At 39.7% G+C, this 72,089-nt stretch overlaps 1 protein-coding gene across 1 annotated transcript; it reads left to right on the plus strand.

Annotated features, from left to right (window-relative positions):
* The first annotated feature begins 1,706 nt into the window (after positions 1–1,706).
* SP3 (Sp3 transcription factor) lies at positions 1,707–52,116 on the plus strand. Its single transcript, XM_081095636.1, has 6 exons — positions 1,707–1,864; positions 2,337–2,462; positions 11,451–12,810; positions 41,521–41,713; positions 47,229–47,425; positions 50,386–52,116. Exons 1-6 carry the CDS (start codon positions 1,730–1,732, stop codon positions 50,700–50,702), a joined length of 2,328 nt encoding a protein of 775 aa, XP_080951762.1. The 5' UTR covers positions 1,707–1,729; the 3' UTR covers positions 50,703–52,116.
* Positions 52,117–72,089: the final 19,973 nt, after the last annotated feature.

A 72,089-nucleotide genomic window follows, 5' to 3' on the forward strand; every position in this document is an offset into this window, starting at 1 on the left:
AGACGATTAAGAAACAAGGGAATATGATTATGTGACTGGATTTTTTAAATGAAGTGTTCTGCACCTCTGAATATATATATATATTTACACATATATATTTATTTACATATACACACATGCCACGTTTTAAATGAAATATACTTAAAAGTGGCTGTCTTGGTGCCACTGGCAAGGAGGGCTCTGCTCTGCCAGGTGAATTATTTCTTTGTTTTTAAGTGCCTGCCTCCAGGGTACACAAGTGGGAGATGAACTGGAAGGAAACCTGGGACTCGGGGATGGGGCCGAGATGGCTGGGACCGAACCTACGAACTGTATGTCAGAGACAATCCTCCTCCAGCCTCGGAAGGGGTGTCTCCCCCAGTACCAGCTCCCTCCCCCCGGGCTCGCGGGGCGGGTCTGCTTCGCTCAGTGCAGCGGCGGCCGCAGCAGCAGCCCCGGGGCTGAGCGGCGGCGGCCTCCCGGCTGTGCAGGCAAGCGGCGATTCCGAGCGCGCGAGGCCCAGGGGAGATCCGGCCGAGGCTGCCGCCGGGATGGAGGAAGCGTCGAGTGGAGCTGAGCCACCGGGGAACGATTTCCTCCCCAGCTCAGCTCCGCTCCAGCTTGGCCAGGCCTGTGGCGAGCGCCTGCGAGGCGGAAGAGGCCTGCGCCTCGGGCCTGGCAGCGGCAGCCGGCAAGCAAGTCGGGCACAGCGGGGTAATAGGCGAGCTGTAGCCGCTCTCGGGAACCTACGCCGCCTAGGCCGCTCATTGTCTCTCCCCTCCACCCGGGGGGCAAACAGGAAGCGCGCAGCCGGGCCGAGCGACGGACAGGCGTCCAGACCAATGAGCACCGCCGACAGTGAGCGTGGCGGCGAATGAACGCGGAGAAGAGGGGCGGGACTTCCGGGCGGGCTGTCACCCTCTTCCCCCCTTTTGGGCTGGAGGCTCCACCTTTTGTGTTTCCCGCACAGTCAATCAAAATAGGAAAAAAAATTCCCCGGACCGCTCCGGCCGTGTCCGCCGCCGCTTCCCGCATCCTCTCCCGCCGCCGCCGCCTTCGCTCCCCACCATGTGTAAGGCGGCGGGGAGCCCCGCCTGAGGTGCCCTAAACACACTATGACCGGTACGTAGAGCCGAGAGAGCAACCCTTGCTGCTGCCGCCGCCGCCGCTGCCGCCGACCACAGCCCGCTCCGGGCCGCCGCTGCCGGCTCCCGGCCCCGAGTGTGCGACCGAGTGTCTGTGAGAGGCAGAAAGCCGCAGTCCCCTCCCCGCCAGCCACGGTCCACCCCTCCAGCCCCAGCAGCGCCGTGTCCCCTCCGGGCCCCGGGCGGGCGGCCCGGTCCGCCGGGAGCGCATCCCCTTGCGTGCGGGCGCGGGCGGCGGGCGGGCGGGCGTGTGAGTGACTGACGGTGCGAGAGGAGCGAGCGCGAGTGCGAGCGAGCGGCGCGGAGGGAAAGGGGAGGAGAGGAGAGGAGAGGGGGCAGGGGCAGCGCGGGGAGGAGGAGGAGGGATAGAGGAGGAGGAGGAGGGTTACAGCGCGGCGGGCGGGGGCAGCCGCGGGAGGGGAGGAGGGAGCCGCCGCCGCCGCCGCCGCCGCGGGGCGGGTGGGGGAGGGGAAGGGGAGTCGGCCCGGGCTTTCGGAATAATTTCGACTCGGCCCGCGGGCCCCCTCCCTCTCCTCCACCCGCCTTCCTCCCCACCCCCCCGCGCTGTGCCTGCAGCTCCTGAAAAGCCCGTGAAACAAGAGGAAATGGCTGCCTTAGACGTGGACAGCGGCGGCGGCGGCAGCGGCGGCGGCCACGGCGAGTATCTGCAGCAGCAGCAGCAGCAGCAGCAGCAGCAGCACGGAAACGGCGCGGTGGCGGCGGCGGCGGCGGCCGCCCAGGTGAGGCGCGGCTGAGCCCCGGTCGGCTCCCCCCTCGCGCCGCTTTCTCCTCCCCTCGCTCTCCCCTCCCTCCGCGCCTCTCTCCTCCCCTCCCCCCGCCCCGGGAGCTGCCGCCCGAGGCGCCAACGCTCCGACCCCGCCCGCTCTCCCCCGCCCGCCGCCTTTTTGTGTGTGTTTGTGTGTGTGGGTGAGTGTGTGCGCGCCCTCCCGGAGGTGGCTTCGGGCGGAAGGTGCAGGCCCGGCGCGCTGCCCGCCGCCCGCCTTCCGCGGACGCTCGAGCGGCCGTGCGTGCGAGCGGGAGGACACGAGTCGGCGTGCGGGAGGAGGAGGAGGAGGGGAGCGGAGCGCGGGCTGGCGCTCGCCCGGGCGCAGCCTGCGAGGACCGAGTCGCACTTCCTGTGCGAGCGGCGGCCCGGCCCTAACCGCCACCCCTCCCCCTGTCTCCCTCTCTGAACCCGCCCATCGGGGGTAGGACACTCAGCCGTCACCGCTCGCTCTGCTGGCCGCTACCTGCAGCAAGATTGGGCCGCCATCGCCGGGCGACGACGAGGAGGAGGCGGCCGCCGCAGCCGGGGCCCCCGCCGCCGTTGCCGGAGCGGTAAGTCTCGCGCGCGCGCGGCCCGCCCCCGCCGAGGCCCAGCGCCCGCCATCCCGGGCCTGCGGCGCTCCCGCCGCCCCGAGGCCTCCCGGGCGCCCGCGCCGTCCCCGAGGCGATGCGGACCGATGGCGCGGCCGGGGCGCCCCTTCCTGCTCCTCACAGACTAGTGTGGGCCTGCAGCCAGCCCCGGCTTTCCTTACATTGTCACTGCGGAACCCCGATTCGGATTCACGACAAAATGAAGTCTGCGAGGGCGGGGGTGGAAGGCTCCAAAATGGATGTTTGAGTAATTCATATCGCTGCTGGAAACTCCTTCCCAGCACCGCGGCGTTTTCAAGCACAGCCTGTCGGCCATGGGCAGTATCAGCCGGAGCCACCGTGTCTCCAGCTCTGAGTATGTTGAACCTGGAGCTTTTTCGGTTGGAAGTTACGAGATCTTACTGATTTAAACCGTAAATCGTTAAAAAAAAAAAATGAAGGAAGGAAGGTTTAACTTTTTGAATTATGTTTTTGTATGCAGGAGTGGATACTTTGAAGTGCTTTTTTCAGTGACCATTCTAAATTGTCGGATTTTAGTTTTTGCAGGCTCTTATTTGGCAGTAATTTTTCGTAAGTGGAATAAGTGAAACATTTAATTAGCGGCTGGTGAAGTCGCTGAAGTTACTTAGATAATACTTTGGCTTTTGAAATTGAGAACCTGAATACCAGTGTTAGAAACAGAAGTACATGTAAGAAGTTGTACTTGCATGCACGCTAATGCACACCACACTTGAACAGTTGAATTTGGCTCGTCAGGCCGTCTTATTGTCATTGCTGGTCTGATGGGACGGGGTAGATGCTTTTTTGTGGTGTGTTGTGTCTGGAGCAGGGGGAGGAGCTGACCTGTTATCTGAGGGTTTAATTCATCTGATCTAGGAAAACAGCTTTTAGCACTGTTGCTTGTGACTTATATTTGCTGGAATCATTGCTGTTGCATTAGTGTAACATGTAGATGTATTTACTTATTAAAATAATTGAAATATTTCCCTTTGAGGTGGATTATAGGACTTGATTTGTGTGTAGTGATATTTGGAAGAAGTCACAGTAGACAAAAAAGTTTGATATTTGATATAGTCTGCTGGAAATTCTTAATATTTCTAGGTAGTAAAAGTGAAGCTAAAGTTAAGCTATGTTTAAGGTTGTATTTGTAATTTTAGTGCTTCAAGATATATTGTAGAGAGAGATGAATGGTTTTAGTGTCTTAAAAGTATGATTTTTAAGTTTTGTGCTTTTGTAAGCAGATTAAAATGTAAAGGCATAAAATTATGTTTGTGTGAGCCATTGTTACTTTTAAACAACTTATGGATTGATAAACCTTTTTAAAGAACTACATCCCTCTAGCTCTACAATGACAAGACAAATTGGAACCACTGCATAAGTAAAATTGCAAGCCAGATTGCTTCTACTTACCTTTTTAATATTTTCAATTAGAACAAAAAACTTTTTGTAGCTGTAACTTACCAAGTTTAGGTATCAGCTCACCAGTGGGGGAGGGGAGAAATAAAGGAGGAAGTGAAGGTGAAAATATGTATGTGAATCTTACATGAATCTCAGTCCCAGGAATGGAATATTATCTCCAACTTTAGCCTACTCTGGCCATATATCACTTGTAGAAAAGTTGTTTCCATGCCTCTTCAACTCATACTCTGAACTACTAAATCTCTACGGATATATATTTCCCTATAGATGAATATGAACTAGAATCAGTTGCAGCATTTTTTTTCTTTGTACGTTTGGTACCTGTGCAGAAAATTTTTCACTGAATAAAATTGGTAAGACTGGCTTGAATATGTTTGCCTTAGGAAATGGGAAAATTATTTTTCTTGTTCAAATGAATTTCATACATGTACATCTTGAAAAATGAGAACTTAAGTGATTTTATGGGCAATTTTTTTCCACCTAAAAATGTGCTTAGATCATCTGCTTTAATTACTCAAAATACTGGGAATCTTGAGATATCTATAGAGAGCTTTATTTTGTAGCTGTGTTTCTTTAAAATTCTTGTTTTGGAAGAATTTTAAATTTACAGAAAAGTTGCAAAGATAGAACTTGAGGGTTTACCGTATTCCCTTCACCCAGCTTCCCCTAATGTTAATATAGCCATGGTATGTTTGCCAAAACTAGGAAATTAACAGTGATACAGTATTATTAACGACAAATTTTATTCTGATTTTACCAGTTTTTTCAGTAATGCCCATTTTCTGTTCCAGGATCCAGTCCAGGGCACCACATTGCATATAGTATTGTTATATTTAAAATCAAATGAAATACATGCATTTCAATTTTATGCCAGTTTAGTTTGGTATTTTAGGATTAAAAGGTTATTAAAAAGCCAATCACCTGAACTAGAGATTTGCTTTAACTATTTCAAATTTAGAATTTGTTTTAATATGATATGGGTTCCTCCTGGATCCTGGCCAAGAATGGATACCCTCAGTACTGTGCTGAATAGATCTAATCACAAAGCAAACTCACCTGTATTGCCCTACACCAGGGACTCCCAAGTTGGTTTGATGGCAAGGCTCTTTTCTACTTTATTAAAAGTTGTGTAGTTAATTAAAAAAAAATCTTTATTGTTGAAAGTATTACATTGGTCCTCCTTTTTTGTGTAGTTAATTTTTGAAATAAATCAGGGAACGGAGTAAAGTAGACCTTCGTGAAATATTAACTTAACCTGTTTTGCGTTTGTGTGTACTTACGTATTATTAATTTATTTCTTTTGTACTGTAGTGTAATAAGCTGAACAAGTACATACTGTAAAAGTTGTTGCCTGATCTTCACCTTAGGTTGTAAATTTAGTGTTCATTAATTTAGTATATACATGTTGGTGAGCTAAAAAATGAACAATAGCTTATTTTTTAAAAAGAGGTTATTTTTACCATTACTTAAAAAGATCTACATTGTCATTGTAATGAATTCATTGGGTATTTGTTTTTATTTGAAGTCTGTTTGAGTTCTTTAGTGTTCCTTGAAGATTTCAAGAAACTTGAGTATGTACTTACCTAAGACTGGTTTTCGTTTGTTTCTACCTAAGCTTCATACTTTATTGTTTCTGGTTACACTCTTTGCTTGCCAGTTTGGCTTTCATATAAAGCCATTTGTGGGAACTGAGAAGTTAATAATCCTTTTCAAATGGTATGCAGTAAGTGGTATGAATTTTTTCTTTTTCCCTATCTACAGGTATTTGAGAAGATAAACCTTTTTTTCTTTTCTCTCATCCCCAAGTCCCCACCTCCATCCCATTTTTATGCCTGGTTGTACTGGAGAATGCCCTTGTAATGAACTTCTGTAGTAGCGTTTCAGGGCTACTATGGGTTGTGGTCCTTTCACTGTGTAATTATGTGTTTATATGCAGAAGGAACCTTAGAGTACCTTCAGTTATAATTTTTTACAGTAATGCCAACTTCCACCTAAATATGGGAAGTATTTAGATAGTATTTTGTTTGTTGTCAAGTGAGAATGTTAAAGTTACTGAGAGAAACACTGGTGGATTTTTCTTTTAGTGTGAAGTTTATGTAAAGGGTTGTCTTGATCCTAAACCAAATACTAGTTCTGGCCTGGGTTATGTGATTTTATGCTCTCTCTTCCTTTGTTTTATATAGTATTTCCAGGTAGCCTAACAGCAGAGTTTTTACAGCTCTTTTTGCTCTTAGATGATTTTCTAATTTAGCCCTTTCCCTTTTGGTATCTAGAGTACTGTCTTTTCGTGGTATGCTGCTGATGAAATTTCTTACAAATGAATGGTCTTAGTAGGCTTTGTAGTTTGAAATATCTGGGACTTATTCATTATGGAGTTATGGAAATAAATAGGTTTCAAATTGATGTAGTTTTTCACAGAAGACTCTAATATCTCAGGGTCAGTTTTATCCATTTTTTTTATCACTTTCTTTGCAATGGTTTTAAAGTAAGATACCTTTAACTATTCATTCAACAAATACCTACTGATCTTTGATCCAGGAATTGTGCTAGTCATCTAATGAGTGTTTTTCAAATCTGTCCTTAAAATTTTAGTAATCATAATGATGCCTTAGGATTGTATAAGGCCTTATAGTTTGTAAAGGTTAGCAGTTTTGATTCTTACAACCCTCTAGGGCAGTGGTTCTCAACCTTCTGGCCCTTAAATACAGTTCCTCATGTTATGACCCAACCATAAAATTATTTTCGTTGCTATTTCATAACTGTCATGTTGCTACTGTTATGAATCGTAATGTAAATATCTGATATGCAGGATGGTCTTAGGCGACCTCTGTGAAAGGGTCGTTCGACCGCCAAAGGGGTCGCGACCCACAGGTTGAGAACCGCTGCTCTAGGGTAATACTTTCCCCATTTTTAACAGAAGTTCTGCTCTAAATCACACACAATTCTACAGTTCTAGCTAGGACCAGAACTCAGACCAGAACTTTTCGCTAGCGCAATATATTCCTCTTTCCCCAGCACAATCTTAGCTTAAATCATGGAAGTCTAGTAGTTTTCTGATTAAGTATTTTTCCTCATTCCGTTAAAAAAAAAAAAAAAAGAACACAGCCCTGACTGAGTGGCTTACTTGTTTGGAGCATGAGCATCGTCCCGTGTATCAAAAGGTTACAGGTCCGATTCCCTGTCAGAGGACACACCTAGGTTGCAGGTGTGATCCCAGGTTGGGGCCAGGGTTTGGGCTTGTAGGGGGCAAACTGATCGTTTCTTTCTCACATTGATGTTTCTCCCTTCCTCTCTCTAAAAATCAGTTTAAAAAAGATTCTGTAGTGAGGGTTTAAAAAATTAGCATTTAGTAAATCTTTTAAAACTGTAAGTTATTTCATTAAAGAAAAACATCTTTTATTGCTTTCTTCTTCTTTTTGTTAATCCTCACCCAAGAATATTTAGAGAGTGGAAGGGAGGAGGAAAGACACAAAGAGAAACATCAATGTGAGCGAAACGCATTGATTGGCTGCCTCCCGCATGCCCCGACCAGGGTCAGGATTGAGCCTGCAACCGAAGTACAGGCCCTTGCTCAGAATTGAACCCGGGACTCTTCAGTCCAGGGCTGACGCTCTATCCACTGAGCCAAACCAGCTAGGGCTTATTGCTGTATTTTTTTTTTCTTATTAAATTATCTCTTGCTGTTCCTAGCTACCCCCCCCCCCCGCGTGGGGTAAATAAACAAATAAATAAACAACATTAATAAATGCATAAATACATAAATAAATAAATTTTAATTCTTGCTTGAGGACATTTTTTTCCATTGATTTCAGAGAGAGAGGAAGGGAGGAGGAGAGTGAGGGAAGGCAGGAGAGGGAGGAAGGGAGAGAGAGAGAGAAAGAGAGAGAGAGAGAGAGAGAGAGAGAGAGAGAGAGAGAGAGAGAGAGACATTGATGTGATAGAGAAACATCAGTTGGCTGCCTCATGCATGCCCCCCAACTGGGATCAAACCCGCAACCTGCTTATGTGCCCTCTCCTGGAATCCTCTACCCTTCAGTGTAAGGGAGGATGCTCTAAACACTGAGACACATGCCAGGGCATAAATATTTTTATATGTTTTTCACTTTATTAAAAAATGTTCAAATCATTTTGTCCTAGATTTGGGGATTTCCCTTTTTTTGGTAGTTTCTTTTTTGGAGGAGGGGATTTCCCTTCAATTAATGACCTGCTTTGTTGGAAAAAAGTGGTACTACAGTTTATTTAGCTTCTGGAGAGGGAGGGGTGTGCTTGGATAGTATTTACTCAGAATTGTCATTTGAGTAGTTGTATTTATTTTCAAAGAATTTCTTGTCTAGAAAGCTGTTCACTGATGGTTGAATATCTGCCCTATTATTTTTCTGTGAAAAGAATACATTATATGTCATAAGTTAACTTTTAAAAAGATTCTAAAGGGTCTAAATGCTAGCATTATAAAGTTAATTTGTATCTGAGACACTAGATTCTTTTATATAAGTTAAATAATTGTAAATTTAATCCTAGTCAGAAAAAAATTCAACAGTTGATTCTTTAAAGGTGATCAATAACCTTAAGATAAGAATTGGTTTTTAGACATACTGTACTGCAGGTTTCAGTATAAAGTACAGATTAACATATCTTTAGTTTATTTAAAATGCCAAGAGAGACTGAAATGAAATGTGAATTGTTACTTTAACATAAGGAAAGATGACTTAACCTTCTAATTTCTGTACCAGATAGAAGTTGAGTGATGTGTACATTAATGTTTGGTGCTTCATTTTAATAAGTTTAATAGATTTAAAAGATTGTATTAGTCATTCATTCATTTATTTATTTTTATTTTTTGTTTGTTAATCCTCATCCGAGGATATTTTTCCATTGATTTTTAGGGAGAGTGAAAGGGAGAGGGAAAGACAGAAACATTGATGTGTCTTACATCGATTGGTTGCCTCCTGCACGAGCCCACAACCAAGGTATGTGCTCTTCACCGGAATTGAACCCGGGACCCCTTGGTCCTCAGGCCAATGCTCTATCCACTGAGCCAAACTGACTAGGGCAAAAGATTGTACTTAAGTGATCATTGTTTTAGTTCAGGCTTAGATGTTTGTACTGGTCCCACAGTTTCTCTGCTTGTACTCTCTTCCGCCTTTCAGTCTCCTTCACTTAGTTTATCTTTATAAAACAGATCTGATTGTACCTTTTATAGCTTTCATTCACTGTGTGCAGGATAAAGTCCAAACTTCTTAGCAGAATCTACAAAGCCATTTACTACAGGCCCTGATAAAAATGTCTAGTTCTGTTCTCCTTTTCTCTGAATCTGAGCCTTTTCTGGATCCTCTCTTGAACACCAAACTACATATTTCTTTTTGTCTGTGACTTTATTGTTTTTATACCTTTATTAATTCCTCTGTCTCTATTTCCTAAATACCCAAAATGAATTATTAAATTTTATTCTAAGGTTACTTTAAATATAACTTATATGGGATATTTGTTTTTTAGTCTTTTATGTTCCCAAATAGTGTTTTGATCATATGGCTAGTATATTCTTTTCACATATAGTAGCATGTTATGTGTATGGCTGCTTGGATAGATTGTGAACCATTTGATGGAAAAGATTGTGTATTTCATGGGATTACTCATATGTTTATTTCATTTTAACAGATATGCACAAATATCTTGAATTGTGTCATTAATACTGTGGTTTTATTGAAAATATATACTTTTAACTGTGCTTCTATATGAAAATTAGGTAATGAGTTTCTTTAATAAACTTTTAAGATCTTCTGGTTCTGTGATATTTATATTAAAAATGTGGAATGGGTTATGTTGAGAGAACAGTATTTGTCTAACCTTTTTTTATGGTCACAGACCTTTTTTGAAAATATGTTTAAACCCTAGACACAGTATCCTCCCCTCCCCCATTATACTTTTCACTTTCTCAAAAAGTTGGTAGCTATGAGAGGATTCAAAGATGCTTTGAAACTCAGGCATGGATCCTAGGTTTAGAATGCTGGGCTAGATATGTGTATGCTCTCATTGTCTACTGATATGTGGTGTTTTAGGAAATCACATAGATCTAGAAGGAAGTGGGATAGGAATTGTTTTATTTTGTTGGTAATTAATATAGGGTTTTATTCCTCATGTCTTTATCCCTGGTCTTAGTGGGAGACAGTGTGGTATAGTATTTAAGGGCCTAGGTTCTGGAGTTTGACTTGGCCTAGTTTTATATCTTGTCTTGGCATTTGATAGCTCTGTGATTTGTCCCTCAATTTTCTCCTCTGTGAAATGTGAATAATGGTAACACCTACCTCAGGATTGTTGAAAGGAATAAATAATAAAATCTCATAAACCCCAATTAGAGTACTTGGCATTAAAAAAAAAAAAAAAAAACACAGCTCAAATGCTAGACATTACTGTTACTATGCCCTAAAAAATCTGTCCTTTGACATTGACATGTAGGATTTTATTGCGTTTTGCTTTTCTACACTGGTGTTTTTCAAATCTTATTTTTAAAGTATTGGGATGATACCTGAGTTTCCAACAGGTCACAGATTGCAAAATGTAAACGCTGGGCACTTTACTGTACACTTAAAAAGAATACTAGGTAAAGACACAGTTTATATCCTCTGGCTCTTGGATCTTAGAAAAACTTTTCAGATGGGGTGACTTTGCCATGTAGTCATGGGGCAATAACCTTTCCTCGTTAAATTTTTAAAGGTGTCATTTTTTTTAGAAGTAATTCATGGGAAAAATAAAGAATTGCTAATAGAATATCCCTAGCCATGAGTTTGCTCCGGAGTGCATTAATACATGCCATAAAAGAGTTGCTTTAATTATTTCATTAAAGGTTTAGATCAATAATATACAAATCTAATTCACATGGTTTGATAACACTGCACTAATGTTTCTTTTTTTCTCATATGTAATGCACCTGATATTTTAGTGCATTGTATATTTTTTGAATTTTTTTTTCAGTGTTTGAGGTATGTTTGGTTTGAGCTGTTTATACTTTTTTTCTAGCCACTTCTATTATTTTTAATTGTATAGCATTAGAGATCATAGATGAGGGAATAAAAGATCAGTTAATGGTCATAAAGCAAAGACTGCTTACTGAAATTTTTTCCTGCTCAAATAGCATGGGTTATTTTTACAATAAAAAAATTGGAAATGATAATTATTGTAGTTTATTTTCTGAAATTTTTAAGAGAGAGAGAAGGGCGGGGGGAGAGGAAGAGAGAGAGCCTGAACTCAGACTATCAAGATTGATTTGTTGTTCCACTTAATTTGTGCATTCATTGGTTGATTCTTGTACGTGCTTTGATGGGGGATCGAACCGGCAACTGTGGTGTATCAGGTGATGCTCTAACCAGGGCTGTAGGTTATATAGTACTGCTTCTATATTTGAACTCCACTGTGTTATTAAGATAACTTTTATTTTTAGGTAGTAGGATTTATATCAGTTTTTAGAGTTTTGAGGACTGGTTTAACTCTACTACAAATATATATCTCAAAACAGTTTTTGTTTTCTTCATCCAGACAGGTGATTTGGCTGCTGTACAGTTAGGAGGAGCACCAAACCGATGGGAGGTTTTGTCAGCCACACCTACAACTATAAAAGATGAAGCGGGTAATCTAGTACAGATTCCCAGTGCTGCTACTTCAAGTGGGCAGTATGTTCTTCCCCTTCAGAATTTGCAGAATCAACAAATATTTTCAGTTGCACCAGGATCAGAGTCATCGAATGGTACAGTGTCCAATGTTCAATATCAAGTAATACCACAGATTCAGTCAACAGATGGTCAACAGGTTCAGATTGGCTTCACAGGAACTTCAGATAATGGAGGTATAAATCAAGAAAGTGGTCAAATTCAGATCATTCCTGGCTCTAATCAAACCTTGCTTGCCTCTGGAACACCTCCTGCTAATATTCAGAATCTCATACCACAGACTGGTCAAGTCCAGGTTCAGGGAGTTACAATTGGTGGTTCATCTTTTCCTGGCCAAACCCAAGTAGTTGCTAATGTGCCTCTTGGTCTGCCAGGAAATATTACCTTTGTACCAATCAACAGTGTTGATCTAGATTCTTTGGGACTCTCGGGCAGTTCTCAGACAATGACTGCAGGCATTAATGCCGATGGACATTTGATAAATACAGGACAAGCTATGGATAGTTCAGACAATTCAGAAAGGACTGGTGAGCGGGTTTCTCCTGATATTAATGAAACTAATACTGATACAGATTTATTTGTGCCAACGTCCTCTTCATCACAGTTGCCTGTTACTATAGATAGTACAGGTATATTGCAACAAAACACAAATAGCTTGACTACGTCTAGTGGGCAAGTCCATTCTTCAGATCTTCAGGGAAATTATATCCAGTCGCCTGTTTCTGAAGAGACACAGGCTCAGAATATTCAGGTTTCTACAGCACAGCCTGTTGTACAACATCTACAACTTCAAGAGTCTCAGCATCCAACCAGTCAAGCCCAAATTGTGCAAGGTATTACACCACAGACAATCCACGGTGTGCAAGCAAGTGGTCAAAATATATCACAACAGGCTTTGCAAAATCTTCAGTTGCAGCTGAATCCTGGAACCTTTTTAATTCAGGCACAGACAGTGTCCCCTTCTGGACAAATAACTTGGCAAACCTTTCAAGTACAAGGGGTCCAGAACTTGCAGAATTTGCAAATACAGAATACTGCTGCCCAACAAATAACTTTGACACCTGTTCAGACACTTACGCTTGGTCAAGTTGCAGCAGGTGGAGCCCTGACTTCAACTCCAGTTAGTCTAAGCACTGGTCAGTTGCCAAATCTACAGACAGTTACAGTAAACTCTATAGATTCTACTGGTATACAGCTACACCCAGGAGAGAATGCTGACAGTCCTGCAGGTAAGTCTTAAGTCATATTGTAACCATAGATAGGTTCAGTGATTTGTTAATATGTAGGGAAATATTTTGCTTTAGATGTTTATCAGTATCTATCTTTAGAGATGTTACCCTAAATTTGTATGAAAAGTAGACATCAAAGTGTCTTCCAAATTGTTCATTGAAATTTTGTAGTTTTTGAAGTCAAGGATTTCTCCATTATGCCAGTATATTTGTAGTTTTTCTTTACTCAATTCTGTATTTGTTTTCACATCTGATTGGTGTTGTCAGACATTACAAAATTTTTATTTGGCAGGTAAAGTGTCTTGGTCATCCTTGGTGTGATGTAAGTTCAGTGTTTTCTGCACTATATTTAATTGGGGAATCTGGCATAGTAAAAACATGGTACTGTTGTCTCAGCCAGTAGCTAGCTAGCTGTGTGATTTTGGGCAAGTTACTTTTTCTCTTGCAAAACTCAGTTTCCTCATCATGTAAAATTGGGTTGTTGGACTAAGTAACTATATCTAAGTTAGCTTCCCAGACCTAAAATTCTTTGATTCTTTGACAGTTTATTCTTATAAGTGTGTAGTGGGCTTTGAACTTAGTTGTGCTAGACATGTTGTTATTTTATAGTATGGGGTAGAAATTTCAGAAGTCTACTCTTTTTTTGTGCAAGAATTAAATAGAATAGTTTTAAAAGAAATGCTATGAACATTATGTGTTATAATGTTGTTTATTTAGATGACATCTTACTCTGTTGTACTAAATCCTTTTACTCTTCTACTTTAATTTGTTCTTTTTTGGAGATTTTAATTTTTTTTTAATACTTAAATTCTTACCTAAGGATATGTTTTTCATTGACCTAGAGAGACAGGAAAGAAAAGAGGGGGCAGGGAAATGGGGAGAGAAAGAGAAAAACATCAATGTGAGAGAGAAACTTTGATATTTTACTTTTCATACTTGAGAACCTGCAACCTGGGTATGTGCCTTGACTGGGAATTTAACCATCAATCTTTTGGTGCACAGGAGGAGCTCACTCAATGGAGTCACTCTGGCAGGGTGGGATTTTGTGGAGATTTTAACCCTCCATTAAGTCAGTGATTCTAAATTCTTAAATTGGGATGCTTAAATTTAATTTTTATTTATTTATTTATTTAAATTTAATTTATTGAAATAATTTCCATCACAATAAAGACTACCTTTTTTTCTTTTGAAAAATTTGCAGTATATGCTTAGAAAATTAGAATTGTCTTAAAGCCTCAGGTCTGTTCTTGGAAAGCCTTTAATTGCACTTGAGTCTTCTGAAGCTGTGGTTTAGAGCAATAGTTCTCAAAGTGTAGTCTGTGGACCCCTGGGGGATCTCTATGATTCTCTTAGAGGTCCTTGAGGTAAAACTACTTTTCATAATAATACTGAAGTTATTTGCCTTTTTCATTGTGTTGACATTTTCTCTGATGGTGGCTAAAACTGCTTGTGTCTTAGCACAAATCAAAGCAGTGGCACAAAACTATACTAGTTATATTCTTTATGACATTGCACTTGCAGTTAAACATGCATTTCACTGAAGAATTATCTTGTTAAACTAGTCTAAATAGTTATTTTTACTAAATCTTGAACCTTGAGTGTGAATGTTTTTAAAAAATAGTAGCTTTATTGAAATGTAAGTCACAACCCATAAAATTCACCCTTTAAAGTATACAATTCAGTGATTTTTAATATAGTCACAGACTTGTGCAACCATCACCACTATCTAATTTTAGAGCATTTTCATCACCCCCCCCCCACCTCCCATATCTGTTAGCAGTCACTCCTCATTCCCCTCCAATCCCCCCCCCCCCCCCCCCCCCCGGTGTCCCCTCAACACACACCACACCTTAGCCCTTGGCAATCACTAATCTATTTTCTGTCTTCCTGGATTTGCCTTTCATATCAGTAGAATTCCATTTCATATTAATGAAATCATATAATAAATGGCTTTTTGCATCTGGCTTCTTTCATTTAGCATAATACTTTCAAGATTCTTTTTGTGGTTGAATAATATTCCATTGTACGAATATCCCATATTTTATTCATTTATCTGTTGATGGACAAGGTTTCTATGTTTTGGCTATCTCTCTATATAAAAGCCTAAGCGACTGATCGACTGATCGCTATGACGTGCACTGACCACCAGGGGGAAGACTCTCAATGGAGGAGCTGCCTCCTAGTGATCAGTGCGCTCCCACAGTGGGAGTGCTGCTCCGCTGACTGACGGGCGCCAGTTGCCGGGCTCACGGCTGGCAAATGCAGCTGTGGCGGCACGAGCCCCTCCTGCCTTTGCGGCAGTGCTACTAAATGGCTGCAGGCGCAGTGGGGCCCGAGATGAGTGGGAGCGGTGTGGCTCCCGGCCAGGGCTCAGGCTCCTGCTCGGCCACCTGCGGCTTTGTGCACTACTACATCCCTTGGGATGTTGGACTGCTGGTTTCGGCCTAGGCCTGTGGGGATCAGGCTGAAACCAGCAGTCCAACATCCCCCGAGGGGTTCCAGATTGCGAGAGGGTGCAGGCCAGGCTGAGGGACCCCACTGGTGCACAAATCTGTGCACTGGGCCTCTAGTTATGACTAATGCTGCTATGAATATTATGTGTACATATTTTGTGTGTGGACATGCATTCATTTTTTGGATATATATTTAGCAGTGGAATTGCTAGATTGTATGGTAATTCTATATTTAACATTTTGAGGATCTTCCAAAATGGTTTCCTAAAGTGATTGCACCTTGTACACTCTCACCAGCAATATATGAGGGTTCCAGTTTCTCTGCATCCTTAACAACATTTATCATTGTCCTTTTTTAAAAAAAATTACTAATTGAAGCTTTATTGTTCAGATTATTACATTTGTTCCTATTTTTCCCCCCATAACTCCCCTCCACCCAGTTCCCACCCCACCCTCCTCCCTCATTCCCCACCCACTGTCCTCATCCGTAGGTGCACGATTTTTGTCCAGTCTCTTCCCGCATCCCCCTCACCCCTTGCCCCCCCCAAGAATAGCCAGTCCACTCCCTTTCTATGCCACTGATTCTATTATAATCACCAGTTCATTCTGTTCATCAGATTATTCACTTGATTTTCAGGTTCACTTGCTGATAGATGTTCATAATTTGTTGTTCATAATTTGTATCTTTACCTTCTTCTTCCTCTTTCTTAAAGGATACCTTTCAGCATTTCATATAATCCTGGTTTGGTGGTGATGAACTCCTTTAGCTTTTCCTTATCTGTGAAGCTCTTTATCTGACCTTCAATTCTGAATGATAGCTTTGCTGGATAAAGTAATCTTGGTTGTAGGTTCTTGGCATTCATCACTTTGAATATTTCTTGCCACTCCCTTCTGGCATGCATAGGTTCTGTTGAGAAATCAGCTGACAGTCGTATGGGTATTCCCTTGTAGGTAACTGACTTTCTTTCTCTTGCTGCTTTTAAGATTCCCTCCTTGTCTTTTGCTCTTGGCATTTTAACTATGATGTGTCTTGGTGTGGTCCTCTTTGGATTCCTTTTGTTTGGGGTCTCTGCGCTTCCTGGACTTGTAAGTCTATTTCTTTCACCAGGTGGGGGAAGTTTTCTGTCATGATTTCTTCAAATAGGTTTTCAATATCTTGCTCTCTCTCATCTTCTGGCACCCCTATAATTCTGTTGTTGGTACGCTTGAAGCTGTCCCAGAGGCTCCTTACACTATCTTAGTATTTTCGGATTCTTTTTTCATTTTGCTTTTCCAGTTGGGTGTTTTTTGCTTCTTCGTATTTCAAATCATTGACTTGATTCTTGCGACCCTCTAATCTGCTGTTGGGAGTCTGTATAATATTCTTTATTTCAGTCAGTGTATGCTTAATTTCTAGTTGGTCCTTAATTACAACCTCGAGGGTCTCATTAGATTTCTTGTAGATCTCATTAAGTTTATCAGCAGTTTCTAGAAAATTCTTGAAAAACCTTAAAAGTGTGGTTTTGAACTGTATATCCAGTAGTTTGCTTTCCTCCATTTCTGTTATTTGTGTCCTTTTTCTTTGTCTCTGCATTTTTTATGCTTCCCTGTGTTGATAAAGTGGTTTTCTGTGCTAAGTGTCCTCTAGGGCCCAGTGGTTCAGCCTCCCCAATTACCTGAGGAGGACACTCTTGGTGCACCCCGTTGTGGTCTTTGTGCACAGTCTTGTTGTAGTTAAGCCTTGATTGTTGTAGGTATCACTGAGAGTAATTGACTTCCAGGCCAATTGGGTGTGTGAGTCAGCTGTGTCTGCAGTGGGAGAACTTCTGTGCTGGAGACACCCCTCTGGGGCAAGACTTGCTTCAATGGGGCTTTGGTGCTCCCTGAGTCTGCCCCCTGAGTGTGTCTTTTATGGTTCCACGGAGCTGCAGACTGGATGGTCCCACTCTGACCTCTGGGTTTCCTGGCTCCTGGATCTCTAGGGAGGTGCTAATCTAGCCTTTGCCTGAGGCTACCCAGCAAAAGCCTCCCTGCAGGGCTTGGGCGGGGCGGGTCCCACAGGATCAACAGGGCGGGGCTAGCAGTTATGGCGTCTCCGCTTCTCTGTCCTGGAAATCCCTAGAAATCCCTGTCAGCCCCTCCCAGAGAAAGCTTTCCTCGAGTTCCGACCTATGCCAGACAGTCCCGCTTCTCCTGTTTGAGTCTGGGTCCCCAGAGACTCGCCTGGAATTGGAGCCCAGAGCCTGAGACTCCCTCCCGATTGAAAACAACCGCCCCTCAGCCGGCCGCCCACTCCGCACGCACCTCCGCACCTTTGTATTTTGCTTCCGCACTGCGCCTCCTCTGAGTCTCGGTATGCTTTTCTCTTTCCTTCTAGTTGTGGAATTTCCACTCAGCCAGCCTTCCTGTGGTTCTGGATGATGTCCGTTCAGTCTTTTATATTTTTGAAGTGGTTGTTCAAGGCAGCAAACTCCGGTGTTTACTTATGCCGCCATCTTGGTTTCTCCTTTTTTTATTATAGTTATCTTAATTAGTATGAAGTGGTACCTTGGGTTTTTGATTTGCAGTTCCTGCTACATGTCTTTGTAATTTTTTTTGTGTTAAAAAATATGCTTTTAATAAAGCACTTTAAAATGATTGTATTAGAAAAATTGTTTTTTTATTTGTGTAGTTGTGTGAGTTGCAAGCTGAACTATATGCTAATTTCATGAAACACTTTTTACTTGAAAGGATGACTGACAAGCTGGTTATTGGGACAGACATGTATTTAAGTGAGATCTTGTCTTAAAAAATGAATGAAGTGAACATTACTTAAAGGAAAAAATCCTAACAGTATTTGTTGTCAATGGTAAAATTTGGGTTTTATCGTGACAATTAGAATTTGGGAAAACTTGAATCTACTTCTATGATCTTGATAGCTTGTGAATAATTACTTTTCTGATGAGATATGGATGGTGATATTTTTAATAAATAGGATTTTTTTAATACTATATTATAATAAAACTAGAGGCCTGGTGCACATTTTCGTGCATTGGTGGGGGACGTGGCCTGCGGGGATTGGTCAGCTGTGGGAGCACTGCTTATACTGGTTAGCTGAGCGGCTGTGACCCACCCTCTGAGCGACTGCTGAATGAGGAAATAAGTCTGAGCTGATATTTTGGGGTAATGTCTTGGGTAAAGGCATGTTCTGTGTTTTGGAGGAACCTGACAGAGAGCTTTGCACCCCAAAGCCACTTGGTGAATGTCCTTGATGTGTGATGCCAGGTTGGTGACACCATCGGGGATGTTCAAGGCAGCTGTGCTCTAGGATCCTCAGTCATCAGGACAGCCTCCCTGGGGGGTCCACAGTCACATCCCCTCTTACCATCTGCCTATGTCAGCTCCCTGCACTCTTTCTAGAACACACCTTAGAGAGCTGGTGGGGTCAGGCCAGAGTCTGGATTGTCTCAGGTATGCCTCACCTTGGGCCTGCTAGCAACTGCTCCCAATGCGGGAGCAGCTGCTAATCCTGGTCAGCCAAGTGGTGCTCCCACTGTGCGAGCGCACCGACCACCAGGGGGTAGCTCCTGCATTGAGCATCTGCCCCCTGGTGGTCAGTGTGCATCATAGCGACTGGTTGGTTGGTCGTTCTGCTTGTTCCAGTGTTCAGTCGCTGAGCCTATATATATATATTTATATATATAGTGTGTGTATGTATATATATATATATATATATATATATATATATATATATATATATATATACATACACACACTAGAAGCCCGGTGCACAAAAATTTGTGCACTCGGAGGGGAGGGGGTGTCCCTCAGCCCGGCCTGTGCCCTCTCGCAGTCTGGGACCCCTCGGGAGATAACAACTTGCTGGCTTAGGCCTGCTCCCGGGTGGCAGAGGGCAGGCCCAATCCCTAGGTGCAGCCCCTGGTCGGGCTTGGAGCAGGGCCGATTGGGGACTTGGGGAGCCGCCCCCTGTCATACACAGAGCAGGGCGATCGGGAGGTTGTGATGCTACCCTCAGTCACGCTCAGGGTAGGGCCGATTGGGGGTTTGGGGCACCGTCCCGTCACACTCAAGGCAGGGTCGATGGGGAGGTTGCGGCGCCACCCCCTGTCACGCACAGAGTAGGGCCAATCGGGGTTGGGGCACTGCCCCTTGTCACTCACAGAGCAGGGCCCATCAGGGGGTTGGGGCGCCACCCTCTATCACCCACAGAGCAGGGCCCATCAGGGGGTTAGGGCGCCGCCACTCTCACACTCAGGGCAGGGCCAATGGGGAGGTTATGGCTCTACCCCAGCCGTGGGCAAACTACGGCCCGCGGGCCGGATCCGGCCCGTTTGAAACGAATAAAACTAAAAAAAAAAAAAGAAAGATCGTACCCTTTTATGTAATGATGTTTACTTTGAATTTATATTAGTTCACACAAACACTCCATCCATGCTTTTGTTCCGGCCCTCTGGTCCAGTTTAAGAACCTATTGTGGCCCTCAAGTCAAAAAGTTTGCCCACCCCTGCTCTACCCCGTCACACACAGAGCAGGGCCCGTTGGGGGGGGGGGGTTGGGGTGCTGCACCCTGTCACACACAGAGCAGGGCCGATCAGGGGCTTGGGGCGCCGCACCCTGTCACACACAGAGCCGCAGGGCGATCAGGGGGTTGGGGAGCTCCCCCCTATCAGGCACAGAGCAGGGCTGATCAGGGGATTGGGGCGTCTTCCCCTGTCACAAACAGAGCAGGGTGGATAGGGAGGTTGTGGCTCTGCCCCCTGTCCCACACAGAGCCACAGAGTGATCAGGGGGTTTGGGCGCTGCCCCCTGTCACGCTGATCCCGGTGCCCGGAGGCCTCGCGGCTCCGCTGATCCCGGTGCTGGGAGGCATATTACCCTTTTACTATATAGGGTAGAGGCCTGGTGCACGGGTGGTGCCGGTTGGTTTGCCCTGAAGGGTGTCGTGGATCAGGGTGGTGTCTCCAGTGGGGTGCCTGGCCAGCCTGGGTGAGGGGATGATGGCTGTTTGCAGCTGGTCACACATCCTTCAGTGTGGGGACCCCACTGGGGTGCCTGGCCAGCCTGGGTGAGGGGATGATGGCTGTTTGCAGCTGGTCACACACCCTTCAGGGTGGGGGTCCCCACTGGGGTGCCTGGCCAGTCTGGGTGAGGGTCTGAGGGCTGTTTTCAGGCTGGGGGTGACTGAAGCTCCCAACCGCTCCTTTTTTTCTTTTTTTCTTTTATTCTGGGCCAGCTTTAGCTTTGAGGCTTGGCTCCAGCTCTTAGGCCTCCGCTGCTGAAAGTAGGTTTCTGGCCTTTGCTTACAATGTTGCGATCCTGCTGGCTGAAGCCCGGCGGACTAAAGCAGGTTTCTGGGGTTTTGTTTTGCTTCTATATTTGTTACATAGTTGCTTAGAGTTGCAGCTCAGAGGCCTGCAGTGGCAGGCGGGGAATGTTGGAGTCCTCCGTCACGGAAGCAAGCAAGCCTCATGTTAGTTTCAAGCTGCCTGGCTGCCGTCCGCCATCTTGGCTGGCAGTTAATTTGCATATTGCCCTGATTAGCCAATGGGAAGGGTAGCGGTCGTATGCTAATTACCATGTTTCTCTTTTATTAGATAGGATATGCACTAATGTTTGGAAGATGTTTATGATTACTCATTGAACCAGTAGTTTTCAAATGACCAGCTCATTTTACAAAATCATGCATGGGTAAGAGATCCATTTAAAATTAGGGGTAGAACAGTAAGAAAGCATATGGAAAGTTTACCAACATGGTTTCAGATTCTACATTGCAACAGACCTTTAAGAAATTGCTAGTTGTCAAGTTTGGTGTAGTATCAAAGGATACACATAATTGGCCAAAGGCTATCAAATTACCCCTTCCTTTTCCAGCCACATGTTTTTGTGAGACTAGATATTCTTCATGTGCTTCAGCACAAACCACATATTGCAACAGATTGATTGTAGAAGCATACATGAGACTCAAGTTATCTTTTAACCTAGACATTAAAGAAAGTTGCAACCCTAGCTGATTTGTCTCAGTGGATAGAGCATTGGCCTGCAGACCACAGGATCCCAGGTTCGATTCCAGTGAAGGGCATGTACCTTGGTTGCAGGCTCCTCCCAGGCCCAGGCAACCAATTGATGTGTTTCTTTCACATAGATGATTCTTTGTCTTTCCCTCTCTCTTCCACGCTCCCTAAAAATCAATGGAAAAATGTCCTCTGGTGAGGATTAACCAAAAAATAAAAATAAATAAAAAAAGATTTGCAAAAATATCAAACATGACCTCTCTTCTCATCAAACTTTTTATTTTTTGGGAAATAGTTGTTTTTCATAAAATGTTAATTTGTGTTAACATCTAATAGATTTATTATTTTTAATTTAAATTTCTCATAATTTCTAATACAGCCAACAAATATTAAAATATGCAACTAGCCCTCGCTGGTTTGGCTTTTGGACTGAAGGGTCCCGGGTTTGATTTCAGTCAAGAGCACATGTCTGGGTTCTGGGCTCGATCCCCAGTAGGGGGTGTGCAGGAGGCAGCCTATAAATGATTCTCTCTCATCATTGATGTTTTTCTCTCTCCCTCTCCCTCTTTCTTCCTCTCTGAAATCAATAAAAATACATTTTAATATATACACAACTTACATGAACAAAAGCTTTTCGGGACCTCAGTAATATTTAAGAGTTTAGAAGAGGTCTTGAGACTAAAAAGTTGGAGAACTGGTAGAATGATAGACTTCTGAAGACATAGCAGATGGTTTTTAGAAATAAGTTTTTAAAGCTTCTACAAAGTTAAGGTTATAGAATTCTATATATGTTAGAAAAACATCTCTAGAGAATTTGTGATTTTGTGGATTTATGTGGTCATGAATTTAAGAGTGGTATAAAGCACTGAGTGTTTCAGTACAGCAGTTTATTTTAAATACTGTCAAAATAGCAATTCTTTATGAATTAGATAAAAAAAAAGGAATTTAAAAAGTAGTAACTTAGTTTATTGAATGTGGCAAGGAAGTTTGTCTGGAAGGCCATTAAATTTGAATTTTGTCCCAATTTTAAGGGATCAGGAAAGAATTGAGAAAAGTTAAAATGCTGCCATGTACACAGCAGCATATTCCTATATAATAAACAGGCAACATGCAAATTGACCATCACTCCAACACACAAATGGCCGCCCCCATGTGGTCAAAGATGGCTGCCCCGTGTAGACACAAGATGGCCACCACAAGCTGGCCAGCAGGGGAGGGCAGTTAGGGGCGACCGGGCCGGCAAGGGAGGGCAGTTGGGAGTGACCAGGCCTGCAGGGGAGTGCAGTTAGGGGCAATCAGGCCGGAAAGGGAGGGCAGTTAGGGGCAATCAGGCCAGCAGGGGAGCAGTTAGGCAGCGATCAGGCTGGCAGGGGAGTGTTTAGGGGGTGATCAGGCTGGCAGGCAGAAGTGGTTAGGGGCAATCAGGCAGGCAGGCAGGCGAGCGGTTGGGAGCCAGCAGTTCTGGATTGTGAGAGGGATCCCAGATTGGAGAGGGTGCAGGCTGGGCTGAGGGACACCCCCCCCCCCCCCCCTGTGCACAAATTTCGTGCTCCGGGCCTCTAGTCTATAATAAAAGCGTAATATGTAAATCAACTGAATGACTGAACAGCAGAACGGCTTTCTGGATGACCACGTTATGACACACACAGGTGCCAGGCCAGCCAAGGCGGGTGCGATGCAATTGGTCAGGGGTCCCCACGATTGCCCCGCAGGGGGAGGCCCAGGCCACCTCTGCAGGGGGCTCAGTGGGAGGGGGCTCCACGATCTATCGCCCCAAAGAGGGAGACCCAGGCCACCAGCCAGCGACGCTGTGGCGGGTGTGCAGGAGCGGCAAGAGATTGCACCCCAGAGAAAGGCCCAGGCCAGCCAAGTGATCACACCCCATGCCTGTCACCCTCAGAGGGAGGCAACCAGTGGTGGGGGGAGGAGGGCAGCGCCGTACAGATGGCAAGCAGTGGCAGTGGCAGTGGCAGGGCCAGGGCCAGCTGCCGGCAGCTTGTGGAAGGAAAGCCCCGATAGGCCCTGATCTCTGGCCAGGCCTAGGGATGCTACCCAAGGGGTTCCGGATTGCGAGAGGGCTCAGGCTGGGTTGAGGGACACCCCTCCTACCCTCACACCCCCTGGTGCAGGAATTTTGTGCACCGGGCCTCTAGTTTAGGCTTAAAAATCAGGAAATTTTAATTTTGGGACTATTTGGTAATAGGAAAACCAGCCCTTGGATTGTACTGTCTTTTTTATTGGTACGAAGGAAGATAAATTATTTTAGGATGTGTGTTTTTTTCCCCACCTGAAAATCAGGGTAAAATTTTAATCTGTTAAGACATAGTATTGCCCAGATGAAATGCTGAAAACATTGACATGATTGCTTTGCATTTTTATTTTTGTTAAATATGGAGTTAATGTAACAATTTTCCACATACACAAGAATGCACATTTTTGGGCTTTGGGATTTCTTTGACTTCTAAGCTCCCTTTTAACAAAAATGACCCTCTATTCTAGTCTGTTTTAAGCAGTGAATCTGACTCTGGGCCCCTTCTCATCAAAAGGAGTTATATTGAGAGCCTCTTATGGCTTAGAAATCAAATGCTCATCTTTCTTGGAACATAGAGCTCATCAGACCCAAAACTACAATCTCATTCACTGCTTTTATTTCTGTTCATTTCTTGCCCATTGAGAATGCATGTTGTTTTAGAGAACTTCTGTTTTTAAAGTTTTATTTTTACTTTGTCTGCTATTATATATTTGAAACTGTGTAGGAGGAGACAAAGTGAATTTACATATCTTCCAACGTCTTTTCTAGTTAGAAAAATTTCCCTTTAATTCAAGCCAAGACTTTGTGTCAAATTTTAGACCTCTACCAGATTTTGTTTTATCTAAATACAGTTATCCTTTAACAATGGCCATATTTAAAATGCAGTTAGGTGATTGAGGTAGGAAGAGAGGTTTATAGAAATCAATACTTCTTTAAAGCAAAAACCTAATATTTACAATTTCCATTATCTGTGGAAAACTGCATAGTTGTAGACTAATTGGTAGCTGTGTTTTTTTAAAATTAGTAGTGAGAGAATGGAATTACCACAAAAATGGATTTTTAAAACTTTATACTTAATTAAGAGTTGAGGGCACTTCAGTCATTCTCCCTCTTGCCCATTCTCTGGTGAATAGGTATAACTCACATAAACAAAAACTCCTTTAAGTCCTCTGTAATTCTTAATATATAAAGCGATTCTGGTATCAAATTAAGTTTTAGAACTAAAGCATATGGACAGTACCATTATTTACAATACCCTAAATTTATAGTAATCCCTTAATAGTAATCCTTAATATCCTTGCAATGTTTTATTTCCCACAATTGATTTAGAAACATCTTTAGAATTGATTTGTTGAAATTAAGATTCAGACAAGGACTGTGTATTTAAATTGGTTGATGTGCCTCCCAGTCTCAGATTTTCAGCAACTGGTTTTAGTAACTTTTCATTGTTATTGGGGTTCATTTACTTCATTAAGGTTGGCAAAATGAGGATTTTTCTAATTTTTCTCAATCCTTTTGTATTAATAGCTGTGATTCCTCAATAAAGAACTTTTTCTTATTAACTATTTGTATTTAGTATTCTAAAATACAGTTTGTACAAGAAAGGCAGGATAAACTATTAAATTCATCCTCTTATTTATTTTCGGAATGAGTTGGTATCTAAGCCAGTGATGGCGAACCTATGACACGCGTGTCAGAGGTGACACGCGAACTCATTTTTTTGGTTGATTTTTCTTTGTTTAATGGCATTTAAATATATAAAATAAATATCAAAAATATAAATCTTTGTTTTACTATGGTTGCAAATATCAAAAAATTTCTATATGTGACACGGCACCATAGTTAAGTTAGGGTTTTTCAAAATGCTGACACTCTGAGCTCAAAAGGTTCACCATCACTGGTCTAAGGATGTCATTAGAGATTCTCTTTTCTTTATGGAGTATCATCGTGAACTCAATTTTTTCTATTGTGTTTTAATTCATGGCAATCATTCTTGGTAGTTAATGTTTATATTGTTGAAGAAGAAATGGAACACTAGGCATGCAAACAAAGAAAAAGAGGTGTGGGATGGGGCTAGAACAGCCGTGGGCAAACTACGGCTCGGGCCGGATCCGGCCCGTTTGAAATGAATAAAACTAAAAAAAAAAAAAGATGGTACCCTTTTAGGTAATGATGTTTACTTTGAATTTATATTAGTTCACATAAACACTCCATCCATGCTTTTGTTCCGGCCCTCCAGTCCAGTTTAAGAACCCATTGTGGCCCTCGAGTCAAAAAGTTTGCCCATCCCTGGGCTAGAAGGATCTATGGGTAAAGGGTGTTGTAATTTTTAGGAAGATAATTTTATAGAGGATAGTTTTAGCCTTTTTACAGAAATTTATAATGTGAGCATAAGTAACTATTCTATATAATAAAAGGCTAATATGCAAAGTGACCGAATGGCAAAATGACCGGTCGCTATGATGCGCACTGACCACCAGGGGGCAGACGCTCAATGCAGGAGCTGCCCCCTGGTGATCAGTGCTCTCCCACGGGGAGCCTGTCATATTGAGATCTGGAGGAAAGAGTATTCCAAGAAGAGAGAATGAGGCAAGGTGCTGGAGTTTAGTGGTGTTAGAAAATGAGATTGGAAGTAGGCGGGGGCCATAATATAAGCCATGGTAAGGAATTTGGATTTTTGTTTGTTAATCCTCACTGATGATATTTTTCCATTAAAATTTTTTTTTTTTTTTTGAGAGAATGGAAGGTTGGGAAAGACAGAGAGAGAAACATTGATGTGAGAGAGACACATCGATTGGTTGCCTTCCATATGCGCACTGACGGGCCAGGGATGGAGCCTGCAACTGAGGTACGTGCCCTTGACCAGAATCGAACCTGGGACTCTTGAGTGTGCGGGCCAGTGTTCTATCCACCCAGCCAAACTGGCTAGGGTGGGTTTTATTTTTTAATAGGAAAATATTGGAGGATTTTGATTAGGGAAATGACATATTTTATTACTTTTTGATCAATGAAACAAGTATGTAGTATTTTTTTATTTTTATTGATAATAGTACTGACGGTCTCCATTTCCCCCCTCTTTTGCTCAGTTCCATCCAGTCCCTGCCTGCCCCTGGCCTTCACCACACTGTTATTTTGTGTCCATGAGCTATGCATGTATGTTCTTTGGCTAATCTCTTCTCCTTTTATCCAGTTCCCCATCCCCCTTACCCCCCATCTGTCAATCTATTCCATGTATTCATGCTTTTGGTTCTGTTTTGTTCACCAGTTTATTTTGTTCATTCATTAGATTTCACATATGAATGAGATCATATGGTATTTGTCTTTCTCTGACTGGTTTATTTCACTTTGCATAATAATCTCCAGGTCCATCTATGCTGTCGCTAAGGGGAAGAGTACCACACACTATTTTTTTCTCCACTCCTCTACTGATGGGCACTTGGACTATTTGCAGATCTTGGCTATTGTAAATAACACTGCTATGAACATAAAGGTGCATATATTCTTTCTGTTTGGTGTTTCAGGATTCTTAGGATATATTCCCAGAAGTGAGATTGCTGGGCCAAATAGCAGTTTCATTTTTAATTTTTTGAGAAAACTCCATATTGTTTTTTTCCATGGTGGCTGCACCATTCTGCATTCCCACCAACAGTACACTAGAGTTTCCCTTTTCTCCACATCTGCCGGGAGCTGGTCCATGCTTGCTGTTTCAAGGGACCTGGCATATATGGCATACTGTTCTTAATATGTTTGCTTACCTTCTTGGCACTATGTGTTTTAACCAAGGTCTCTGAGAAAGGTTGTTTCCCCAGGTAGGGATTTTCCCCTGAAGTTAGGGAGGGAATAAAACCTCTTAACTAAGTGCCAGGTGGGTAATTAATCACTTTAACTACGAACAATCATGCTTAAGCTACATAATCTTTACTCCCTGGAATGGAGATAAGAAACGCCCTAACCTTTGTAGTAGAGATTGATAGGATTGAATCAACTGGTATAAATACAGATGTAACAAGACAGCGAGAGACAGAACTTAGAACACAGAACTTAGGAGACAGAAAGAAGACAGAACCTAGAGACAGAAGAACTTCGCTGGAGAGAGCATGGCAAAAGATCCTGGACTGAACCTGACTACAGAAATTGGCAAGAGAACCTGACTAGAACCTGGTGACTGAACCTGGCTGGAGAACCTGGACAGAACCTGGCTGGAGAACCTAGTGAGGGAACATGGCTACAGAACCCGGCTGGAGAACCTAGCAAGAGAACATGGACACAACCTGGCTGGAGATCCTAAGCAGAACCTCTCTGGAGATCGAGACCAGAACTTGGCTGGAGATCCTGGCTAGGCTGCTGATCAACTGAACGCTGTCTCCATGTCATTCCTTCTTCGCTGACTCCGTCCACACCTTTGGGGACCCCTGGACCCGCTGGGGCTGGACCCCGGCACACATCCCCACCAGCGCTTTTTGTTTGTTGATTATATTTTTAAAAGATCCCTGTGGCAGATAGGGATGAAGGGGGTGGGGGTTTTAATGACCATGAATTGGAAAGGCTAATGCAGTAATACTCGCAAAAGAAGATAGTGAGATTGGCTAGGCTAGTGATATGGAAAGTCTGGGGAAGGATAGGGTAAATAAAGGGAGAATTAAGACTTCTGTTTTGGCTTTGTTAAATTTGAGATGCCTGTTAGTTATCCAAGTGGATGGTTCAAGAACACAGTTGGATATCAGAATGTGGAGGTCAAGTTGGGATAGAGATAAAATTTTTGGAGTTATTATTGTAGATAGATGTGACCAGATGAAATAATCTGGGTAATAGTTTTGCAACATTTGGCTGCGTGGTAGAATCTCACAAGGGTCTTTTAAAAAATGCCAACAGTTCATCTTCCTCCCAATTCTAATTTAATGGCTCTGCATGAGGCTTGGGAAAGATGTATTTTAAAAGTCTCCAAGTGATTTTGAAGTGAAACTGGTTTGAAAATTAATAACTTAGTAGGGGAAGAATATAGATAGAAATTAGAAAGTATCATAGATAGTGTCATTCTGAGCTTCAAGTTGTTTTTCTAGGTTTTCCAAATGCAGTGTCCAGCACAGAATCAAAAGTGATTAGGTATTTGAGGCAATGAGATACCAGGAGCGAGAACCAGGTGAGACACCAGGAATAAGAACCAGAGAAACAACAGACGACAGAAATAATAAGACATTGTAACTCCAGACACTAGAATGTTTACTATGGTCTAGGTCAGCAATTTGCAGTTGATGGGCTGCACACTGGTATGCTGTAAGAATTTTTAAAACATGCAATACCTGACTATTTTGTCATGGATGCTGACCTCTTTCCCCTTAGAATGTAAAATTAAAAATATGACAGCAGCCAACACAATAATAGTCCAATGTGAAGGAATCAACATTATACCTAATTTTTTGGTCACATTGGCAAAAAATACATTTTTTGGTGTGCCACAGAATTTTAGTAATAGTTTATGTGTGCCATGAGATGAAAAAGGTTAAAAATTGCTGGGTTAGGTGATAAGCCAAGCTTGAACAAATTTTAACAGAATTGGAAACAAATTTTTTGTTTCCACTGAAACTAAAATTGCATAGCAGATTTGTTAAAGAAGCGAATAGAAATTCAGGATCAGAAACTTAACTAACTTGAGAGAAATCCTTAGGGCTAAATACTAAAACAACTTCAACATTTAGAGGGCGAGAGATGGAGAAAGCTGGCAAAGGAAACAAAGAGTTCCCAGGAGAGAGAGATATCCTGGAAGCCAAGTGAATAAACTACTTAAGAAAGTAGGAGAGTGTTCTTAACTTTTCAGATATTGTGGGGGGTACATAAGATGATAGAGAATGAGATTCTGGTTGTTGATAACAAGTGGTTTCAGTGGATTGCTGGGGAGTAAAGCCTGAGTAGAAAAAGAGGTTAAGGGAAGAAAGGAAGTATCGACAGTAATTATAGACAAACTAGAGGCCCGGTGCACAAAAATTTGTGTACTGGCGGGGGGGGGGGGGGAGGGGGCGGGGGTGGATTCCCTCAGCCCCACTTGTGTCCTCTCACAGTCTGAGACCCCTTGGGAGATAATGACCTGCTGGCTTAGGCCCACTCCCGGGTGGCAGAGGGCAGGCCCAATCCCTAGGTGCCTGCCCCGCAGCTCCTGGTCGGGCTCAAGAGGAGGGCCAACTGGGGAGTTGGGGCACCACCCCCTGTCATGCACAGAGCAGGGTGGATCAGGAGATTGCGATGCCATCCTCAGTCACGCTCAGGGTAGGGCCGATTGGGGGGTTGGGGCGCCGCCCCCTGTCACCCACAGAGCAGGGCCCATCAGGGGGGTTGGGGCTCCGTACCCTGTCACACACAGAGCAGGGCCCATCAGGGGGTTGGGGAGCTCCCCCCTGTATGCACAGAGCAGGGCCGATCAGGAGATTGCGATGCCACCCTCAGTCACACTCAGGGTAGGGCCGATCAGGGGGTTGGGGCACTTCCCCCTGTCACACTCAGGGCAGGGCCGATGGGGAGGTTGCGGCTCCACCCCATCACACACAGAGCAGGGCCCATGGGGGGGTTGGGGCGCCATACCCTGTCACACACAGAGCAGGGCCAGTCGGGGTTGGGGAGCTCCCCCCTATCAGGCACAGAGCAGGGTTGATCAGGGGGTTGGGGCACCTTCCCCTGTCACGAACAGAGCAGGGCAGATAGGGAGGTTGTGGCCCTGCCCCCTGTCCCACACAGAGCCGCAGGGCCATCAGGGGTTTTGGGCGCTGCCCCCTGTCACGCTGCTCCAGGGGCCAGGAGGCCTCGCTGCTCCACTGATCCCAGTGCTGGGAGGCATATTACCCTTTTACTATATAGGATAGAGGCCTGGTGCATGGATGGGGCCGGCTGGTTTGCATGAAGGGTGTCCTGGATCAGGGTGGGGGTCCCCACTGGGGTGCCTGGCCAGTCTGGGTGAGGGGCTGAGGGCCGTTTTCAGGCTGGTGGGTGACTAAAGCTCCCAGCCTCTCCTTTTTTCCTTTTTTTTTTTTTTTTATTCTTGGATTTATTTACCTTCTATAGCTGTCACTGGAGCTGAGAGCTGGCTTTAGCTGCGAGACCTCGGCTGCTGAAAGCAGGTTTCTGGGCTTTGTTTACTTTCTGTATTTGAAACTTTGTTGCGACTCCAGCTCTGAGATCCCAGCTGGCTGAAAGCAGGTTTCTGGGGTTTTGTTTAGCTTCTATATTTGTAACAGTGTTTCTTAGAGAGCAGCTCAGAGCCCAGCAGCAGCAGGCGGGGAAGGTTGGTTTCCTCCATCACTGGAGCAAGCAAGCCTCCTGTTCGTGTCAGTAGCCTGGCTGCCGGCCGCCATCTTGGTTGGCAGTTAATTTGCATATCGCCCTGATTAGCCAATGGGAAGGGTAGCGAAGTTATGGCTAATTACCATGTTTCTCTTTTATTATATAGGATATTTTAAGTTTTTTTTCCCCCCTGTTAAGAGGAACATTGAAATAGAAGATGGTAGCTGGAGGTGGACTTGAGGTCACAGGAGGGCTTTTCTGGAAATGTCAGTAAAGAGTGAGAAATTGATGAGGCAGGAAGAAGAAGTTTTTAAGAAGGCAAGCAAGATGAAATATAGGACACAGATATAGCGGTTGACCACATAATATTGCAGATAAACATGTTTTAATGGGAAAGGCATAGATAGGATAGAACTTTGTAGATGCAGATATGATGGTAGGAAGATAAGGTAATTATTGTCAGATTTCTTTTACTTTCCTTCTGTAATAAGAAACAAGCTGAGATGAATGAGGAGGACAGGTGTTAGAAATTTAAGAAGAAAGAAGTTCTGAACTGGTTATCTTGAGAGAACTGGAAAGTGAAATTACTGGTGAGATGTAGAGTTGCAGGGGTTACTGGGTGTCACCGTGAGTAATTAGCACAATTGTGTTATTTCTCCAGTTACTTTTAGCTGCTCAGATGCAGGTGTAGGGTTAACTTCTCTGTTTCCTGTTAGAAAGGTACAGGCCCTTTTTATTTTTGTTGTTGTTAATCCTCACCTGAGGATATTTTTCCATTGATTCTTAGAGATAGTGAAAGGGAGAGGGAGAGACCAAGAGAAACATCGATGTCAGAGAGACACGTGGATTGGTTGCCTCCTGCATGTTCCCCCACCAGGGTTGGGATCAAGCTTGCTATCCAGGTATGTGCTCTTGACCAGAATTGAACCAGGGACTCTTCAGTCCGCTGAGCCAAACCAGCTAGGGCTCTGCCATATTTTTGAGATCTGTTTTCCTCTTCTTTCTCCTTTTGTTAATCTGGCTTTTACTGTTTTCCTAGGCCATTGCAATAACATTTAATCTGTTTTTCATGCCTCCTCTTTCTGGTGCATTTAAAGTTCTTTAAAAAATTTATAGTAGTCCCCCTTTTATCTGGGGGATATGTTTCAAGATCCCCAGGGGATGCCTGAAACCACAGATAACACCAAACCCTCCATATACTATGTTTTTTCCTGTACATATATGCCTATGATAAAGTTTAATTTATTAACTAGATACATTAAGAGATTAACAACAAAATAGAACAATGACAACAATATACTGTAATAAGTTATACGAATGTGGTCTCAAAATATCTTATTGTACTGTATTCACCTTCTTGCGATGAAAAAAATATCAATGTGATGAGATGAAGTGAGGTGAATGATGTGGGCAGCATCTCTCACTTATACCCAATTAGATGAAAGCAGCATCCCTTAACCTCCAGTCAAGATAAAAAATGGCTTCAGATATAGCCAAATGTCCCATGGGTGGCAAAATTCCCTTTTCCCTTTGAGAACCATTTGGTTAGACAGACTTGTAGAAGATTCTGATATAGTGTGGTAAATGGTATGTATGTCTATGAATGTTGAATTTTAGTAACAGAGAGGAGTAGAGGATTAATTTTCCCACTGATGTCTTTGAAGACTTAGCTCAGATACTGTCTTGTCCCATAGCCTTTCCTGACCTCCTGCTTGTTTTAAATTGCTGCTTCTTTAATAGCACCCATATTCTTTTGTGTTTTACATAACATGCTTGTCTCCTTTTGGAATTCAGCAATTTCTTATTCATCTTTCTGTGTTTTTTGTTTGTTTTTTAGAAATGAAGAAATATCAGTAATAGATACAGAATAGGCATAGATTTTGGGGATAACATGTAATGTGAATTTTGCCTATTTGCTTTTGAAATAATTAACATTGTTCAGATTCATGGTACCTGTTTATTTCATATGACTACCAATTGCGTAATTGTATTAAATTTGTACCTTTTTAAAGCCTACTGGCATTTAGTATTGTTTCAGAAACCATCCTATATGGCGGGTGCAGGGGGGGGGGGGTGTTGCGGGGAGGAAACCAAGAGAAGTAAAAGGAATTTTAAATTTGGTCTTGCCTACATATAAGGGAATTTAGAAAACTTAAATGACCCCCCCCCCCCCACCCAAAGTCTTTTAACACTGTAACTTTCATGTATTTACTCTAGAATAACATGATGATGTTAAGTTCTTTATCTTGGAGTAGTACATACTGAAATATTTGTGGATGAAATGTTATGTCTGGTATTTGTTTCAGAATAACAGAGGTAGTGTGGGATGTAGCTGAACAATTGTCACAACTGGGTAATGGATACCCTGGACTTTGTTATAATCTACTTTTGTATATATTTAAGGTTTTGTTATAATAAGGTTTTATCCTCTCCTGTTTTTGATTAGTGGACATTTTGGATTATAATTTTTAAAAAGGAAACAATCTGCAAGAAAGATTAGACTTTAATTTTGTTATCAAAATCCCCTGCGATGTTTGGGTTAGTGAGCCCCTAGCTCATAGTAACAGCTTGGTTTGGGTGTAAATACTTGTTTTACAAGTGTCAAGAGCATTTTATGGTTCTATGAAAACCTTGAAGATGGGTTTTGATTGTTTAGACTATTTTCCTGCTTTATCACCTATAATATGAAGAAGGTAGTCAATCAATTTCAGAGAATATCCAGTAGCATTAAATTAAGTATTTTTGTTTTTTACTGAATATTAAGGGGAAAGCCAGAAAATTTTTTTAGAAATGCCCTTGGTGCTTAAATTTTGGCAGCCTACTTGGGAGAAAGGGTTAGTAAAAGCTGAAGAACTTGAGAGAACGGAGTAGTTGAACAAGTTTCTTGGGATGGAACTGTATTTAGTGAAATAGATAATTAGCCTTTAAAAAAATATTGTGTGGTCTATAAGAGATGTACATGTTCATATTCCCTTGAGACTTGCATGTTGGGGGTATTTAAAGCAGACACATGGAGCAGTAATCAACAATATAAACCACTGTGAAATTGACAATATAAGTCAATGTAATGTTACTAATTGCATGATACAAATAATTGTGTGGAAGTTCAGAGAAGTGGAAAATCAAAGAGGGCTCCCGTTATCAAGGAAAACTATACATAGAGAAGGGAGAACTTCATTAGATGAATTTAGATTTGGATAGGTAGAGAGATGAGGGGAAGATGTTTACTAATAAGGCAAAAAGCAATATAAGTGAGAATAGAGCCAGCCTATCCAGGAGACAGCTTCATAGCCTAACATTCCACTCAAAAATGGTTAAGATATTTATAGGCATTATTAAATAAGTTATAAAAATTATTTGAGAGATTGCTAAGGCAAGGAAGCAGCATCCTTTTTCAATTTTAGATTATACATCTCCAGAGATTAGTATTTCATTGGGTTAATTGTGAGGACCACTTTGGGAAATGATGTAATAGTATGAGTACATGGCTAATAGGACACATTTTGTAGGAGAGTGGAGAGCACTGAATACTACTACTAGTGAGGATTTTAATATTTTTAACTTAAGGAGCCCTTAAAAGTTTTTGAGTAGATGAATTACATGAATAAATCAGTGTAAAGAGTAGTAGATAACTTGTTGTTTTAGTAAATAGGTTTCTGTGAAGAGGAACCACATCTGGACCTGATCAGTTATTTCCACATCATCCATAGACCCTTGTCTTTGGGCTTGCTGCTGTAACTAGATGGGATTTTCTGGTTATCTTCTGCAGGGAGGGGACAGGTGTATCCTTCTGGGACAAGGTATGTTCTTCTAGGACAGTGGTTCTCAACCTGTGGGTCACCTAAGACCATCGGAACACACATATATAATTACATATTGTTTTTGTGATTAATCACTATGCTTTAATTATATCCAATTTGTAACAATGAAAATACATCCTGCATATCAGATATTTACATTCATAACAGTATCAAAATTACAGTTATGAAGTAGCAACGAAAATAATTTTATGGTTGGGGGTCACCACAACATGAGGAACTGTATTAAAGGGTCGCGGCATTAGGAAGGTTGAGAACCACTGTTCTAGGAAGAAGAGTAAACTAAGTCTTTCTTTCTTTGCTTGTTTATACTCATTATTTAAAAAAAAGTTTTTTTGAATTTATTAGGGTCACATTGGTTAATAAAATTACAGGTTTCATGTATACAGTTCTATAATACTTCATCTATATATTGTATGTTTACCACCCCAAGTCAAGTCTCCTTCCATCATCACTTAATCTCTCCCTTTACCCTCTCTTACCTCCCCTTATCTCCCCTTCCCTCTGGCATTCATCATCCTGTTGTCTGTGTCCATGAGTCTTTCTTTTTCTTTTTTTTTTTAAACAAAATGTTTATATTGATTTAGAGAGAGAGAGAGAGAGAGAGAGGTTGCCTCTTCCTGCCCTGGCTGGGGCACGGGAACTAACCTGCACCCCAGGTAAGGTATGTCCCCTCGACCAGGAATTGAACCTGAGGCCCTTTAGTGTTCAGGCGGACACTAACCACTGGGCCAGGATTTCCTTTTTAAAGGTCACACAGTATTTCATTGTATTATATACAGCATTTTCTTTGTCCTCCCCAGATTTTCAAAGTTATATTAATTTGACCAAACTTTAATTAAATTCACATATTCATAGGGGAGGCTAATTTAAGCCTGCTATTCCTGGAAACTATCCCTAGTAGGGAACTGATGATCTATAGCAACACTTGTAATATGGTTTCACATAATTCTTTGTCTTGTGTCCTGGCTCTATCCATTTTCAACTATGTGACTTAAGGCAAAGTACTTAACCTCTTTGTTTTCTCATTTAGAAAGTGGGGAAAAATATTACTATAATAACCTCAGGGTGGTTGGGAGCATGAAGTTAATATATATTAAGTGCTTACAATGGTGTCTGACAAGTGGTAAATCTTATATGTATGTGATCACCATCATCTGACAGAGTAGAACACTGTTGGCTTAAAAAGGACTTATCTATTACTTCAGATTAAGTAAAGCTAATATTTCACTATTTACAGTGTATTAATTGAAACTCACATTGACTTTTTCTCATATATTTGTGGTTTGACTATAAAATGAGGCCTTCTATAAGTCATGTTAGAAAATCAGTTATTTCCAGTTATGTTTATTGTATGAATCCTATAAACATTTTTATTTCTAGATTTAATAGGAAGAATAATCCTATTACTGTATAATCCCCAATTGGGTAGAACAGCTTTGGAAAGCTGCTGTAAAAAAATAGAAGGGGGAGCCCTTGCTGGTTGGCTCGGTTGACTGAGTATCATCCCATGCACCAAGAGGTTGCTGGTTTGATTTCTTGGTCAGGGCACATGCTCGGGTTGCTGGCTCAAACCCCAGTAGGGGGCATGCAGGATGCAGTCGAATAACGTTTCTCTCATATTGATGTTTCTCTCTCTCTCCCGCTCCCTAAAATCAATAAAAATATATACTTAAAAAAAAAATAGAAGCGGGGGTTGGGGGGGGGGTTGGAAAAGATTAGTAGAAATAAATATTAATTTTAAATGGGGGTAGGGAGCAGTCACGGAAGAGTAATGATCCAAATCTAAGGAGATAGGTTTGTGGGGAAGAGATTGTTTAATGTTAAAGCAGAGATAGTGATAGATAGATAGATTGATTATTTTGAAAAAGGAATAAAATTTGGTTTTAAAAATCTTCCCTTAAAGCAGTGGTTCTCAACCTTCCTAATGCCGCGACCCTTTAATACAGTTCCTTATGTTGTGGTGACCCCCAACCATAAAATTATTTTCGTTGCTACTTCATAACTGTAATTTTGCTACTGTTATGAATCGTAATGTAAATATCTGATATGCAGGATGTATTTTCATTGTTACAAATTGGACATAATTAAAGCATAGTGATTAATCACAAAAACAATATGTAATAATATATGTGTTTTCCGATGGTCTTAGGTGACCCCTGTGAAAGGGTCGTCCGACCACCCCCCCCAAAGGGGTCGCGACCCACAGGTTGAGAACCACTGCCCTAAAGTGTTAGCTTTTTTTTTTTTTTTTTTAAATATAGTTTATTGATTTTTTTTTACAGAGAGGAAGGGAGAGGGATAGAGAGCTAGAAAACATCGATGAGAGAGAAACATTAATCAGCTGCCTCCCGCACAACCCCCACTGGGGATGTGCCTGCAACCAAGGTACGTGCCCTTGACCGGAATCGAATCTGGGACCCTTCAGCCCACAGGCCGACGCTCTATCCACTGAGCCAAACCGGTCAGGGCAAGTGTTAGCTTATTTTGATTAGACTAGAGAAGTTATATTTTTAGGAATCCATGTCTATCATTTAAAACTATCCCCTTGAAAGAAAAGTTGGAAATAAAAACTTTTGGGAGCTGTGAAATGTTCATAGGGATCTGAATAGTTATGAATGTGAAAACCTAATTAAAATAATATCTGAGATCTTATAGGATTACCCTGCAATTTTGTTTAGGTGATTTTTATGGCAGCAAAACATTAAAAGAGACAAAAAATAAACTTTTAGAATCAAATGAAAGTATATTTTATCAGTGCTTAAAATTGGAGGCAGGCAGAGACTATGAAAGCCTTTGGTAAGAACAAAATCCTAGTGAAAGCTATTTTTTAAAAAATAATTTTTTATTGTTGAAAGTATTACATATGTCCCTTTACTAATGAAAGCTGTTGATAACGGAAATGTCTCATTTTATCAACTGCTGTAATTCATATTTATCTAGTGTTATTTAAATTATATGCTCTAGGCTTAATAAACCAGTTAAGAATTTTATCTTAAATATTCTATTAGCTTTATTGGTAAATAATTAGGAAGTAATTTTAGTAGAAAGCATTTAATATTTTCTTATAATATTTTTAATAGAAATCTAGGCATGCCCAGAATTATCAATGCTTATTATAAATGATGACTATACAGATTACCATTGGTGCCTTCACTAAGTCCATGCCAGCTGCCTTTATGTTACATATATATATACCCATTAATTCCTACACTTTTCGTGTGCTTTTAGTATGCTGCTGCATATTGCTGTTTATATATGCTTGGATTAAATGGATTTCCTATTTTTGGGTTTTAACCTTCAGGGTGGATTTGTTTCTCTTTTCTTCAGTTCTTGCCCAGGTGTGCAGGAATTTTTTTATTTGTATATCCCTTTTGCAAACTTGTTTTCTTGGGGCAGGGGAGTAATGCCTTGAAAAAATAACTATAATCATAGGATAAAGATATTGTCAGTCATATACCAGGCCAGCTGAAAAGGAAATTTAAACATTTTGAGGTAGAGTTCACAGAATAAAAAAACAGTGCTGTTGGTTTTTTAAATTCTTAAATGTGTATGCAAATCTCTTTGAGAATTACTATTTCCATTGCTTATATTTTTTGCATTTATGTGGCTTTTTCTTATGTACCAAAAGTCAAGTTTAAATAAGCATAACAATTTTTTATATTGCTAGTCTGTATTACACAGCTATAGCTACTGAATATAAAGATTAATTTACACTATTTCAGGTATTCTTTTGTGCCAAATCTACATTTGTGGTCTAGTTTAGGAACTTCAATGCCATTTTTATAACACTTGTTTTCCTAACAAAACTCTTGGAAAGAGTTGTATGTACTTGTTTCCAATTCATCTCCTTCCAGTCTCTTGAATCTATTCTAGACAGGGTTGTGTCCTCACTTCTCTACTGTTAAACAGCTCTTGTCAAGATCACCAGTGATTACCACATTGTAACATCCAAAGTCATGTCTCAGCCCTTATTTTACTTAACTTAATCTTCTCTACTTGTTAACTTTGAAGTGCCCCAGCAGTTCCCTGTCTGCATTCCATTCCAGGTGACTCTCAGTAACCCAACTGTATATGCTGATGATGCCCAAATTTATATCTGCAGGCCATGCTTCTATCTGAGCTGCTGACTCACTCATCAACTGCCTGATCATCATTTGGATATTTCATAGGCACCTCAAAACTTTCATATCCAAAAACGGGCCCCTGCTTGGGACTCTCTTCCCACAATCTTTCCTTCAGCCTATCCTATTTCTGTTAATGACAACTTCATCTGTCTTGTTGCTTAGGACAAAAACCTTAGAATTGTTGTAACTTCTTGTTCTGACACCTCACATAAAATCCTATTATGAAATCTGTTAGCAAATATCTTTGACTCTACCTTCAGAATATTTCCTGACTGACCATTCCTTATCACTTCTGCATCGACCCTAGTTTTTAGGCCACTGTCATCTTTTGCTTTGATTATAGAGTAGCCACCTAATTTATTTAGTCACTGTACCTCTGCCCTTGCCTCCTAGCAGTAGTCTCTTTAATACAGCACCTGGAGTGATCCTGGATTTATTTGTGTCATGATTTATTGTGTCATGATTCATTTTCTTTAAAAAAAAAATATTTTTTTTTATTGATTTCAGGGAGGAAGGGAGAGGGAGAGAGAGAAACATCAGTGATAAGAGAGAATCATTGATTGGCTGCCTCCTGCACACCCCCCTACTGGGGATGGAGCCTGCAACCCAGGCATGTGCCCTTGACTGGAATCAAACCTTTGACCATTCAGTCTGCAGGCTGACGCTCTATCTACTGAGCCAAACCTGCTAGGGCTCATGATTTATTTTCCCTTCATTATTAGTGGATATGAGTTGTTTACAGTTTAGGGTAAATTTTTTTACTTTAATGTCATGTTTATACATTTCTCTTGGAATGAAATTGCTTGGGTTATAAGGTGTACATAAGTTCAGCTTTAGAAGATATGGTCACAAGATTTTCCAAAGTTGATACATCAGTTTACACACCCACTCACCATGTGGGAGAGTTTCAGTTGTTCCATTACTTTGCCAACAATTGGCCTGGTCTGTTTTAAAGTTTCTAGCTGTTATGGTGGAAGTATCAGACATCTCATTGTGTTTTTAATTTTTCTGATATCTAATAATATTGAGTATCTTTTAATACTTTTAGGAGTCATTTTGATGGATTGTTTCCTGTTCTCCCGAGTCTTATAAATAGTAGATTTCTAAGAATAACTAGGGGCTATTAATACAGCACAGAAAAAAAATTTTTCCTGTCATTTATATTAAGATATTGAGGAAGAAGTAAACTTGATTGCCTAGTACTGAAGGCTTCTGTTTAAGGTGTCTGTATTAAATTGTCATGCAGTTGGCAAAGGGAAGTTATTTAAAACTTACTAGATTAATTAATTATATGATTAAGATTCTAAAATATCCAGATGTGTATGAACAAATGAAATGGTTAAAAATTGGGTGTAACACTGTGTCTTTAGTGAGCACTTTGTGGACCTGTGCATATGAATTGACTCTTTAAGTTATAAAATTTTTCTCTTAATATATTACTTGCAGATAGCATGGAAAAGCAGAGGGCAAAGTCTTTCCAGGAACTTCTATATTGGGAGTTCCTCCTTAGGGGAGGTTTGTTCATTCAGTCAGATTGTATTTTCTGAGCACTTTTGAATGCAGCATTCATTATCTAAAGGGATATATGAGCCAGTAAATATAATTAATTCTACCAGAAGCTTGTATAAAGGAGATAACATTTGAACTAGTCTTAAAGGGTAAGTAGAGGTTAGTTAGATGAAAAAGGAAAGAGCTAGAAAACAGTCCAGGCAAAAGGCATGACATTGAGAAAGAACATGTGTTATGAAAAGGATGAGAATTTCAGTGTTTCAGTACTCAAGTTGGAAGAGTGGTTGGGGCCAGATTGAATACCAAGTTAATGAGTTTGGATTTTACACTGTAGGAAATAGGGAATTAGTGTAAGTATTGAATCAGGAAAGTGATGCCATTGAGTTTATATTAGGAAGAAAATTTGAGAGGCTGTTAGAACAAGGAATGGCAAAAGAGAGATGAGAGGCTGGGAATGGACTGCCAGGACTCACCTGAAGGTCCCCTCTTTTTCCATATTTCCCCCTGATTCTTGATTGTGGTTATTCTGATAAAATATACTAGTTTTAAATGGTTTGAGCCATTTTTATTGATTGTTGGTTATACATTTTAGTTTTCATTAGTATAAATTTAGGAGTTTTGGGGTATATTTGATATTTTTATTTTTGCCCAATTATTAGTGACACAGATCTAAAATGATAAATTTTCATTAAGATTTTTAGCTTGCATAAATCAAGATAAAAATTTGTAGATTTGTTTTACTGGAAATGGTTATATTCAGTGTTGTAAATTATGTGTTATTTCTTTTAAAAAGAATCAGTTTTCTAAGATTAAAAACAACAACTCTTAGTTTCTAGTAGAGAATGATGCATCATTATCGACATAAATAAAGATGCTTAGCTCTTCTGAGAAAATGATAAAACTTCCTGCCATATTCACTCTTCTTCACCATTGCTCTTTTTGTTTACCAGCCTGGTTTAAAATAGAACTCCTTTAAAACAGAAACTGTCTTTCATACTTCTATACCTCCTTCCACAGTGATGTGGCCATTTTAGATATTTTAGTAATGATTGACTCTAAAGCTTAAGTGTGTGAGTAACAGTTTCAAGTGAATGCCATCCTTTTTTTTCTTTCTTTGCATTCACATAGTACCTATAGACTACACATATTTGGTACAGGTTGTGAAAGAGAGGTTTAAGGTTTAGAATTTGTTCCAATCTGAATTGACCATTGGATTTTTTTGCCTAATTGAACAATTATAATGAAGTTTCAGATTGTTTATGACTGAGCTTGCTCAAAAAAAAAAAAATCACTTGCTTTTCTTAATGACTCTTAAAAAAGTGAGCTCATTTCTGGCTTTATTCCCCTGTTGGCTTCATCTTTGATATTTGGAATGAAGAGATTGTTTTGAAAGGATAAGCCACAAGGAACGATTTTACATAGTACAGTACTCACCTTAGTGTGGCTTAGATCTGATGCTTTCATTTTTGGGCCATTGGGCTGCTTCTCATCTGTATTTGTTTTCTTCTTTAGATATTAGGATCAAGGAAGAAGAACCTGATCCTGAAGAGTGGCAGCTCAGTGGTGATTCTACATTGAATACCAATGATCTAACACATTTAAGAGTACAGGTGGTAGATGAAGAAGGGGACCAACAACATCAAGAAGGAAAAAGACTTCGGAGGGTAGCTTGCACCTGTCCCAACTGTAAAGAAGGTGGTGGGAGGTATGCACACATTAAATATTTTTTTTGAAAGACTGCTTATATCATCACCCTAATTTTTGAAATAGTGCATGCCATATCATTAATTATGGGATATTACTCATTACACGATTATTTTGTGTGTATGTGCGTATGAGTGTTGCAGAAAAAGTTGAGAACAAAATGTATAAAATTAAATCTTTGAGATGTAAGCATTGTTTTTAAAACTAAAATTACTTGGTTGGCTATGTAGGGGTTTTTTTTGGTATTTAAAACAGCAGTGTAATAGATGCCATTTGACAGCCTCATGTCAGAAATCAGCCTATTTGCAAAATGGCAATGAGATTTGCCCAAATACAGATAAAAAGTTGATTCTGAGCTTGAGAATAGTTGTATAAACATACATTCAGAAATAGTTGTAACCATAAGCATTTTCATTTTCAACAGATAAATAATAAGCCTTAATGATGGAAGTGTTTAAAAAGTAGAACTGTAATATTTCAATTTAGTGTTTTTAAAAACAAACATTAAGACAGAGTAACATGACAGGAATAAACTCAAAACAGACCAGTAATTATATTAAATATGGATGGATTAAGCATAGTAATTAAGGGATGGAGACTCCGATCATATTTAAAGAACATAAAATCCAGCTAAGAGAATGGAAAAAGATTGATTAGGCAAATGTTAACAAAGAGAACTTGGATAGCAGTGTTAATGTCAGGCAAGGTAGGATTAAGGTAAAAATCATCAAATGGATAGATAGAGGTATATTTCTTAATAACAAAGTTTCCACCAAGATTTAGTAGTCATGGTATCTTTCCCTTACATCTTTGAAATATATAGCAAAAGCTGAGAACTAAAGATATACAAACCAAATTCCCAGTCATAGTGAAAGGCCTTAACATACCTCACTCAAAAATGTACTGTTTAAACCAGTCGTGGGCAAACTACGGCCCGCGGGCCAGATCCGGCCCGTTTGAAATGAATAAAACTAAAAAAAAAAAGACCGTACCCTTTTATGTAATGATGTTTACTTTGAATTTATATTAGTTCACACAAACACTCCATCCATGCTTTTGTTCCGGCCCTCTGGTCCAGTTTAAGAACCTATTGTGGCCCTCAAGTCAAAAAGTTTGCCCAACCCTGGTTTAAACAGACAAAAATGCTATTGATATAGTTAATGAGTTTGATATAATAGAGACTTTATCTGCCTTTGAGTTGATCTTATTAGTTGATTTGCACATTGGTCAGCCAGTTAGCAATAGTAGTAATGATAATAACATCTAACATTGAGAGATTAGATAGTTTTATAAGTGAGGCATAGAGAGGTGAGTGACTTGTATGAAGCACATATAACAGATATCTGGTTCCAGATTCCTGGTCCAGAACTTTACCACTATACTGCCTCCTAAGTGGATTTACTTCTGCATCTGATGCTTAGATATTTGTATTTACTGGTAATTATTCAGTTGTTTGAAATTGTATTTATTTTTAGTTTGGTCAGTTTAAGTAAATGGAACTCCTTAGTTAGGCCATAACTTCTGAAATTGACTCATTTTTAGAGGAACTTTCAAGATAATTGTTTATGAAAGTCAAATTGAGGATCAAGGTCTGGCCTGTTTTACTTATTCTTTAAAATGAAAATCTTTAAAAAATGTTTATTAAACTAATGCATGCTCATAAAAATTCAGAAGTATAGAAGAGTATTAAAAGAATACCCAAATCCTACCTCACCTCAAGATAACTGTTGTGACATTTTTATATATATCCTTCCAGACTTTACAAATATTTTAAAGTGTAGTTATTTTATTCTCACTACTTTACACGTCTGTTCTTACTTTGAAAATTTTTGTGACCACATTTCCAAGTCTATATAGTTTGCATCAGTTTTTTTTATGGCTGTATAGTAGTCTATTGTATGGAAGCATAAAAATTTAACTTCTTTTTTGGGGGAGTTTATTGTCATTTTAATTCTCATGCATACATCTTTGCACATTTGTCTAATTGTTTCATCAGTGTAAATTGGTAGAAGTGGAATTCTTGGATCAAAGGGAATTGTGTGCTAGAAAGGCTTTATCAATTTATTATTTCCACCAGTGGTGTATGAGAGTATCTGCTTTTCCACACCCTTGCCAATAATGGATTTTATAATATTTTTTTTCAAACCTTTTAAAGTCTGACAGAGGAAAAGTAATACCTCAGTATTGTTTTATTTAGTATATTTGTTCTTTGTGAGATTGAACATTTTTTGGTATGCTTATTTTACCTTTTTAAAATTTATTTTGTGCATTGTTCTTTATGTCTTCTGTGAACCTGTTAATTTGTGTGTTTAACTGTCATACACAGACATTTCTGGTTTTACATTGCCTTTCAACTTTATGTCTGTGGTTTGCAAAATGCATTGTTATACAAGTGAAAAATGAGTTTCATTACTTAGTTTGCAAACATTTTTTAAGCCCAAATTTTTTTAGTTAACAATTTTTATGTGATGTCTTGTTATCCTGCTTTTTAAAAACTTTTCAATCCGAGGATTATAAAAGTACTTATATTTTTTCTAGAAGTTTTGTAAGTTCATTTTAAAATAACTTATTCTAAGCAATCAAAATTGATGTTCGTAAGACATTTTTTATATTGTTTCTTAGAACTCATTTGAACAGAATTCAGTGTGTATGTGTATATATATATATATATATATATATATATATATATATGGCACAATTGTATCATTGACAATTGCTGTCTCTAGTGAAAGCATAACATATATATAGAGTAAGTCTCAAATATTCCAAAATGTTTTGCATAGGTGAGACAGGTGGTACTTCAAAAAATTTAGGTTATTAGCCATTTTTCTCTGTCATATTCTTTAAATAAAATATGTGTAATTTAGAGAACTAAATTTCATTTGTTTACCCTTTTGAGCAAGATGTAAAATATAATTAAATATAAAAAACAGTATTTATTTGGCCATTTAGCCAATATTTTTTAAGCAGAACCAGTCTTCAGAAATTTTTTACTCTAGTGGAAGAGACAAATAAATTTAATAAAGGGAAATACATTCTAAAGGCATTGTTATGTCAATTTTGTGTAGATTAAACATCAATCCATATTTCAGAAAATTAAGTTATTTTGCAGAAATCTGTTTTCTATGTCAGCTCAGTTTGTGTCCCATTTCTTCCATCCCAAGCAAAAGAAAGACTTGATTATTTAGCTTTTCTTAATCCCTCTACCTTTAGTTTATTTATTCTGTCACTCTATCTTGGCATGATTAAATTATTTGGAGCATGCTTAGGCACTCAGAAATAGTAGAAATTTAAAATTCTTTGGTTTTTCAGATGATATAATAAGTATTAGAGGAATGATTATGAAGAAAACGTGTGGCTAAATCTTTTGTTACCTGAAGTTTGTTGAGAAATTTACTTCAATTCTTTTCCTTCTTTTACATCATCACATGCCATTTAAATTCATACCTAGCATATTTAGTTCTTATCTGGAATAGAATTTCCTTTTTAAATGGAAACTTGGACTGCATTTTGAGCCTTTCCCTTAAATTACATATTTATGTGTGCCCATCTCTATTTTTATTTTCTTTCTTAGATGCTTGTCCTTTCTCCAAATAATGAATATTTCTTATTTTCTTATAATGAGGAATACCTTTAATATCTTTAATAATGAGGAATATCTTTATCTTTCCCTGGCTTCTTGGTTCTTTGAGAACCCAAATTTGTTGCTGTATTTTGTTACAATCTTGTGCTTTGTTTGTGTTCTCAAGCTAAATTTTTGCTAAGTTAGTAAAATAGCACTTTGGAGTTTATAAAAGCACATGATTCACCTGAGTTGGTAGTCTTAGGAGAGTACAACAGTGAACCAAATTGGGTTCTCTGTGAAATTGCTATGGTGAACACGATATGTAAAATTGGTTTGCACACCAGGAGCCACAAACATTGCTCTTTTTCTTAGGGCTATTTAAGAATAAGCTAAATTTAAAAAGCTAAATTGAAGGAAACATATTGGCTTTGGTTAAGACTTTGGCATTACAGGTGAGCCAGTAAAACCTGTTTCACTCAACTCAGCTCTTTAAAGAGAGTTGTAGAAATTGGGGGTGGACTGGAGCAGAAACTAGAATTGTGTTAGATTATGACATCCTTGCCCTTGAGACAACAGCATGATTCCTCCTTGTCTTTACTTATGCTATTCCTCTGCCTGGAATGCCTTCCCTCCTTTCTATCTAAATCCTACCCACCTCCTCCACGAAGCCTTCTCTAACTACTGGAGCCCACATTGATGTCTCCCTGTTCAGAACACCTATGGCATCTAACAGCCAGCACTGCACCGTTTAGCACTGTTTGTCCTATGGCAATTTCACATGCTACTGAGTGTGAGTACATTAAAATATAAATGTGGGGAAATACGCATTTTTCTAGTAAAATTTGAAAAATGATAGGTGTATTATATACAGGAGGATTTTCAGGCTTATGGAAGTTTTGCAGGCTATAACTTAAACTGAGATTGGGGGAGGAGGGGAAGTTGGGGGGTTCTTAAACGTACCTTTGTTAATCTCAGAGAAACATTGCAAATTTTATATAATATGGTTTTGACAATTGTGAGTCTGAAATGTTACATGTTTTTTATAAACTCATGTTTATTCAGTAACTAGTCTAATTTTTTTAAAAGCTGTAGTATCATTTTATAGTGTTTAAGATTATTTGAATATCAGTTATGGAATCCAAAAATTTTTCTTCTTGCTTAGTCTGTTACCTCTGTTCACCCATCTAAGCATATAACTCCCAAACCCTGTTCTTGGTACCAATACTGAAATATAACAAATGTAAAATTTTGCGATGTGGAGAAATTGTATTTTATTATATCTTTGATGTATAATTTGGGGTATCTTTGCATGGTTAATATGAAGGAAATTTTAACTGTAAAGATAATTTTTATTTATATTTATTTCATGTAGTGCTAAAGGAACTAAGACAAAAAGCTTCGTCCAAATTTTTTTTTAAACTTTGTCCAGTGTATATTCAGGGTGTGGCCATATAAATATATGAGTAAATATGCTTAACGTGCCTATCTACCTTTTAATTGTACCTGTGATTAGTTATGTATTCATGCTTGGTTTATTTCCTTTTTAAATTAGCCAATAGCATGACTTTGATTAGACGACTTAGTTTCCCATACAACTAAATTGGGATTGGGCCTATGCATAGAATTTGTGAATGGTTCTGACAGAATAATAAATAGCTTTGTTACACTTTTTTAAATACGTAAAATGTCCTTTTAAATTATATAATACTTTAACGTATTTACATTTGGACAGCAATTAAATTAATTCTTGAGTAAAATCAACATGTAAAACTTAACATGTTTGAAACAAAAGTTTTTATTTAAATTGATTTTAATTGGTCTTGGTTTCTGATTGACCTCATGGTGATAATGTCTTCTATTTGAAATGTAACATGGTGATATATAATATAAGTGGTAATATTCATTTGAATATTTACATGTAAGTATATATTATTCTGTGTGTGTTTTTTAGAGGTACCAATCTTGGGAAAAAGAAGCAACACATTTGTCATATACCAGGATGTGGTAAAGTCTATGGGAAGACCTCACATCTGAGAGCTCATCTGCGTTGGCATTCTGGGGAGCGCCCTTTTGTTTGTAACTGGATGTTCTGTGGTAAAAGATTTACTCGAAGTGATGAATTACAGAGGCACAGAAGAACACATACAGGTTACTAATATTTACTTTTAACAGACAAAATGAATTATAGGGCTACATACTATCTTGAAAGTTTTTTGTTTTGTTTATTAGCACACCTGAGCTGAATTTAAAAAATATGACCAATCACATCAAATTTTTATCTTCATCAACACCAGTTTAAAAACACTAATTCCAAACAAGCCAGTATGACTTATAACATTTTGTTTTATGCAGACATTAGTTAGCTTTTTCTTTTTTAGTTAGTGTCTTTTTTTTACATTATTGAATATCTTAAGCCACATTTATGCTATTATTGTTTATGTTAAACCTTTTAAATTAGTTGTCTGCTTTTGCTGTTGATCTTATTCTTTCATCTTCCTCAACACTTTAATAAAAAAATAACTCCTTTTCCCCTGATGAAGTTAGACATTTCACCTTTTCTCTTGTTTTAATGTCTGATGTAAGCAAAAGACATTTATTTCATTGAGAAATAACCAAGGCATTGTTGATGTTAAGATTCTTTCATTTAATTGTTTTTATATAGTGTGTGGTTGTTACATAAAATGGGCCTACGAATGACCCAAACTTAATCCTAATTTATAACTTAGAGAGAGAGAGTTTTCTCCTGCTACCATGTAATGATCAAGGTGTTCATCAGTCTATGTTCAACACTGAAGAATTGAGAAATAAGTACTTTCAGTCCTAGAGAGCTTAGAAGGAAGAAGCATGGTGAAATGGAGGACGTTTTGGATTCTGAAGTCTCCTAGATCTGGATTCAAATCCGTGAACTCTGTTAGATTAAGCAAATAAGCTGTCTCTGACCTGCTTTCACACCTCTTGTATTGCTTTAAATATTACATAACATAACCTGTGAAGTATTTAGTAGTATCCATATTAAGATGCTCTACTTGTTTTATAGTTTCTGTCTCACTGCTCAGGTAGGTAGGTAGACAGATGAGTTGTTTATAACTACAACAAACAATGTAAGAAAGTAGATAAAGTATGCTTAGAGGCAGAGATCATGATTGCTTGGGATAGTAAGGGATTGTTGGGCAATGGGCTTGCCTTACTGTGACCCTATAACAGACTTTTCCTCAGTGGAATTTGGCCAGTAGGATATAAGAAACAATGAAATGGGGAGTGGGGGGCACGGTCTATGACCAAATGTGTGGAAAACATTGGGGGGGGGGGCATGTAGTGTGTGTAGCATTTCCCAAATATCTGATCTTTGTGCCATTTGCCATGGAGCATCTCTCAGAACTAATGTTCCAAGAGAAACTTTGGGAAATATCTTCTCAGAAGAATAGTATGTGAATAAAAGAGGTGAGGGATCATTTGACATGAGTGAAGATGAGATTGTAGATTTTAGAATTGAGCCATAATCTTAGTTATCTCAAGTTAGCCTTGCATTCCCATACCACTTACTACAGTGGTGAAGTTTTGTATTGTAATAAAATTTGGTATTTAAGGAAGATTTGTCTGGCATTGATTTGTCAGGTTAGAGAGGTAAAGACAAGGGTGTCATTGCAATATAATTCAGACATGAGGTCTGTTGAGAACCTACCTCGAGTAGAGGTGCTGGAACAGGAGATAGATAAGGCATGCTAAAATAAATTAAGAAAATGCTAAATTTGTTGATGAATTTTTCTGGATTCCTTTCAGGCTGGCCTTTTGCCTTCTAGTCCTCTTACATAGTTAAGTCTTCATCATAGAATTTAGTCTTTTGTATTAAAAATATTTTATTCATCAGGGTCTTATTAACTTTAACATGATATATTGGGCTTGCTCTTAATTATTCCAGCTGAAGTCAACTCAGCCATTTCTTGGGATTTCAATCTTAGTGGACCTCAAGCTTGCATTTTTACTTTTATCTTGAAGTACTCTGTACTTGAATTCAGGTTTAAGAGTTGGAGGTTTAATATCATTGGTACAACATGTTACTACCTTAAATATAGCTTAAAGCTGTAAACTTTTTTTTAAAGGAATATAATGAGTTCTCAATGGCATCAGTAGAAACTGAGACTTTTAAGTGAAATGATGTCTATCAAAAACAATTTTACCATAGGCCGGCTGACATAAGCAAGAGCTAAGTTCCTATGGCATATTTCTGATCACAAAAACATCACTACATCGGGGACAGGCTAAATGGGATCAATGGGGGAAAAGGAGACATCTAATACTTTCAACAATAAAGATTTTTTAAAAACCACGCAAAACACACACCAAAAAACATCACTACACTTCTAATATTAAACATTGAAATACATATAAGATATGTGTGTGTGTGTGTGTGTGTATATATATATATATATATATATATAAACAGAGGACTTTCCAACTTGCTTATGCCAGGTTCAGGGTTGCAGGTGGCTGGAGCTTCTCTCAGCAGCTCTGTGCAAAAGGCAGGAACCAGCCATGGGCAAGACCCCCTTCCATTGCAGGGTGCACTCACACCTACATCCCCACTCACTCAGACTGGGACAGTGCAGACAGACACACCAATTCACCTCACGTGCATATCTTTGAGATGTGGGAGGAAACCAGAGTACCTAGAGAAAATCCACGCAAACATGGTGAGAACAGTGGCTCTATTAGAAGTTGTTTTTTCTTCTCGTTATTAAAAAACAATTTGAACAAAATTTTATGTAAGGACCTCCTATATGTTACAGATTATCATTTTTTAGCTGATACCTTGTAACATGTTTTAAAACAAACTATTAGCACAGTTGAGGTATTAAAATATTGTCTGAATGACAGTCTGTAATAAGTTTGGAAGATTGCTTTTCATCAAAAAGTAAAGATGACATTTATTTTGAGGGAAAATATTCTATCAGAGAAAATTGCAGAGGCAGTTCATGAAACTAATACAATGTTAATTGAACTCTGTTCCCTGTCCTTAGCTGTCAGTGTTGGGTTATTTTCTTTCTCAGGGAATTATCAGTCCATTGTTGAATTTTGAAAATTAAGTTACTTAATTTTATTTCTAACAGGTGAGAAGAAATTTGTTTGTCCAGAATGTTCAAAACGCTTTATGAGAAGTGATCACCTTGCCAAACATATTAAAACACATCAGAATAAAAAAGGTATTCACTCTAGCAGTACAGTGCTGGCATCTGTGGAAACTGCACGAGATGATACTTTGATTACTGCAGGAGGAACAACACTTATCCTTGCAAATATTCAACAAGGTTCTGTTTCAGGGATAGGAACTGTTAATACTTCCACCACCAGCAATCAAGATATCCTTACCAACACTGAAATACCTTTACAGCTTGTCACAGTTTCTGGAAATGAGACAATGGAGTAAATATTACACAAATACTTATTCATTGTGGTTATTTTTATACAGTAGTGAGAAGAATATTGTTCCTAAGTTCTTAGATATCTTTTTATTGATGTGCAAAAATTTTTGGATTGACAGTAACTTGGTTATACATGACACTGAAATGCCTTACTTTGTATGATATTCCATAGTATATTAAAAATGGTAAAATTGCATGGGTTTTGTAGGTACTTTTGGAATCTAGAAGAAATGAAATTTTACCAAGTTATATAAAGAAAATTGAATTTAACAATGCGAATGGTAGTCTAACCAAATGCATCAATCCTGTGTGGTTTAGTGTAAAAATGAGAACATGTTGGTATTTATCTATTGTAAGATAAAAAAGTTGGTGGGTGAAAGAAATCATGTTATGATAAAAAAAAATTTTGTAATTTTCTTGATGACTGGAATTTTTATTATGCATAACTGACAAATCAAGTTTCCAAGCAAATGTTACATAGTGTAGGCTTTACTTAGCTTATCAATTTGTCATTTTGAAGCTAATTATTTTAATTAGGTTAACTATGTACAATATTTTAAGCATTACTCTTGTAAGATTTTGAAAACTACATTTTAACATGGAACTCTAGGGATAGTCACCTTTTAAATCCTATTGAAAAGCCATGTTTAAGATTTAATTTGCCAAAATAATGTCTTGTTAATATTCTTTCAATAACGAAGTTGGGCAATATAACCAATGTTTAAAAAAGTTAAAAATGTATAGGTTGAGGCATTTGGGTGGTAAGAAAGTGTTCTAGTGAGATATCCCTTTTCTTGCATATTGGAGGACCAAAAAAATAAGGTGTATTGCGTCTTAGCAGTGACTTTTTTTATCCAATCTTGTTTCCAAAAACCATGTCTGCCAGGGCCTTAAAAGCCATCATGTAAATTACCAGTAAAGTATAACATATGCAAACATAACAAAATCACTTCCATAGTGACGATACTCCAACCATATGGATATTAGTCATAGAAAACTAGTGGTTTTATGATATTTTTTTAAGTATTTTTTTTTTGTCTAGGTAGTCAGTCTGCACTTAAATATCAACCATTTTCTTTTTTTGCTTTTTCCCTTAAAATTTATATGTATTCAGTACATTTAATTGAGAAACGTATGTTTTTTATTACGCTGTATTTTCTTTTTATTTTTTAATTATTGTTTATATTTTCAATTATTAAAAATGTACAAAATAAAGTTTCATTGCTGGTCTTGTAAGAGCTATACAGTTTTCCTAAATGTATACCTGTAACTGCAGCAGTTCACCTATTTCAAAAATTTGGAATTCTATTCATTTGTTATTCTTAAGACCACCTCAAATTTAAAGGCTACCTTATTGTACGTTTAAAGTGTATTATAACAGTGTGGTAGTTAATAAAACACTATTTTTTTTTCTTTTGAGTTTGTTGTATTCCTATGCATTTAAAATATTGCAGTGGTATGGGGCAAGAAAATCTGTTTGGTTTTTCTTCAACTTAGCCTTTTATTTGCCTTAGTGTTGATTTCAGACTCCGAAATGATTTTAAATAGGTATATTTGCTTAAAAAGAAGAATAGAGGTACTAGCTGACTACTAATTTTTTACTGCAGAGTGAGCTTATTATTAAAACTTCGGAAAAAAATATTTTATCTTTGCCCAAATTGAGTAATATCAATGCCATTTGCAAGCCTTGTTTTGTATTTGTTTATTCTTCCTGTTAAAGCAATGTGCAGAATATTTTGATTTATCAGAAACTTGAATTTATGTGAAGATTCTTGAAAAAGATAACATAACACAAGTTTTGGTAATGATAGCAAGAGTTATTGAAAGGTTATATTTTGAATTTGTGTATGTAATTATGATAAAGGCAGGGTAGGAGGAAAAGAAAATTTAATATTAACATGACTATATTTTAGATATTTTTAAATTAAAAATCCAATTCTCCACATGTCTACAGTGGGGTAAAGATTTCCATGGTCTGTTTTCCAGGCTCAATGTGACACTGTCAATAATATCTTTGAATGCATAGGACAACTCTAGATATACATATAAACATAAATAAAGTTTTTCTGAATGAAACTTAAGCTTGTTATGTGAAATAAGGTCTTGGAATTATAGAAATTAATGGAATGTATAATTATTTTGAAGTTATAAGGATTAGAATTTGAATCTTCAAACTCCTTTAGGTAATTAATTTTTTTTATTTAGGAAGTATGAAAAGGATTATGTTAGGAGATTGTTCACTAAGCAAAATTCTCATTAAGTCAGGAGATTAAAAAACTTCAGGGATGGTATAGATGTTTTTAAGTATTGAAATTTTACAGTATATATGTAAAATTTCAATACTTTTTGATCCATGAGTTTTCAAGCATATTTTATCAGTTCTTAGAGCATGAATGCAATGAAGAAAGTAAGTAGTCTTGAAAATTATTTAAATAAGGGTTTGGAGTGCTCACTAGAAATATAACAATGAACTTTGGATTTTTACCTAACAAAGAAGTCAAAGTATTCATCCTCAGAATATGTTGTTTTTAAATATTTCTATATTCATGTTTTAAAAATGTTGAATATACTCTGGAAACAATATTTGAAGAATTATCCTGAAGTTGGTTTTTTTCTAGTTATAAAATTTATTGTGTAGATACAGAAGTCGGCAAAAATAGGCTTATAGTTCATATGGTAAATAATAGAAGAATAAACTCGTGTACTCAGAACTGTGAGCCTACTTTTGCTCATCCCTGTATATTCTTTAATAGTTTTTTATAATTGCTTTATTTTTGTAAATGCTAGAGTTAAGATACATTCAGTATATTTACATAGAAATAATTCCTATTTATCAGAATCTAATGGAGTAGGTGTCTGTACTCTATGCCTTAATTTAAAGAAAATATCACTTAAGAAAACTTTATTTTTTGTGGATTGAGAGTCAAGGACTTTAAAAAGCAATCCAGTTAACCAAAAAGCATGTAAAGTGTAATGGAATAAACCTGTTGCAAAAAGTCAGGTTCTCTGTAAGTAACTTTGGGCAGAATAGCGAAAATGCTTAAGATTTTTCAAATAGTGAAATTGCTTAAAGATTAAACATCTACATATAAAACTGAAGGCATGTCATACATTTCATGGAAAATAGTTCTTAGGCAGTATTCTTCAGAAAATGCTGGGAGTATTTTAAAATGTCCACATAGCTTCATCCTTGACCTACTAGATCTACATCTCTGGGTATGGGGAATATATATGTATTATGTAACAGCTTCTCTAGTGAATGATAAACAGTCCTGGATTAGAATCATCTAAATGGAGCAAGTATCCCCTTAGTGTCTTAATTGTAATTTAGATCCTCATATTGACTGCTCATGATCCCAAAATGTTTTATTAAAATTTATATTGTATTTAATACTGCTTGAAATTTGGGGTTATTAAGTAGTAACATTTGGTTTTAAAATACATAAGTTGACATGTTCATGCTACCTATGAGTAGATAATTTGGTTTTTGGTTTTAATGCTATTGGTAAAAATTGTTTTCAATGTAAAAGAATTGTTTCACTAAGTAGTATGTTTAAAACTTTTTGCCATCAATGAGTAGTAATTCTTTTTTTTTTTATCCTCCAAGGATATGTTTGCTTGTTTTTAATAGATGTTTTTAGAGAGAGGAAGGCGGGGGGGAGAGAGAAACATTGATTGGTTGCCTTTCATACGTGCTCTGGTGCCCCAATGGGAAATGGAACCCAAAATCTGGGTATCTGCCCTGACTGAGAATCGAACGCATGGCTCTTTAAGTGCACACCATGACACTCCAACCAACTGAGCCACACCAGCCAGGGCCAGTAATTCTTTTGTTGTCTGATAATGAGCATGGAACAAATTGGTTGATACCTTGGGAACAAGAGTTGATATTCTAGTAAAATCACCTTTATTTCGTGTTGGAGACAAAGGTATATTGATTTGGCCCAGTTCCTTGTTCAGGTAGACTTGCATATCAAATGTATTGTGGTAAATTTATACTAGTGGCAGATAGAAAATGCTCTAGAATCCTGGTGGATTCTGCATGGAGGAGTTTTGGAAACTCAGGCAGAGACATTAGCAAAGGTACAGTGTGGTACTTAAAAAGGGAAGAATAGAGGTACCCGGGAATTTGTGAGAGATGGAGTGTCAGTGTTTTGGAGGAGGGGCTATCGAATTGATAAAGGGGTTCAGAATTTAAACTTTACCAGTGATTCCCAATCTTTTGGGGATCACAGTAATTGAGGGCACAAGACAAGAGGCGCTGGAGACAGCAAGCATACAATATTAAGTTTGGTCACAAAGAGAAGAAAGATGGACGATGCGTGGCTGAGTCAGGATTGAGAAAATTGTTGAAAATGTCTTTGTAAAAGGGACATTTATATTGATGAATGTTAAAAGAGAATAGACGACCTTAAATGACCACTAAGCTACCCAGATACAAATGCATAACAAAATTGGAGTTGAAGTTTAAGAAAATGCATGGATATGCTGTCATGTAACATGACTCATGCCATGCCATTATATATTTAAAACAGGTTTTTAGTGTTAAAAATGATGTGCTGAAATGGACGGGGGTGGGTGGGTGTCTCTATTTCCTTCAGCCTTTCCTCCCCACCTCCCAGCCTTTAACTTCCTTGCTTCTCTTCTGAGTCCATATTAAACTACATAGTAGACATGTGATATGTGGTAGTTTCTTGCCTTGAAGTTTCCATCATTACAAAAGGGACAACTAACAATAGTTCCCGTCAAGATGGTTTTGAGGATTAAAATGTAAGCATTTAGCAGTGTCTGGCTTATAGTAAAGGCTCAATAAGTGGTTTGTATTTTTTTCCCCCACACCTGTTAATTCTTGAGATTTCATTTTTCTGTAGTAAAAAGACCATTGTTTTGGATTTTCCATTGTTTGACTATGGTTCATGCATTGATTTTCTTTTTCAGAATAAGGGGTAATTTTTGTTGTTTATTTTAGTATTTTTATTGATTTCAGAGAGGGAGAGGGAGAGGGAGAGAGAAACATCATGATGAGAGAGAACCATTGATTGGCTGCCTCCTGCACGCCCCTACTGGGTATCTAGCCCGCAATCCGGGCATGTGCCCTTGACTCGGGACCCTTTAGTCTGCAGTTCGATGCTCTATCCACTGAGCAAAACCAGTTAAGGTGGTAATTTTGTTTTTAACGCAAAAATGTGGAAGGTGAACTTTAGAATCTAAATTGATAGTGGACAATGTGTCTAAAGTGACTGCTTCTGACAAAGGATGGAATACGAAGAAAAAAATGAAGCAGAAAAGTAGCGTCTTGAAGAAATCCCACCCTGATGTAGAATTCTTTCCTATTTTAACATTTCTAGGAGTCAACCAAAGAATCTTTAGGTTCATTTCAATTGAAAGAAAATTTAGCATGTAAGGGTTCCAACCTTAAATTGGAAAAGGCCATCAAAGAAATGCATCTTATTTCTACAAAAGAAAGAAAAAAGTCTAATCCTCCAATTACTAGACGACAGGGAAATACTAACTTCTGGCCCGTTTTTTGAATATTACTTCCTCCCACCTTCAGGGATGAGCTGTTTAGATGATCCGACAAGGAGTGGACATCTGGTCAAATCTGAGCCAAGTAAATGATTTCTGGGAATTTGGAATCGGAAAGCTAATGTCTTGGGAGGTTGCATTTGGAACATGTATGTGAAGCAGAAAGACAATAAGGCAAAGATGAGAGAGAGAAAGCCCCAGTAGAAAAAGATGAAGAAAACAGTGCCAGAATTCCTGAGAACTAGTTTTTGTTCCAGTGTTTTGTGCCTTTTTGCATTTCCTCTTCCGGATTTCCTGAAGATACCCGTAAAACCTTACAGAGACTGCTTCACTTCCACCTCTAGTTATTTTTCTTAAGTTTGGGAAGCTGTTATTTGCTACTAAATAATGCCAACTAAAACATCTGAGATACAGTTCTTTCTCTACAGTGGTTTGAAATCATTGATGACGTGGTCCTGTAGAAAATACCAACAAAACTGGTTGGTGCCGGATGAGTCAGGCTTAGATGAGTCAGGAATTTAGTTTTGCTATGTGAGTGAGTCAGGATGGACCTTGAAGAACCAGTGAAATGTTTCCAAGAGAACTGATTAAAAGGCTTAGAAGTCCATCTACAGTCTGAGCACACTTTTATCAAAGGGCAGTGTCTGTGTTTGGTCTTAAGGAATGACTCTGCCAACATTAGCTTTATAGTTAGTATCTAACACCACATAATCTTCCCTTTATATTTTCACTAGGTATTTGGGCTCAGGTTTGGTTTGGGCCTTACTTTTAATTGTGTAAAACCACTTAGTTTTCCTCACACCCTGATCCTTTACAAATTCTTAGCTAATTGGATCTTTCTCATTTTTACTCTTGGTAACTTTCTGTGGCTTTTTCATCTTGAGTCATTTAATATCTTTCACTGTATAGTGTAGTGCATACATTTTAGACTTAGCACACCCGAGTTTATGCCCTGGCTCTGCTGCTTCAGGCTCCGGAACTGTGACTACCGTTCCACTCACCCGCAGTTTTCTAGTCTACAACGGGGATAACAGTTGCATCTTCTTAGGGTGATAGAGGAGATTAAATAAGTTCATGCCTGTAAAACATCCCACAATACCTGGCACATAGTTAAGTATTAGTAAATAAGCCTTGGAGAAATCAATATTCCTCCTACACTTGGAAATAATCCCCATTCCGTATTAAGGTGTTCATTCACTTTGATCCACCTAGTTGTCAGCAAACATTTATTTTCAAAATTGCTGGGATTCATATTGTGCCTTTTTTTATTATGAAGCTTTTCAAACATACAGAAAAAATATACAAAATAGAATACCTGTGCAACTACATCCAACATTTGCATCCAACGTCTTACCATTTTATAAGCATTCGCTTGTTTTCTTTTAAAAAGAAATGATTATAGCTATCGTTGAAATCTATATAGCCCTGTCTCATTCCATTTTTCCCCCTTCACTCACAGAGGTTATTGCTGCTCTGAATTTGATGTTTATCCAAATGATACCATGAATGGATTTATATGCTTATATGTGTGCATAATAGAGTTGTTTTCATGTTTTTGAAACTAAATGGTATCATACTGTACACAACCTTTTAGGACTTGTTTTTTCCCCCCTCATTTTTGAGATGTATCCATGTTAACACATGTTTCTCTAAATTATTCATTTTAAATGCTGTAGCTCACTGAATTATTATATCACAATTTATTTTCTTTGCATATTTAAGTTATTTTCAATTTTTGACTACTATAAACAGTGACATGTTTCCTTGTGCATGGTGTGTTTCTCTGAGGTATGTATGTAGAACTTCAGTCACTGGCCAATAGAATAGTTTTCAGATTTACCAGATATTTATTGCCAAATGGATCTCCACAGTGTACATACCGAGTTACACTCCTACCAGCAGTGTATAGGAGTCACATTTTCCTACACCTTCCCCAGTCCTTGGCCTTGGCAGATAATTTTTTTCCAATGAAAAACAATATAATTTTATTTTGGAATTTGACAAAATGATTTAAAATTCATCTGGGAGAAAAACAAGCCAGTGTAACTAAGAAGTTAAAGAGGAATCAGAAAAACTAAGCCATGTACATATAAAGAGATTGATGCCAGTAGGCTTAAGGAAACCTTCACTAACTAGCAGAAACATGTTTTTCCTGCTGGTTCCACTTGTTTGACTCACTTAGCTCCTTGCCCTCGTATGGTGCTCCCCTGGACTCTCGCTGCAAGGATCTCTTCACACAGTACACAGCCCTCTGGGATCAGATGTAAGGAAGGTTCAAGCCAGCTCGCTGCCTTCCACAGTGCTCTCTTCATCCAAGGGCTGGGAGTATAGGCTACTGCACTGTCTCTACCCTCTTGTCTACTCTTTTCTCTCTCCCTCCATCCCCGCCCACCCGACACAAGTAGTCATTAGGCAACCAGTCAGCTGCATAAACTGACTTCAAACAGGAAACTTTCTTGCAGAGACCCCCAATATTGCCATTGCCATGTATATAAATTGTGTGTGTGTGTTTCCACATGATGGATGTGAAATGCTAACTCCTGATTTCGATTCTCATTTCCCTGCATGCTAGTCAGGTTGAGCATATTTTCATTAAGTGTGTAATCCATTTATGTTTCCTCTGAAGGGAATTGCTTATTTGAATTCTTTGTCCTCTTGCTTCTTGGGGGTTATTTGCACTTTAGCATTGATTTTAAAACACTTTTAATAAATTCCAGGTACATGATTTAGATATATATGGATCAATGATATCTTTTCCCAATCTGATGCTTACCCTTTAACTTTGCTTATATGTGTGTTATTGTTTTACAGATGTTTTATTTCTTTGAGCTGGAACTTTCTGTCTCTCTGAAGAAATTCTTTGCCTAGTATCATAAAAATACTTTTCTCTACAAGTTTATATTTTTTGCCTTTCAATTTATCTTGTCAATCCACTTTGAAATAATTTTTTCTTGTGGTGTTTATATGCTTTCCATAGGGATAGCCAGTTGTCTTAGCAAAGTTTATTGGATGGCCCAACTTTCCCCACTTGTAGTGCTATGTCTGCCATTTACTGAGTTTCCATTTTTGTGTCAATCTATTCCTTTATTCCTTTCTGCCTCCCTGTGCTGACACCATAAGATCAGTACTGTGTCTTTCATGTGTTGACATTTGGTAGGGCAAATCTCCACCCACCCCTTAATCTGCCCTTCAAATAGTTTTGACTGTTCTTGAGCTCTGGCTCTTTCTGTCAGTTTTAGGATTCAGTTGTCAAGTGCCATTGAAATAAAAGTTAGGACTCTTATTTGAATTACATTGAGTTTGTAGATTAATTTGGAGGAAGAATGTTATCTTCCTATCCATGAACATTCTTTATCTCCATTTATTCAAATATACTTTAATATCCTTTTATAACATTATTATTTTCTCTTTGAAAGGTCTTACATATGATTTGTAAGTTCTATAAACTTTTCTATGGAGACAGTCAGATTGTTTGAAAATAGGAAAAGGTCTGTCTCTTCATTTTCAGTTCTGATAAACTCTTTTAAAAAATTGCATTGGCAGCTTACTGTTAAATAGGAGTGGTAGTAACAGACCTCTGTCCTCTTTCTGACTACCATTTACTTTTCTTTCCCACAAAAACCTTCTTTGATCCTTCTGATGTTATGGGTAGCAGAATAAGCATTATCTTCATTTATAGTTCAGGCCTAGGCAAATTATCACACAAAGTCATAACAAATGCTAGAGAAGCGGACTCAATTCCAGATCTCTGACTTCATATCCTGGGTGATTATCCCACGTACCACATCTGTCTCCATAGAATTAATAGGATTGATGGCATTTTTTTCTTCCTTTAACAAACATTTGGGATAAAATGGTCAATTTATGGTTTCTATCCTGAAGGACATAATCAGAGAGGCAGGACATTCTCACTACTACTTACCTTCCTGACGTTTAGAAAAAAAAGTATCTGTACTCTTTGTAAAAATATATTTTTTTATTGATTTCAGAGAGGAAGGGAGAAAGAGATAGAAACATCAATGATGAGAGAGAATAATTGATCTGCTGCCTCCTGCACAGCCCCTACTGGGGATCAAGCCCACAACCGGGCAGGTACCCTGACTGGCTGAGCCACGCCAACTGCGCTCCTGTACTCTTTCTATTAGAAGAACATATTCCCTTTCATTGCAAAGTTTGGAGAAGAGTATTTCCCCCCGCCCCTTAAACATGATCATCTAAGAGCTACATGATACCTCTGCTAAGTGTCCAGAGATGCAATATCTAGAGCATCGTACTCCAAGCATGCCAGAGCCTGGGCAAAGGCCCTCTCCTTGGCACAAGATTATGCACATGAGGGCACCTCATGACATTCAAAGGAACATAGGGGCTTACTTGCTCAGGCTCTAGTGTTAGGCTCAAGGATAACTTGATAGGCCAAATTCAGGGCATAAAAAAACAGAACTAAGAAAAGTTGCTCATAGGGTGTCTTTCTGGCCAAAGTCTCAAATCTACTCTAATACTGGAGACAGTGAGTCAACCCTGAAATGGAAACCAGAGACTACAAGGCAGTAACATAGGCATTCGATCAACTTTCTAGTCGTAGTTGGTGAAGAAGGGAAACGTAGTACTTTGCCCTGTAAAGTCATATTTGCCTGATGGTGCACAGCAGGAGGGGGCACCACCCAGTCAGGGGCTTTGTGTCATCTGGTCTCCTATCTGCGGGCTGGTTCCCTTTTCAATTGGCTAAGGATAAAAGGTCAGCTTTTTGAGATATTCTGTGTCCCAGACTTTAAACTTAGGACATAGGCAGGAGAGGTTTGGAGGAAGGCAGTGAGCAGTAAGAGCAGCTGGTTTGGAGGAATGTGCAGGAGAATTGGACTGGCTCAGCGTTTAGCATTGAGTGCTGGGCATCCTCCTAATCTGTACATAGAGAACCGCCGAAGTTCACAGGATGCAACTTCTTGCTTCTTGAGCCAACATTATTTGAAGGTGGCTTTTTGGACTCCGACCCAGTGTGATCATACCCTCTCTGTTCTCGAGGCTTTGCCCTAAAACTCGAGAGCTGCTGGGAGCACGCTGCAAACGTAAAATTCCTCTTCGGCTTTGCTGTGCAAGGTCAGAGAAGTGATCCCTTTGCAAACCGTCATAAAATGAACAGGATCACAGTGTGGCTTCTATCAAGTTGCTAGACAGACAGGCCTCCAGCTGCAGAGGGCCGAGGCCACGCTTGTCACTGAGGTCTAAGAATTAGCAGCACTAGGTTGCTAACTCCTTTGTTTTTGGCACAGTTTCTTGTGCCGTACTGCCCCTCTTGTGAGGTGGGCAGGCAGTGAGGCTGGGTGAAGCCAGGATTTGGCTTGTCTCACTGTCACCTCCTCCTCTCCTTGACAATGAGCTTCTTGAAAGAGTTGGCCATTCTCTTTCCACTTCCTCTCCTTCTTCCTTCAGTTTACTCTCATCTGGTGTCTGCCCCATCACTGCACTGAAAGTGCGCTTGGAAAGGTAAACGATGCCCTCCATGTCGCTAAACCTTGTAGCATTAAATGTCTGCGTCCTGCTTGACCTTACGGTGTGTTCGGGTCAGCTGGCTGCTCTCCGCGCTTGAAGCCGTCTTCGTGGCAGCCACGGCCCTCCTGACTTTCCTTCTGCCTCTTTCCACACCTCCCCTCTCTCCTTTGCTGGCTTTTCTTCTCATACCTGACACTTAAATGTCAGATTTTCTTAAGAGTTGATCCTGAGCGGATTTCTCACTTTTTTTCTTTCTTTTTTTTTTTTTTTTTTTTACTGGATGATCTCATTCATTCTGGGAATTTCCTTTTATTCCAGATATGAAAAGCTTTCCATTTTTTTTTTTATTTTTTTTTAATCTCCACTCCTCACTTGAGTTGCAGCCAACATACTGAACTACCCATTTGGCCCCTCTATTGGAGGTTTCACAGGTGCCTCAGATTGTATGTGGTGAAAGCCCAGTTTCTGAATGTCTGCCCCCTCTCCAAGTATTTACCTTAATGAATAGCATCATTATATGATCTAAATGTTCATGCCAGAATAGTGAAAATTAACCTTGACAGCCCTGTCCCTCTCACCCCCTATTGGTCCTGTTGATATTCCAAGTGTCTCCAAGGCCACGGATCTCTCTACACTCTGTGGGCAGCCTGGTCAGCAGTACCCTCTAATTTGGGCTGCTCACCACCGCTCGTCCTGACCCCTCACTAGTCCAGTCTCCGCATAGCGGCGCAGAGTGATCTCTTAGAAATATTAACCTCCTTAAAACATGACTAGCGCTTCAGATGGCCTCCGAGTCTTGTCAGCGGTCCGTTGTCCTCGGCTGACTTTATCAGCCCCTCGGATAAGTGGTCCTTCACGTTCCGTGGCAGCCATGCTGCCTTCTCTCACGCCTTGCCTCTGGGCTTCATGTATCTGTCAGGGCTGCATTATGACTTCTGTGTGCTCTGGCACTTTTGCCTGTGGGTCCCTTCCTAAATTTTTAAAAAATTATATTTTATGCCCAGCCAGAGTGGCTCAGTGATTGAGCATCGACCTATGAACCAGGAGGTCACAGTTCAATTCCCAGTCAGGGCATATGCCTGGGTTGTGGGCTCACTCCCCAGTGGGGGGCATGCAGGAGGCAGCCGATCAATGATTCTCATCGTTGATGTTTCTATCTCTCTTTCCCTCTCCCTCTTGAAGTCAATAAAAAAATATTTTTTAAAAATTATATTTTATGACTATTGTACAGAGATTAATATAATCCAGGTTGGGTTCATTGTTTTTTTTCTATCAAGATAAAATTTACATAACATAAAGTTGACCACTTTAACATGTGTAATGCAGTGGCATTAATACAGTCATAATGTTGTGCAACCACCTCTAGTTACAAAACATTACCCAAAAAGGAAACTCTGTACCAATGAAGCAATTGTTCTCCATTACCCTCTCCTCCCAGCCTCTGAGAACCACCAATATACTTTCTGTCTCTCTAAGTTTACTTATTCTGGACATTTCATCTAAGTGGTTTCTTTCACTTAGCATACAGTCTTGGAGGTTTATCTACACTGTAGCATGTATCAGTGCTTCATTCCCTTTAAAAAAACACAAACACAACTTTTTTTTTTTTTAATCCTCACCTGAGGATATGTTTATTGATTGGTTTTTTTATTTTTAGTTAATCCTCACCTGAGGATATTTTTTCCATTGATTTTTAGAGAGTGGAAGGGAGGGGAAGAGACAGAGAGAGAGACATATTCATGTGAGGGACACACATTGATTGATTGCCTCCTGTACTTGCCTGCCCTGGCCAGTGATCTAGCCTGCAATTGAGGTACATGCCCTTGACTGGAATTGGAACCCATGACCCTTCAGTCCATGGGCCAGTGCTCTATTCACTGAGCCAAACTAGCCAGGGCTGTTTATTGATTTTTTTTAATTTTTATTTTAAAAAGAGAGTGAGGAAGGGGGCAGGAAGAGAGAGAGAGCGAGAGAGAGAGAGACATCGATTGGTTGACTGCCATACACACCTTGATCAGGAACAAACCTTCAACCCAGGTATGTACCTGGATTGGGAATCAAACCCACACCTTTTGGTGTATGGGATGATGCTCCAGCCAAGTGAGCCACCCAGCCAGGGCAGTACTTCATTCCTTTTTAAGGCTGAATAATATTGCATTATATGGATATACCACATTTTGTTTATATATTTATCAGTTAATGGGCATATTGTCAAGAGTGCTGCTATAAATGTTTGTGTGCAAGTATTTATTTGAATGCCTGTTTCAAGTATCTTGGGTATATATCTAGGAGTGTAATTGCTGGATTAATTATTCTGCTGATTTTAAGAGAAATTAAAAACATTTTCATGGACCCCTAATCCTGTTGTGAACCTAGGCACTGTGCCTATAGTGCCTGATGATTAAGTGGACCCTGCATTCTAGTCCTTCTGTCTGGGGTGCTTCTGTTTCATTTTCACTGCTCCAGGAGGGGAGCAGCCCACCCAGTAAAACCTACTATTGGGAAGACCTACTGTGCCTTGTAGAGCAGGTGGAGCCCACTGAGTAGGATTTATTCTCAGTTCCCACACAAGAGAGATATGTGAATTGATGGCAATAGTGAGTCTGAGCTCAAAGAAAAGGATTGCTTTAAGCATCTGCAAAATCAGCTCGCTGTGTGGCTCCCCCAGCTCATGTCCCAGCCCTTGGCACCAGGGACCTCTTGGTTCTCATGCTTTCACCCCCACCTCAGCTACCGCCTATTGGAGAATCTGACCTTAACAAAAGAAAAATAATGTATCCCTCTCATCTTGACTATTGCATTGGTGATCTGCGATAGTAAGATATGACCTAGTTATGCTGACATAATTATTTCTTCAAGACCCTGGGGTTGTCTTCCTATATTAACTGGAAAGTCTTGAGTAAAATGTAATCTGCCATCGTTTCATGTTCTTTGCATCAGTGTAGTTCTTTATGCTGACATTTGTAACAAGAGAAGACTATATAGTCAGTAAGAAAAGTCCCTACCCAACCTTCTTAGTCAAACCCACAATATTTTCCATTCCCCCTTTTAATTACACTTGCTTTGTGGTTTGGGTAAGTAGACCACAGTGCTTGCTGCCTAAATTATTTTCCAACTACCAAATTGCTACATCCCTGAACACATCCCCAAATCATATCCTACATGCTTTCAGACAAGCTGCCTTTTAGGACATTGAATTGTATCCTGTATTATGATATATAATTACAGCATCAATGTCTATACACCTTTTTTTACAAATACATGCTAATTATTTTTCCTGTTTCAAGATGATTGAAACAGTTCTTGGGCATTAAAGGGTGCTGTCAACAGAGTAAATATTGAGCAGACGATTGGGTGGGGAAACCCAGAGGAAGCCAAGTTTCCATAGATGAACACTCTAACTTCTCACTAGCTGTGATGCTTCTTAATATGTCTTTGACAGTTAGTAATTGGTGGATTTCCTGACCTCCCTTTGAATTATTTTGTGAAATCAAATGGGTCATTATGAAGCCTAGATACTCAGTAATCTTATTTTATCATCTCAAAATTAGCCCCATTTGGAGATGTGCAAATGGTATTTGTCTGTACTTAACAAATGTTTCTCCATGCTGGAAAACTGCCTCTACTTTTGTCAAGAACTCAAGCTGATACTAAATACCGTAGTAATCCAAATGGCTAATGGATCTGCGAAACCTGAGAACATAGCATTTTAAAAAAAAATTCAAGGAGGAGAAAGAATAAAAAGGGCTTTCTGAATCCTAGATACTATGAATTTCCCCAAGACTCCATATTTTATGAGATAAAATAGACATAAAAGGGTTTTCTTAACCAGTTGGATAATCTTTCTCTCCTCTTTAGTTTCATTTTACATCTTTCACTATGATTTATAGGTCTGGTTTTAATTTCAGATTTTGAACATGGAATTTGGGAACCTTGATTCTCAATTATAAGCTCTATTTATCAAAATTATTCTAATGGGTAACCCCAAAATGTGCAGGAAGACATAAGAAGGTGCATAGTGAAACTCAAAAATAAAATCTGGGCAAAGTCAGGTGGCAGCAGGCCTAGTCCTCTGCTCATCAATATTGGAAACTCGGGTGAAGAAGGAGCGAGTGGAGGGGTACCATGCCTAATTAAGATATTAAAGAGGAGCCTGTCCCGCCTTGGCCAGAGTTAATTAGCTCTCCCCATTATCTGATGTTTCATTACCTTCTAAAGTTTCTTATGCAAAGTCTCACAAGAGGTGTTTTATGAACAAGTTGTAACTATTTTTATGGATTTCAGTGATTTAGATCAGGTTCATGACCCACAGCCACATTTGCTATTATGAGCAATATAGACTTGATTTTTTTGAGACTTTGTGCAATGAATGTCAATATTTTCCTCCTTTGAGTAGTTCTGAAAACATGTTTTTTTTTAGTTATCTTTATGTAATCCTTTACAACAAAAATGAAAATGAAAGGAGATCTTGAGACGTAAACTGACCTTTGCCCCTATTTGAGGTTCTGGGAATGGGGAGTTCCTTTTCAGTGTTGAATGGACAGGGGTACCCACAGAACATCATCCTATGTAATAAAGAGATAATATGCAAATTGACCACCACACCCTCACACAAGATGGCCACCCCCATGTGGGCATAAGATGGCCACCCCCATGTGGTCACAAGATGGCCATGTCCATGTTGTCACAAGATGGCTGGCAGGGGAGGGCAGTTGTGGACAATCAAGCTGGCAGGGGAGGGCAGTTAGGCATCAATCAGGCTGGCAGCGGAGTGGTCAGGGGGTGATCAGGCTGGCAGGCAGAAGTGGTTAGGGGCAATCAGGCAGGCAGGCAGGCAGGCAAGCGGTTGGGAGCCAGCAGTTCTGGAGTGTGAGAGGGTAAACTGGCAGTTGGACATCCCCCGAGGTGTCCCAGATTGGAGAGGGTACAGGCTGAGCTGAGGGACACCACCCCCCCCCCCCCCCCAGTGCACGAATTTCATGCACTGGGCCTCTAGTGGGAGAATAGAAGAGGGTCATTTCAGGCAGAGATGGGGCTCATGGAAGGCTTCCTGCAGGAGTGACAAAAGCTGAAGATGAGAAAGAATTGATAGATAAGAAAGGCCTGAGACAGGAGGCTCCACACATCTATTCCTGTCACCCCTGTTTGGCACAGCAGAGGCCTGATTAGGTATAGCAGGCAGTCACTAAATATTTGTTGCATCACTGAGGAAGGGCTACTAATGTGCTCTCCTTCCCAACTATGCTGCTTGCATTTAGCAGGCCATTTGGAGACACGATAGCTTAACCCTATGCAAATATTTTGGGCGGGAGCAGATTACTGGGAGGGAAAGCTGGGCGGCAGATGGTGCCTCAAATTAAAAGCTCCTAGGTGGCTGCCCCCTCTGTATTCGGCACCTGCGTTATGTCACTGGCTGGGAATACCGCAAAAACAACCCAAGGAGATAAATGCTGCTGACAGTCTCCTTCGCTCCTGTTACGAGTGGAATTTGCACTCTCATCTGGACTCACTGAGGGTGTGTGGTGCTCTGTGGAGGGGGAAGCACTCTTGGCAGCTCATGGGTCCAAAGTGAGCCTCAGCTTCAACCGGTGGCCAGAGAGGAAGCTGCAGAAGAGAGTTTGGGCGAAACCCAAGTGAGCATTAGCTCACTATCTTCGTCAGGTAAGACACTCTAAGGCAGTGGTTCTCAACCTTTCTAATGCTGCTACCCTTTAATACAGTTCCTCATGTTGTGGTGACCCCCAATTTCATTGTTACAAATTGGACATAATTGAAGCATAGTGATTAATCACAAAAACAATATGTAATTATATATGTGTTTTCCGATGGTCTTAGGCAACAACCCCTGTGAAAGGGTCGTTCGACCTCCAAAGGGGTCGCGACCCACAGGTTGAGAACCACTGCTCTAAGGCCAGATGGGATTTTCTTTGAGCCTCTCTCTACTGCTCTAATGAGAGAATGTACTGATTTGTCACTTTCTCTTGTCAAAATATGTTAGATGCCGTCCTGCAAAGTGACACCGTTCGGAAAGCAGTGGGGAGAAATAACTCACAGAGCACAGCGACTTCCCTAACGTTGACTCTAGTATTTTTTTTTTTTTTTTGCAGTAAATAATGTAGCCAGAAATAGGATAAAGATGTTTTATTTTGGATTTTTGTTGACCAAGATTCTGGTAGAATGGAAGCTTTCTCCATTGCCCTCGCCTCTAACCACCTGAACAACAGATCAGTCCACACAATTTCCAGTAGAGACTTTGCTCCAGTAGCTCCGTCATTAAAAATAATTGACAGCCGCTGCTAATTTCTTTTCTGAGCCACAGCCTCCTGTCCTCTGCCTCCTGCCTCCTCCAAAACAAGCCTGAGCGTCAGGACGGTGACTGGGGTGCCAGTGGCCTGGGTGCACAGTTGGGGTGGAAGGCAGGGGGTCCCTTGTCACATTCCCCAAAGTGGAAGTATCAACATGCTCTCGTCCCTCCATAGGTGAAACGGGTTTGAAAATCATTTTGACGCAGGGCTGGTACTGCCACACCTTTGCAATAATTAGAGAAAAGCATCATCCTGGGCAGAGGCAGCCCCCTCCAGGATGCAGGGCTTGGCAAGGGGAGCTTACGCCCTTGTGCGGGAACAGTCCGCAGAGGCGTGCACGGTGCCCTGCTCTGATGTGCGCCTTAAACCATGCTGATACTGTTACTGCAGATGGTGGCTGCAGACAGGAATGCTGGGTAGATTTGTTCTTGGTACAGTGGCATTCTTCTTTGCTTTCTGCTCCTCTTCTCTCTACCCGGTACCTTTGAGCTGGACCGCCAAAGTCAGCACAGTATCCGGGTCTCTCTTCTTAGACTGCAGCTTCTTCCTCCTGTCTTTCATTCGAAATGACTTGTTCCATTTCTCCAAAACCCTCCCAGGGAGCAGGAATTGATCTGGTTAATAAATTGGTGCTAAGTTGCTAACGGTTGATAATATACCACTCTTTCAATAGAACCTCGGTGAATATTTATAGTTTGGGCAACAGCATGTATTTTTTAGTGGAGACTTTCAAGACCTTAACCCAAAGAGATGGATGCTGTGAGCTTCATGTCCTGTGGCATGGCCAATAGAACGATGTTTTAGGCTGAGTTTTCTTGCATGTCTCAGGAACACTATTTAGGTAGGTAATATCCTTATACAAGGCGTGAATTCAGTTGATAACCCAAAGTGGTCTTCAGAAGTGTTGAGCAAATTGGAGAAGCATACTTACAAACATTTCAAGGTTTTGTTTTTAAATACTAATGATACCATTCTAACATTTTGTAGAATGCAAACTGTATTTGCTTTTCTTGCTACACCTTCTTCCTTTTTACTCAATGGCTTGTGAATTTGCTCTACTTATTAAAATTTAGGGTTAGGTATAGTAAAATTATTTGCACTCTTGTCCCTAAAACCCCAAAGTCCTGGAGTTTCTTCTCAGTCATAGCTTGATCCAGAAGCTCTTATGATGTAATCAGGCCCTGGTCTCCTCCCCTTTGCTCCTCTCTTGCCCTTTGATCTTCAGTGATCCTCTATTTTTACCCTCTACAGTTTTAAAAAAATTGTTTTGAAATAACTTTAAACTTATAGAGAAGTTGCAAAAAATAGTAATAGTTGAGCAAGTCCCTTACCCAGCCTCCACTAACATTAATATCTTGCATGACAATAGCACAATGATCAAAACTAAGAAATTATATTGGGACAATACAAATAAACTAATGACTTTATTTGAATTTCACCAATTTTTCCACTAAAGTCTGTCCTAGCATCCAATCAAGGACCTCAAATCTCATTTAGATGTCACTGCTGCTTGATTCTGTGACATTTCCTTAATCTTTTTTTGTCTCTCATGACCTTGACCCTTTTAAAGAGTACTGGTCAATTAGTTTGTCGAACGTCCTTCAATTTGGGTTTGTCTGATGTTTTCTCATGATTAGACTGAGGTCATGCATTTATGATAAGAATACCTCAAAAATGACATACTCTTCTCAGTTCGCCATATGATGTCAGATGTCATGTTCTGGTAATGTTGATCTGAAGTGGTGTCTACTGACTTTCTTCAATGAAAAGGTATCATATCTCTCTTTATAATTAATAATTATATGGGGGGAGATACTTTGAGACTATGCAAATATCTCACTCATTTCTCCTCAAACTTTTGCCCACTAATTTTAGAAACCATTGGTGAATATTGCCTGCAATAATAATAATTATATTATTCTTTTAAAAAATTTACCTTTATTATTGAAAGTTATACAGATATACCCCTTTTACCCTCATTGACCTCTTTTAGCTCATTCTCTTCCCACTCCCTAGGCCTTCACCATACTATTTGTGACAATGGGTTATGCATATATATATATAAGTTCTTGGGTTAATCATTTCTCACCCACTCACTTAACCTCCACCTTCCCTCTGAGATTCCTCCGTCTGTTCCATGCTTCTATGTCTCTGGATCTATTTTGTTCATCAGCTTATTTTGTTCTTTAGATTCCACATGTGAGTGAGATCAATTATTCTAATAGTAATTTTCAATTTCCCTTATTCCATCTACATTATTGATTGAAATTTTTCTGTAAGAAGAGCTGTCCCTTCTCCACTTATTAATTCAATTATTTATTGGTATAGTTATGGACTTATGAATGTTTTAATTCTAGGATTATAATCCAGTACTCTCATTATTTATCTTCTTGCTCATATTGTCCCAGTGTTAGCCAGTGAGAGTTCTTTCATGCCTTTTGATTTGCCTCCATCCTTTATGGACCTTCACCTACTTTTTAGCACTATGAGATAATACAGACTCATGTTTTCTCTACCTCAGCTATGAAATCAATTGCTTCTCCAAGGAGCCCTGGTTCCTTTTATTGGAGAATGATAATTAGAACCTAAGAGCTGGGTGGTAGGTATGCTCATTACTACTGGGGTGTTGCTGCATCCAGGCCTCCTCAGAAGACAAGGCTAGGAAATATACTAACCCATGCACGCACACACACATCTGTATTTATTTCTGTCTGTCTGTCTATATATTAAAACAAAACATGAATTCATACTAGTACCTCCAATTCCAAACCAAAATCTCAGGACTGTTCAATTAACTCCCCCTTTTCCCTTATTTTTAACTTCTTTTTCTGACAGCAAGAAACTTGCCTTTCTTTATCTACAATATATTTGCCTATTTGCTCAATTCTAATAAAAAACATACAGTCACCAAGTTGTTAACCGATGCCCCCTGTAGGACCACACCTTCTATTTTGACTCTACATTGCTTTTTGCAAGCCTCTCTCAATCAGGTTCTCTCCACGTGGTGGCCCCAGCATCTTTGAGTTTACATTCTCCTAATAACCCTTTTTAAAAAATATATATATTTTATTGATTTTTTACAGAGAGGAAGGGAGAGGGATAGAGAGTTAGAAACATCGATAAGAAACACTGATTAGCTGCCTCCTGCACACCCCCTACTGGGGATGTGCCTGCAACCAACGTACATGCCCTTGAGCAGAATCGAACCTGGGACCCTTGAGTCCGCAGGCCGACTCTCTATCCACTGAGCCAAACCAGTTAGGGCTCTCCTAATAACTCTTAAAGAAGATGCTTCTTTTTCTTTCCTGGGAGTTCCAGGAAAAGTTCCAAGACGGGTTCTTACTGGACTGATGGGGTTCAATGGTCACCCTTGATCCATTTACTGTGGCCAGAGGAATGGAACAACTTGGCTGGTCATGCCCAAGAAACGTGCCCACCCCTGAGCCTGGGAGGCCGTGACTGTCCTACTCAACCCACAGGGAATAGTGTATACAAGGGATGGTTTTCCAAAGGAAAATAATTCTGGGCATGTTAAACCTACTCAAGCCCAACCGTGCCAGCCAGTGGAGCAGTAGTGCCCATAATTGAGAGGCATCAATCGGGATGACCACAAAAAGGTGAATTTTTAAAAGTGTACGTAGAGTTGATAGGAAAAGGAACATTGCTCCCATTTAACAAGAGTTATTCCCAGGCTTGACCTAATTTAAGAGGAAATGAAGAGAAGTTTGGTAACTTGAATGCTTTTTGTCCAAATTCATGCAGAAACGATGATGTGGCTTCTAAACTCCGTTTAGTTTCAGCAGGTCAGTCCACCCGGGATTTGGGCAGCTGCTACCTTGTGGCCAGGACTCCCCCTTGAGATTGGAGGGGCCCGTTGGGCCTTGAGCTGCTGCCCGCAGATTTGAGATCACTTTTTATGATACTAATCAAATGGCTACAGCTTAAAGCTTCTCTACAGTGGAAAAACTTCGAAATTCAATCTGCTCTTGCAAGATTGGAAAGCCACAGAAAACTTAAGTAAGAGGTAGAGGTTATTTTTAGATGTAGCATTAACAATTAACTATTTAGTCTTGG

This window comes from Myotis nattereri (genome assembly GCF_964212035.1).
Source record: "Myotis nattereri genome assembly, chromosome: 7".
In the NCBI taxonomy this organism is placed as follows: Eukaryota; Metazoa; Chordata; class Mammalia; order Chiroptera; family Vespertilionidae; genus Myotis; species Myotis nattereri.

Excerpts from the sequence above, each read along its gene's own strand:
- SP3 (XM_081095636.1), top strand. The coding sequence starts at position 1,730 with ATGGCTGCCTTAGACGTGGACAGCGGCGGCGGCGGCAGCGGCGGCGGC. Across the intron at positions 2,463-11,450 it reads CCGCCGCCGTTGCCGGAGCG|ACAGGTGATTTGGCTGCTGT; the intron begins GTAAGTCTCGCG and ends TTCTTCATCCAG. Across the intron at positions 47,426-50,385 it reads GCACAGAAGAACACATACAG|GTGAGAAGAAATTTGTTTGT; the intron begins GTTACTAATATT and ends TATTTCTAACAG.